General features: G+C 42.2%; 1 protein-coding gene across 1 annotated transcript; it reads right to left on the bottom strand.

The window, feature by feature from the left end:
• Positions 1-14,430: 14,430 nt before the first annotated feature.
• Positions 14,431-51,450, bottom strand: IGSF5 (immunoglobulin superfamily member 5). The gene is made up of 8 exons (XM_039480372.2): positions 51,441-51,450; positions 50,046-50,363; positions 44,954-45,253; positions 35,679-35,879; positions 28,244-28,268; positions 24,316-24,407; positions 23,033-23,112; positions 14,431-15,233 (listed from the first exon to the last, which is right to left on the bottom strand). Exons 1-8 carry the CDS (start codon positions 51,448-51,450, stop codon positions 15,123-15,125), a joined length of 1,137 nt encoding a protein of 378 aa, XP_039336306.2. The 3' UTR covers positions 14,431-15,122.
• Between the last annotated feature and the right edge of the window lie 18,768 nt (positions 51,451-70,218).

Here is a 70,218-nt window from a genome sequence, read left to right on the forward strand (position 1 = left end):
CAATTACTACTAAACCTAAGAAATGAGATAGACAGCAACATAATAGTAGTGGGGGACTTTAATACTCTACTGATAGCACTAGAAAGGTCCTCGAGACAGAAAGTCAACAAAGAAACAATGGACTTGAACTCTACCCTATAGCAAATGGACTTGACAGATATTTAAAGAACATTATACCCAACAACTACAAAATATTCTATTCATCAGCATATAGAAGATTCTCCAAGATAGCTCATATGACAGGCCACAAAACAAGTCTCAATAAATTTTAAAAAACTGAAATTATATCATATACTCTCTCAGACCACAGTGAAATAAAACTGGAAATTAACCCCAAAAGGAACCTACAAAAACCATGCAAATACAAGGAAATTAAATAACCTGCTCCTGAATGATCATTGGGTTAACAATGAAATAAAGATGGAAATTTAAAAATTCTTTGAACTGAACAATAATAGTGACATAATCTATTAAAACTTCTGGGATACAGTAAAAACAGTGCTAAGAGGAAAGTTTATAGCATTAAATGCTTACATCAAAAAGTCTGAAAGAGTGCAAATGGATAATTCCAGGTCTCACCTCTTAGAACTGGAGAAACAGAACAATCCAAACCCAAACCCAGCAGCAGAAAATAAATAATGACGATCAGAGCAGAACTAAATGAGCAGAAATAAATTTCTGTTCTTTCTAAATTATCTATTCTCAGATATCTGTTACAGCATCATAAAACAAACTAAGACAGAGGCAATTTTGGCTCATCTGAAAATTTCACTAATATCCCAAAAAGTCCTAACCTATACATTGGCTGCAATGTAGTCAGTCTTTAAAGTAATATAAAGTAAATAGACCTGAGAAGCAAAGAAGTTTCTCTCTTTCAGGTAGTATTAGCTCATGTGAGAACTCAATTGCAAGTTCACAGGGAAAATTGCAGTCAACATTCAACCTTAAAACAACACTTTGACAGAATCAATAACTTGAAAATTCTATGAGGATAGCACTTTATGTCCTAAGAAACCTTGGAAGATTAATAAATGTTTATTGCCCGACTTTGAAGTTGCTTCTATCAAAGATAATAAAATAAATGTTCGGAATAAAATTTGGCCTTCCATTGACATGATACTTCTGGAGTCGCACAGAGGCCATTTTCTAGTGTGAGTCAAGGGTTTATCTTAGAAGTCAAATCGTTCAATGATGGTAAATCTCTCATTGGCTGTTCACTTTTAATTTTTATGTAATTTCTACTCACAGTATTTGCTGACTCACATAAAAGTGTTTTAAGTTTTCCTCTCCATTTTTTAAACTAACACAAATTATTTCATAGCAACAAGGATTTAACTAACATTTTTTGTGTATTAAGATATATATATAAATACACTTTAGAAAAATGTTTACCTTGAAATACAGAGGTAAGGAATGAATTTGTATGACTTCAGAATTTTTTAAATTTGGGATTTGGGGTTTGTTTGAATTTTTTGGAGGGAGATTATTTTTATTATGTGTGTGTTTCCTAGTACATGAACAGGATTATCAAAAAAAATAGAAAGAGAAATATCAGAATTAGAAGAACTACTTTGTTATTAATGATCTTAAAGACACTAAATGTATGATTTTGAATTATTGGATATTAGTGCTAGAATCTGACATACAGCTTTGTAAATTATTTACATGAGGGAATGCATGTGAATTGTCATGTACAGAAGACAGAAAAGTTAATTTAAAAGGAATAAGCACAAAAAAGTTTATATAAACAGAAAAAAAAGCAGATGGCTGTTAATATAGACAAGGGCGGTTTGATTTTTTTTTTTTAATTGAGAAGTAATGCATATAAAAGGGGTTGAATTTATTTGCTTGGACTCTCACACAAATACTGCAGCCTGGTTGACTTAAACAAAGAAGTTTATATTTTCACAGTTTTGGAAACTAGAAGTTTAAGAGCAAAATGCCAGCAAATTCCATTCCTGGTGAGGGCTCTTTTCTTGGCTTGCAGATGACCACCTTCTCACTGTGTACTCACAAGGCATCTGGAGACAGAGAGATTTTGGGTGTCTCCCCCTCATCTTATAAAGTCACCAGTTCCATTGGCTTAGGGCCTCACCCTTATGAACTCACTTAACCCTAAGTACCTCCAAAGGCCCCATCTCCAATACCATCACACTGGGACCTAGGGCTTCAATATATAAATTTTGCAGGGACACAATTCAGCCCATGACAGGAGTCATGACCTTTGGTGCAGTAATTTCTCTTTTCAGAACCTATCTTAAGGGACTATTTCAAACTACAGGAAAAGATGTGCATACGGATTTTTCCTTACAGAAAAAAAAAAAGTAACAAATCTAAAATATGCAATGATAGGAAAGGGCATCAGTAAAGAACAGGAAATGCACTCAGAGAAACCATAGGCAGCCATTAAAACCGGAAGCCTTGAAGATTACACAGCAATAGGAAAGCTACCTACAGTGATAGACAACTTTATTTTTTTAAGACAAGGAGCGGCATTGAGTAAATCTAGTTAGGACTGAACTGCTTTGGGTTTCTGTTTCAGCTATGGTTACTATTATGGACTGAATTGTGTCCCCTCCCCACAAATTTCTGTGTTGAAGCCCTAACCCTCGATGTGACTGTATTTGGAGCTAGGATCTTTAAAGAGATAATTAAGTGTAAATGAAGTCAGAATTGAGGACTAATCCAGTCTGACTGATGTCTTGATTAAAGAGGGCAGGGATGCATGCACACCACAAAACAGCTATGTGGGACCACGGGGAAAAGATGGCCGTCTGCAAGCCAAGGAGAGGGGCCTCAAAGGAGCCAACCCTGCTGACATCTTCATCTCAGACTTCCAGCCTCTAGAATTATGAGAAAATAGGTCTCTGTGTTTTCAGCCACTGCAGTCTTGGCACTTTGTTACACAGCCATAGCAAACTCATACAGTTACCATCCCTGTGCCAAAGTTTTGCATCCCATTAACAATGCTTTCGCTTAGGATGGGGGCTTTAGTGCTCAGAGGTTTTTCTCACTGATCCTACTCCACCCTCAGCTTTTGCACAACCCTATGTGCCAGGCTCACAGAGGGTGTTTCTTCAAGCTCTGTCCTTCACCGGCAGTAGATGCTGCTGTTTGTCACTCAGTGCTTGCTAGGCTGGTGGTAGGTCGCAAGGGATTTCTGTTGTCCTGAGCTTCCATCAGTCTTAGTCCTTGTGTGTTTGGGGCTCAAGAATAAAGCATAAGGAAGGAAAATGTTTTTCCCTCTACTCTCCTAAGTTCAATGGCTGGGGTCAGGGAATCAAACTGATAAAAGACAGATTAGGAAGAGAAAAAAAAGTTTTAATTACGAAAAATGCTTGGGAGTCCACAAAGAAACAAAAAATCCATCTCAGGCAGGTGGCAGATGATTGCGGCTATATACCATGTTAGGTTAAACGAAGGAAGAGAGGTTAGGGAATCTGGGGAGTGGGAAGGGAAGGTGGCAAGTTATGGGAATTGGACCAGTGAAAGTAGAGCAAACAAAGGTTATTTGGTTAGATTTGCTGTGCAAATTTAAATCTGTGTCTTCTCCATTGATAAAAGTTAAGAGTCCTCCTCTTCCTGGTATGGGAGAAGGAGACACATTTCCAAATGGAAATTTCCTTTCTAAATGTAAATTTCTTTTACATAAAGAAAACTTTGCCCTATTTTTAGAGCTTTTTCTGCATCTGCTCGTTGTCAGTGGCCTTTAGCTCAAAATAATCCATATGCTGAAGAGATATATTTTAGGGTGGAATATCCTGGCACCCTCCAGCAGCTTTCTAAATGTCCCCGACCCTCCTCCCATGAAAGCCCAGCTCTGCTTTCTAGCTGTTGTGAGCCTTCCTACCCTCCCCTAGGGATAGGAGATCCTAATGGTGATGGAACAGGAGTCTGGTGGATATCGTTTGGAATTTTAGTCCCCTCCAAATCTCATGTTGAAATGTGATCATCAGTGCTGGAGACGGACCTAGCGGAAGCTGTTTGGGCCACTGGGGTAGATCCCTCATGAGTGTCTTGGTGCCATCCTCATGGTAATAAGTGGGTTCACATGAGATCTAATTGTTAAAGAGTCTGGGACCTCCCTTCCCTCTCTCACTCCCTGTCTCCCTGTGTGACTTCCTGTTCCCCCTCCACCCTCTGCCATGAGTAGCAGCTCCCTGAGGCCTCACCAGAAACCAGGCAGATGCCAGCACCATGATTCTTGTATAGCTGCAGAACCATAAGCCAAATAAACTCTTTTCTTTATAAACTACCCAGCCCCAAGTATTCCCTTATAGCAGCACAAAACAGACTAATACACTAGCCCAGGGCCTTTTCTGTCCCAGAGCAGAGGACTTTGTCTTCTAGCCTTCCCTTAGCAGCAATGGGTCTGTTCCTATGCCTTGGAGGCTACAAATTCCACTGCCTCCTCTGTCAACAGCTGAAGGCTTTTGCAGTGAGAGAAGCACCAGGCAGAAGGGTGGGGTTTTCTGCTTCTTCCCCTCCTCCCTGCCACCCAGGACCCCTACCCCTTCAGTGATGCCAATCTTGCCCTATAGGCCTGCACTACCAAAGAGGCTCTCTCCAGCTCCCCTCCGCAATCTTTCTTAGGGGTCACTGGTAGAAGTCTACAGAAGAGTCCCGTGAATTAGTGCAAACCCCTGTGGCTGTTACCCCTAAGGTTTCTCTGTTGTTCTGCTAGTCCCACTAGGCCTTAGCAAGTTGTTAAAACTTTGGCCGGTTTCTTCCAAACTGTTTGACGGCACAGACACCTCCCTCCTGCGTTCTGCTTCAGTGCTTGTGCACTTCATTTTCTTGGAGGAGAGACTCCCCTTTCCTGGATGGCCAGCTGCTTGATTGCCCCTTGATCTTAGTTCTCTGGCTCTCTGATGGGTTCAGGAAAAGCCATGATTTAGTAGTTGATCCGCTTTTTTCTCCTTAAAGTCTGAATGACGTTCTTTCCAGTTTTCTACATCCTAGGCAGACACAGAACCCGTATCTCAGTTAAATGGCAAGTTTTGTTGCATCTAAATGCTAAATTCATTTTATACTGGAAAAATCTATTTTGCAAACAAGTCAATGTCAAGCAGAACACAATTCCCAAGAAGCTTTGATGTCACCAGTGCTCCTCCATTGCTCTAAAATTTTCAATAAATATGCAAATATTCAGTTAAGAAGAACAGATGGAAGAAGATATCGATACCTGAACATGCTAATTTTGGGTTTTCTCTCTTTTCTCTTTGCCAAACCTCCTTTAGAAATCAAATGTGGCATTGTGGAATGGGGAAAAGGCAGACATATTTTAAAGCTAAAAGGATATTGGTATTCAGATAGTCTAAAGACTCCAGTGCTTTCCAATGCAGCCTCATTTTGAATAACAATTATTTTGCAATGCTTATTTTACTATTCTGAAATTAATTGATTAGGTAACGTACCTATATACCTAAACTTCTAGACAAAAAACTCCAACATGCTTCACTATATGTGATTAAAGCAGATATAAAGGAAAGTTGTTTATGATTTAGCAAATGCAGTGCCTGATAGGACTACACCAGCAGACATATGAAGTTGTCAAATCTATACTTGGAATCACCAGAAATTCAACAGTTATAAATTAAATGGGTGTATGTGCATTCTATTAACTCAAGACTACAAATGGCAGTGCTATTGGTGATATGTTTTCTAAAATGCCAAGCAATTCTTGATGAAGTTCCTAACAAAGCTAACTTTAGCCGTCCCTTGATATTCAAGGTATTGCATTCATGGAGATTTAGAGTAACTTACATGTATGATAACCAACATATTTTATATTTTTGTATATGATGAAATATTTATAGTGACAAATTGTCTCAGATAAGCAGTCTTATCAATTACTTCAATGTCTCTGGGGATATCTGAAAGTTTTGCAAGCTTTTCTTAAGTATTGTAGGACATCCAGAAATCCTCCCTCCTACTAAAAGTTCATGAGCACCTGTCAATCATTAAGAAACTCAAGCACCCATAGGCACACTGGGAGAAGAACCAGGTCTTTTACCAATGAGCATGTTGCTCAGATGAGTCAGGCAACATGCCCAAGGCCACACAGCAAGTTAGCACTAGGCTCAGTCTCTTCTTTCCAGGCTCATTCCTCTGAATCATGCTTCTCAGACTCCACAAAGGGAAAATCCAACTCTACAGTGACCCCCTGGCCAAAAAAAAAAAAATCACATTATGATAATTACCCTAAAGGTGTGTCTTTCAGCCACATGGGGATGCCTGTGTCTCCCTGTTTTGAAAAGCTGGGGTAGCAGGGAGCCAGCGAGTGGAAAGAGGCCACTCGTGTGCACTTATCAATGGTTCTAGACAGCTGATTCTGCAAACAATGTGAACCACCACTTAAAAGCAAAATCAATTTTCATGTTCCCTCTCTGCTTTTAGAATAAATCCTTCATTCTGTAAGTATTCGGCATAGAAAATGCATAGTCTGATCTAGGTAGCCGCAGTGGGGACAAGGCTGGCATGGAGCCTACCCACCTTCATGGAATTTAGCAGGAAAGTAAGCATCCAATAAATAATTATGCAAACAATTATGTCATTAGTGATCAGCACAATTGAAGAAGAAGCCTAAGGTGACATAGTAGCAGAAGCACTAATCCAGTCTGGGGGTTGGTAGGGCACAGAGAGGGTGTATCCATTAGAGTCCCATCAGGGAAGCATTATGACACAAGTGATATGTGTTGAGTTATCTAGTACAGCAATTAGCCCTCACACAATCACAGGACATGCTGTGGAAGAAACAAGCTGCTCCCTCTGCACCTGGGAAGTGGCTGTGGGGGATGCCCAAGCAGAAGCACCAAGGCCCCAAGACAGGCAAGGCATGGGGGCCTGAGGGACTTTCTGCCTTACAGGCACCCGAGTGTGATTTGTGGGGAGAGACAGGTGCACAGCCAGTGTTGGGCTGGGGCTAGACCCGGCTAGACCTCCTAGGCCATGGTAGGATCTTAATTTTTTTTTTCTTTGAGATGGAGTTTCACTCTTGTTGCCCAGGCTGGAGTGCAATGCCACAGTCTCGGCTCACTGCAATCTTCGCCTCCCAGGTTCAAGTGATTCTCCTGCCTCAGTCTCCAGAGTAGCTGGGATTACAGGCACCTGCCACCACACCAGGCTAATTTTTATATTTTTGGTAGAGCCTGGGTTTCGCCGTGTTGGCCAGGCTGGTCTCGAACTCCTGACCTCAGGTGATCCACCTGCCTTGGTCTCCCAAAGTGCTGGGATGACAGATGTGAGCCACCGTGCCCAGCCTAGATTTTATCCTAAGAGTGATGGAGGTGTCACCTGGCAGGGAGAATAGATAGTGTGCCCACCGTGGGGTCAAAAGCTACGTGACTCCAGGTTCCTGCCCTTACCTCAAGCATTGGTACAATGAAGACAAAAAAGCACCACAGGATTAAGGGGGGACTAAATGAGGTAAACCACGAAAAGTTCCCACGTGAGGAAGACCAGGGGCGGGCACACGATTTCTGCAAAGGGCCAGGTAGTCCATTTTCAGTCACTGTCACAACCGCTCAACTCTGCCATTGTGGCGTGATAGTAGCCACAGACCATGCGTGAATGAGCCCTGGTCATGTTCCCATACACTTTCCTTGTGAGGCACTGAAATCTAAACTTCACATCATTTTCACATTTCATGAATTATAATTCTTCTTTTGATTTTTTTCAAACACTTGGACATGTAATAATTATTCTTGGTTTGCAGACCATATAAAAGTAAGCAGCAGGCTGGACTTGGCTTGTGGGCTATAGTTTGCTGACCCCTGTGGCAGACACAAAACTAATGTTTCTCTCCTTTCCTTGCTTTTCAAACACAGACACGCACACACAAACACACAAATCTCCACATACACACATAAACAGACCATATATGCACACACACACATACAAACACACATACACACACATAGACAAATCACACAGACACATACCACATATGTTTATACACACATATACATACTATGTATCATATACACACAGACACCTAGCCACACATACCATATATTTATACACACACACATGCACATTTACACAATGCACCGCATACACACAGACACATACACAGACACATCACACACCATATATGTATATACATGCATGCATACACACATACATACATTACACAGCACACATACACAGACACACACAGACACACCATATCCACACACAAACACAGCAGAACACACCCAAACATGCACATATACACATATAGATGCACACACACCATGCAACCATGAGGAGGAAGAGGGTGGGCATATTCTTCCATCACCTACTGCTGCCATGGTGAGAGTTACGTTAGTCCATTCTTGCATTGCTAGACAGAAATACCTGAGGCTTATAAAGAAAAGCCTCCCGTTTATGAAGAAAAGAGATTTATTTTGACTCACGCTTCTGCAGGCTGTATAAGCATGAAACCAGCATCTTTTCAGCTCCTGGTAAGGTCTCAGGAAGCTTACAATAATGGCAAAAGGTAAAGAGGGAGCCAGTGCATCACACGGTGAAAAAGACAGCAAGAGAGAAAGAGGGGGGAGGTGCCACCCACGTTTAAACAACCAGTTCTTACATAAACTCAGAGCAAGAACTCACTCAAGAATTACCATGAGGGGGGCACCAAGCTATTCATGAGGGATCCACCCCCATGGCCCAAACACCTCCCACTGGGCCCACCTCCAATATTGGATACTCATTTCAACATATCAGGAGGACAGACATCCAGATCATATTATTACAACCCTGGCCCCCACAAAGCTTATGTCCTTACACTGCAAAACACAGTCATCCCTTTTCAATAGTCCCCGACAGTCTAAACTCATTCCAGCATTGACTCAAAAGCCCAAAGTCTCATTTGAGACTCAAGGCAAGTTCCTTCCAACTATGAGCTTGTAACATCAAAGACAAGTGATTTACTTCCAAGGTACAATATGGTATAGGCTTTGGGTAAACATTCCTGTTCCAAAACAGACTTCCACAGGCATACATTCTTAAGGTTTCTAAAGAGAAATATAATCAATACATTCTGTACTACATTTCCCCATAGAGTTTCCTGGAACCTTATAAATTTTCAACTGCATCAAGCCAGGATTATTAAGAGGCAGGGCACGAATGTCTCAGTCTGGGCATAGATGGGGCAATAATTCTCACAAATCTTCCCACCAGTCCTCAGGTTCAGAATCCCATTGTATTTTTATAAATGGTATGGCTCCCCCAAGAAAAGAAGAAAGACAATGATCGGGTTGCTTTCAGTCAGGGACCCAGCCTGCTGCCCCACACTCTGCATTTTGTAGAGGTCTGGGCTAAGAGTTCGGAGCATCTGCTTCATAAAGTGTTGGAGAGTGAGTTTTCCCTGAGGCTATCACCACCTGTGGCATGATTCACAGACTGCGCTAGGTGAAAATTAAATATTTACCATCCGTAAAAACACAGTTCCCTCCCAGTATGGCAGGGACAAGAGATGCTTGCACGCATTCAGACAGCGCAGCCTCAGTCCTAACAGCTGGGTCATGTCAGGTGAGGACGAGTGTATCTGTCTCTGTGTGTGTGTGTGTGTGTGTGTGTGTGTGTGTGTGTGAACATCTCTATGAAGGTAAGTGGCAGAAGGGACTTCAAGGGCCCGCCATCCAATCCCCTTGCTCTACTGAGATGAAACTGGGCACCAAACATGGGAGCTACTTGAGTTCAATGCAGCCAGATTCCTTTCCTTCCAATGATACTCTCTGCTGGGGCTCAGAAAATAATACCCCAAAGTAAAGACCTCAGAGGCAAAAGTGTTTATTTGATCTTCTCCTCCCCTTTTGTCTGTCAGTTGCATTCTTTCCCAAGGCTAGCTAAAAATACAGTCCCTCTCTCCCAAGGCAGGCCACAGAAACTAGAACTTTTTTTCTCTAAAGCCAGCCATAAAACTTAAACATGTTCTACGTAAAAACTGGATGTGAAGAAATCATCTGACCTATCTTGCTTGGCCACAGATCATAAGATTCCCATTCCAGAGTGAGTCCTGCCCCACACCCAGTAGGAAGGAATGATACTCAGAGAAGCCAAGAAGAATCTAGACAGACAGGTCATGCTGGATTTCCCCACTCAGTCTATTAGCATTAAGTTTTGCCCTTTGCGTCCAATCATATTTTTGCATGGCTGTCCATACTTTGTTAAATCTAAGCATAAAAACAATTTCCCCTGCCTCTTTGGGTCTTCATTCTGAAGGCTCCCTTGTACACACCTTAAATAAACTTGTATGCCTTTTCTCCTACCCGCCTGCAACCTGTCAATGACTTTCAGTAAATTTTCAGTGAGCAGAGCTCTTGGCCCATACACCTTTCTCAGTAAATGTCTTCATTCCTAAGGAAGGTAAGCAGTGGAGCGCTACCAGGCAAAACGCCCTCCTTCTGACTTTACATGCACCATTAATTCTCCTCTCCTCTCCTTTACATTCTCCATTCATCAATTTCTCCTTGCTAAATGCTCTGCCTGCCCCTCCCACCTTCTGCATCCAGCACAGTCCCCTCAGGAGACTCACCCCTATGGACCACACTGATGGGCTCCAGGACCTCTGGCTCTGGTTGGGTAGGTGTGAGCAGGAGACCAAAAAGAGAGAGTGGATGGCTGGATCCCTGTCACTCTGACTCCCTCCCTGCCAGGTTTTCAGGGTGTGGCCATGGCAGCAGCCAGACACCCTCTCCACACCGCTCCATCAATCTCTCCCTGCCCTCTTGGTCCAGTGGATGGCAACAGCTCCTCAGGCCTACAGGAATGGCCCTGGCTTGCTGAACCACCTGCCTATCAAGACCTTCACCTCACACTATCTTCCCCTGAACCCTCGCTTCCTGTCCTGCTCTCACCTGATTCTCCAATCTCTGAACTCTTCAAGTTCTCATCTGTCCCGCAGAGAGGACCATCCTTTATCTTTACACAGGATAGTGTTCTTCCCCAAAGATATCAATAAGCTCTTTGATGACAGGTACAGGTTCCGGTACCGGTATGGCATCTCTTGGTTTGCTCTGAACCATCCCTTGACCATTTTTTTTTTTTTGAGACGGAGTTTCGCTCTTGTTACCCAGGCTGGAGAGCAATGGCGCAATCTCGGCTCACCACAACCTCCGCCTCCTGGGCTCAGGCAATTCTCCTGCCTCAGCCTCCTGAGTAGCTGGGATTACAGGCACGTGCCACCATGCCCAGCTAATTTTTTGTATTTTTAGTAGAGACGGGGTTTCACCATGTTGACCAGGATGGTCTCGATCTCTTGACCCTGTGATCCGCCCGCCTCGGCCTCCCAAAGCGCTGGGATTACAGGCTTGAGCCACCGCGCCCGGCGACCATTTTTTAAAATTTTTTTGAGATGAAGTCTCACTCTGTTGCACAGGCTGGAGTGCAATAGTGCAGTCTCAGCTCACTACAACCTCCACTGCCCGGGTTCAAAAAATTCTTGTGCCTCAGCCTCCCGAGTAGCTGGAACTGCAGGAATGCGCCACCATACGTGGCTAAGTATTTTTAGTAGAGATGGGGTTTTGCCAGGTTGCCCAGGCTAATGTCCACCTCCTGGCCTCAAGCAATCTGCCACTTTGGCCTCCTAAAGTACTAGGATTACAGGCATGAGCCACCGTGCCCAGCCTCATCCATTGACCTTTTTATGTCATTAAACTCTTAGCAATGTGCAACCAAACTTTAGCATCCCTAACAGTTTTCCAGGTCAGGGCCACACAGAGCAGGAGAAGCTCTCAAGCTCTCCATTGTCTTCAAGGTACTGCCATTACCACTTAGGTCCTACTCTGAGTGAACTATGGAAGAGCCTTGGCTGCATGCCTTGGAATCTGACAGACCAACCAACGTAAAAGATGGCTGGGAGGGATGGGCAGGTATGCTTTCCCTGGCTAGGGTTTTATGGCATAAAGCTTTGAGGGATATTTCTTTAGATAAACTTGCAGCCTTCATCGCCTATTTATTAGCAGAGAGCTGCATCTCCCTGAGAAACAACCTTGACCATGATGTTTTGCTTTGATTGACTCCTCTCATCCCACCCTCCTGAGTCTGCCACAGCTCTCTCTGCATTGCAGAAGTGAGATAAGAATTCACCACTTCAGCAAAACGCCACATTCAGTTGAGAACTGCCTTGGGTGTTGCAGGATTCCTAAATAGAAACTGGCTGAGTGCACAGACATAATGCTGAAGAAAACACAGATTGTGTGTTTATGTAAAAGAGTCCATGCTTGACACATCAAGGTCATTTCCAAGTAGCTATCTCTAGATGAGCACTCCTGCAGAACTTACTGCAACAATGGAAACCCACCAATTCCATCTGCATTGTCCGATAAAGTAGCCACTGGCCACACAGAGCTACTGAACCCTTGCAGTGTGGCCAGTGCAACCAAGAAAATGAATCTTATATTTTATTTAGTTTAAATAATGTAAATTTAAATAGCCCCGTGTGGCTACAGTATTGGACAGGGCAGCTCTAGATAGTTCTGTTCAAATAATGTATCTACCTAATGTGAAATACACACTGGCCAGGGCGTCTCTTTGAGAAGCCTTACTCCTGGAGTAAGATTCAGTAGGAAGAACTTATTCATAAGTGATATCACACACAAAAATCCCATAATCTAATAAATGAAAACGTATTTTGAGTGTGACTCATAAGCACATAGTAAGTTGGAGGAACTTCTATGGAAATGATTTGCCAGATTTCAAAACTTAAATTTCAATTATATTTTATATGCAACCCCTTGACTCTCAAAATTCCCACAAATATTATTCTTACAGCAAGCAAACGACAAAATTTTTTGCATTTAATATGTAGCCTTTCTTAATATTGACCTGTTTGTTGTCGGTATTTTCTGAACACTTGCAGTGTATCAGGTGCTGTAAAAGTTACAAAAGGCATAAATGACATGGCATTTGCCTTATCTTAGGATCCGAATTCTGTGGTGGTTTAAGGAGCATAAACTCTTAAGTGAAGAGTATGGCATTCACCCTGTAGCTCTTCCTAAAGAGACTCAAGAACCTTCTTGTCTTTCACTTCTCCTTGTATTCATTCCAGGAGTGTGGTGGAGAAACAGAACCACATTGGCAGCGAATAAAGAAATGAGTACACTAAATGAGTCCCATTTTTAACCAGTTGAATTGGCAATTTTTTCCCTTGAAAAGACTCTTGGGAATATGATGTAGCAATATTTATGGGTTTTTGAGATTTTGCATTTCAATTCTACTTCCAAAAATATAAGTAGCCAATTATCTCACATTAGGAACATGGTCCTAGAAGAGATGACCTTTTTTTTTTTTTTTTTTTTTTTTTTTTTCAGGATCCTCTAAGCAGAGATGATATTCAAAATAGATGACAACCTGTAAGGCATGAACACTACCCAGTTAGAATTGATATTGTATGGGTACTGACCACTCAGAATGAATACAGTATGAGCATCACCCAATCAAAACATATGCCTGGCTCCACAGGGTGCCAGAAAATACCCCTTGATATGGTTTAGCTGTTTCCCCACCCAAAACTCATCTCCCCACATGTTGTGGGAGGAACACAGTGATAAGTAACTGAATTACAGGGATGGGTTTTCCTGTGCTGTTCTCATGATACTGAATAAGTCTCATGAGATCTGATGGTTTTATAAAGGGCAGTTCCCTCTTGCCTGCCACCATGTAAGACGTGCCTTTGCACCTCCTTCACTTTCCACTATGATTGTGAGACCTCCTCAGCAATGTGGAACCATGAGTCCATTAAACCTCTTTTTCTTTATAAAATTACCCAGTCTGGGGTGCGTCTCTATTAGCAGCATGAGAACAGATGAATACACTCCTTCACTTAGTTTCTTATTTATAGGAAGGTCCTGGGTAGGGGCTGAAACTGATTTAAGATCATTAAAGTATTTTATAAATCATGGTAGTGTAAGACTACCATTTATTGGATTAGCTAGCAGGAGTGAATGATGAGAAACATCATGACAAATTTGCAACTATTACTAAATATTTGTAAGGAATTCACTAAAATCCTGACACATTTTAAAAGTTAAATTCTGCTTTAGCAATAGCATGGTTGCGCTTGAAGGGCTCAGAGCTGTTGCTAATTATAACCAGCATAGAAATCTGCACCAATCAGTTCAGAGCACAGTCAAATCACAGTCTTGCCTCTAGGTTAAATATGAAGGGGTAAAATGGGCAGTGAAATTCACTGACTGTATCTACATGGAAAAAAAAATATTTGGGAAAGGCAGCAATTCATTCTTCATAACAATATCCATGTTAATTTTAGATGAAGTGAATGTACAGTCAGCAAAGATAAATGTGAAGATGGGATGGGTTTTAACCAAAAGCTCTTGTTTTCTTCTTGGAAAAGGCTTGATTCCTGAACAGTGCTTCTTTAAACTACCACCTGAAGAGTGACGAGTTAAGAAAGGCAATACACATTTTTTGGTGCTTTCCTTTTTATTAATTAAAGACTACAATGCCCATTTCCAGTTTTTCATGGTATGCATAGTAGGTTAGGTCCACCCTCTACAGAGCACAAGTCACATGCAATTCATTTGAGGAGGTTCAAATAAGTCTGATAAGGGACAGATAAAAGTGAATGTCTTCATGTAAATACTTCGTGAGATATTAAGGAACATGCATCTCCATATTAGGACTGAATCTTATTTTAACTGAGCTCAGTTTTGAGAGTCAACTGTAGACTTCTGGTTGACCCTCATTTTTAATACTCACATTTCACTGATAATATGTAGTAATACCCCTGCATATTAAATATATACAAATATCATCTTCATATGCTTTAAGATAATCAAAACTTTTTAAAGTTATGGTAGAATGCAGAATTTTATCTACCGTTTGTTGGATTAACAAGTGGGAGTGTTGAGTGTCGAGAAAAATTATGATGAATTTGCAACTTTTACTTAGTAACTTCATGGAATTCACAGAAACCTTGAAACCTTTTAAAAGTCACATTCTACTTTGAAATCTGGGAAAATCAATTCCTTCTCTCACTGTCAAGTATCAGTTCTGATGACTCCGACATCTCCTGTTCAGGTAATGTTGGCAGAGCCGCGGGCCAGTCTCAGGATGAAAAGGAAGGATGCCGTCACCATGTTGTAAATTGTCAGTGAAGTGTTCAGAGTAGCTTAGGGAAGTCTTTGCTGTACTAAAGTTGCATTCCTGAACTCCTTAGGACTGGCCAGATTAAAAGAAGCCTGTGGGTGATTTGCTGGCCTGGGCAGACATTGATCAGCCTCCTGGCAACAGAGGAGGAAAAAAGTCAATTTAATGGGTTGAGATGACTGTAAAAGGTACACTTGAAAAGGAAGCTTCACTCATCTGTTAAGATAAAAGTAAGGTGCAGGGAAGAACAGAAATCTTAAAATAAGCTCTTCCTTTCTTTCATTATTTCCAATAACACACAATATAGAAGTTTTCCGAGTTCAGGCCCTAAAGAGCAATCCAATTCCAAGAATCAGTATTTGTTTTTATTAAGGCAAATTACCACAATGATTTATTGTTTTGTTTTGTTTTTCAATTTTCCTATGGAAGTTCTTGCTTTGCTGGCTAAATTTTTTATGAAAATACAAAATATTTTTTAACTTCTTAAAGTGCATGCATTGCTTCTAGAGGAGGGGGACAAACTTGAAGAAGTGACTCCAGACAGATCAGCCATCTGTTCCCTTTCCCTATCAGGGAGAAACACAGTCATCCCTGTTCTCATTCAGAAATGTAATCTCAAACAAACTATTTAATCCTCCAGAGTGGCCAATGCCTGTCTAATAACATTGCCCTATTAAAATGTGTGCAACGCGTTTTTCCTGCCAGTCCTGAGAGTGGCAGCTCAGGTTCCAGGGCACAGTAGCTGCATTTAACATCTTAAATAATGTAACCGGGAGCGATGAATTATTCACATTGCGATGGCATGCTAGTAAGTCTTGAGGATAGAATTACTCTGGCTCATGCTTTTAATTTGTTGACTCCCAATAACACAGGGAAAACTGGACAGTGGATGAAACTACGTCAGCAATGCTGTGAGATTTGTGCCTTCTTCCACGAACATACTAGAGACTTTTACTGTTGTTGGCTTTCGTTTTCACTGCTGGGTTGTGCAAACGTCGCTGTTTTCTAAATTTATCAAGCATGTATTTCTGTTTATCTCAATGAAGGGGTGACTTGTGGGGAAGACTTAATCCAGGTTTCAAGTTTGTTCATATGCCCACCTTCCAAAAATGACAGAGACAGAGAATTGCCTAAAACAAGCACCGACAGTGAGGTAAGGCACAGGACGAGGGGAGGAAAAGGAGGCTTCTTTGTTTTAACTGTTCACCAAGATACAAAACATTTGCAAATCCCCTGGCTCCATATAAAAATTTTAAAAGCATGCCTTTCCCAGTAACTGACTGTAAATTTGAGTGAGAATTTCTAATTTTACTTATTACTTTTACCCTCACATATTTGAGCTGCAGTGACACCCAAATTTATTATATTTCACCGACAGGGAAACTCTTGTCTAGAAAACAATGTCAGTACTACATATTCTACCTGTAGATTGAGTCATCAGAGAAATAATCAGAGAAGAAAAGTGTCATATTGTATACGTCAGTTTGGAAAGTCAGTCTCTCCTTTTCCTTCTGACCCTTCTTACAGTTTAATGCATGATCAAGCTCTCTACGGTCTAGGATCCTATTTTTTCATTTATGTTGAATGCAGTGTGCTTTAGACTCTGTCTAAAGTATGGGAGGTTTACATAAGAGTGTCCCTGGCAGGGTGCCACGTGGACAGTGGAGCATTTGGTGTCAAGACCCTTCACTTGCCTTTCATCACGGCATCACCATAAGCATCTCAAACTCCTCTCTGTGCTTTGCAGCAAAGTCAGTGGAGCAGAGACACCAGGTACATGTAATTCTAAATGCACAGTCGTAGGAAGAAGACTTCTAGAAATCAGGGAACGCACTCCCTTAGAAACAATGCTATACATGTCTGTGGTGTCTTCACACTGGGACAAGAAAATTCCTCAAAGCAGATCACCTGGAGAATGTGATAAAAATACTGATTCTTTGGCCCTCTCTCCCAGACACTCTGATCCAGAAAGTCTGGCGGAGGCCCAAGAGTGTGCATTTTAACAAGAACCCAGTGTGCTCCTGGCACAGGGCTGTACTGAGAGCTGCTGCTATGCCAGCAGGGTACCAAGGCAGAGGTATTTATAGGCGCTGGGTGCACCTCCATACTCAGCAAGCGTTCTTTGGGAAAACCGGAATAGAGAACTCAGGAAGTACATCCACCATTTCTGCCAGGTGGCGGCAGGAACTAGGACTGCCCCGTTTCTTGATCAGAAAGTCCCATATTCAGGGAAGAACTTGGCAGGAGAGGGGGCTTAGAGATGGAGATGAGCAGAAGAGGGAGCTCCAGGCAGCCTGGAGACCAAGAGGTCTAGGAACTGGTGCCTCTTTCCATTGCCTACAATCCAGCATCCTCCTGAGGAACCCGTCTATCCGCAGTTGTCCCCATAGCTCCTGGCCACAGTGTCTGGCCTTTGCTGGGTCAAAACTCTAGCCCCCAGTTTGTCCCCCAGTGACACCGCTCCTGAGACATTCCCCCACCCTTCTGAGGTTTTCTAAGGACTCCCGGCACTGAAAACATTGGGAGATAACTAAAGAGTTTGAAAAAAGATTTCACCACTGCATCTCATCTTTGCTGGTCTCCACGGCAGTGTGTACTCGTGGCATGCTGGACCTTAACCGAAAGGATGCCAAAGGGGCAGGAGCTATGGGAGGCTGGGGCAGCAGAAAATGGGGTTCTCTGCCCTTTCCTAAAACATTAAAGTTCTAGTTTCCTGTTTTAGTAACTGTTGGATGTTATTAAGTTGAGCTGGGTGATTCACCACAAAGATGCCATATGCAGAGACCCACGGAAGCTTGAGATATAGACACAGATGTGTACCACTCGGGAAGAAGAGATGAAGGGTTGTGACATTGAAGGTGAGGGCACAAGTAACCTGGAAACCTGCTGCTCTGCCTAACGCCGTCCCCCACCTGCGCTGGGTGCCACCCAGACTCCGGACCCAGGGTCCAGACACTCCTCTCCTTGCAGAACTACAGCTGACTCCCGGCAGAGGGGGCAAGAGCATCGGCACCTTCAACCCCAGTAGCGCTCCCTCCAGGTGGGTTAGCACAGGCTAGTATGAAGGCCTAGGATGCCAAGAAAGCGGAATTGCTGAGTACCCGTCGGGCAGGTAAAGTTATGAAGGTGGCAGACTGCTGCTGGGGGACCTGCCACTCTTTCCTTTCCAAAACTCCTGGTTCCCCTCTTGCTGTAAGGTAATCAGTAACTCATAAGCCTAGCCACATCAAGTTGTCCTAAAAGGCAGAGCTGCTTAAGCATTGCCTCAACACTCGAGTCCTGATGTCTAGAGGTGAGGACCGTGAATCTGGACTTCCCAAGGGCCTCATCAGTGACTTCTGTGGGCCAACCCTGGCATGTCAGATTTCCCCATCCTGGGGGTATATTTAAGCAATGGGGCCCTGAAGAAAACCAAAGTGCCCCCATCACAAAGGAGTGGAATGGTAGTTTCATATGAAATTATGTAACTTTTCTCAATGACCCAAAACACGATGTTATTTTAGGTTGAACATTCATCTGTAGTGATCTAACCATGTTTTTGTCACAGCTGATTGGGATTCAGAGCAAAGGAAGCTGGGGTCAGGTGCAGTGGCTCATGCCCATAATCCCAGTGCTCTGGGAGGCCAATGTGGAGGATCGCTTAGGCCAAGAGTGTAAGAACACCCTAGGCAAATATATCAGACACCACCCCCCGATCCCTACAAAAATAAATAAATAAATAAAATTAGCCAGGTATGGCAGCAAATGCCTGTAGTCCTAGCTCTTTGGAAAGCCAGGGCAGGAGGATCCCTTGAGCCCCAGGAATATGAGGTTACAATGAGTTATGATGGTGCCAGTGTACTTCATCCTGGGCAACAAAGACCATGCCTCAAGCTTTTTTTTAAAAGGCCAGGCACAGTGGCTCATGCCTGTAATATCAGCACTTTGGAAGGCTGAGGCGGATAGACCATCTGAGGTCAAGAGTTTGAGACCATCCTGGCCCATATGGTGAAACCTCATCTCTATTAAAAATACAAAAATTAGCTGGGCATGCTGGCAGGTGCCTATAATCCCAGCTACTCGGGATGCTGAGGCAGGAGAATCACTTGAACCCGGGAGGCGGAGTTTGCAGTGAGCTGAGATCGCCCCACTGCCACCGCACTTTAGCTTGGGCGACAGTACAAAACTCCATCCGAAAGTTTAAAAAAAGCAAAGGAACTTTGTTTATCTGAACATCCATGGACCTTATAGCATCTTGCTTGTGACAGCGTAATGCTGGGCATGGAAGGTATTCTCCACTCTAATGAGTAACTGTTTACTGAGCACCTAGAAATGCTGGACTAGCCTGTGTGTAGTCAACAGTCAACCGTTAGTTAAGACCTCCTGAAAATGCTGAGTGTAAACAGTTCACTAGTTTCAGCAGAGAATACAGCATGAACAGAGAGCGAGTGTCTGTGATCAGCAGTCGCCGTCCTGTTCACAAAACCAAGACTATCCTGCTCTGCGATCTATGAAAACAAAGCAGCAGCTTTAGCAGCCGTTGAGTGTGCCACATCTCCACGGACAGGCCATTTATCTGACCCAACTAGCTCTTCAGCAACCACGATCGGAAAAGCGTTTGCTTCAGGCTGGCTCACAGTTTGAGATCTTTTAGTCTAATCTACAGGCTTTTCAGGACCTGAGCTTCATGCGGGGTTTCTGCAAAATAGTGCAATCTGTAGTCAACAATCCTGAACTCTAACAAGCCAGCTTCTCACACAGGAGCCCTGCTGGGCACCAGCTCTGGGCCTGAGAGGCCTGTGTGTGCAGAACATCCAGCAGCGGTGCAGGAGACTCTGACAAATTGGAGCCATACTGAGGCCTGTGGAGCCGGGGATGAAAGGAATACTGAGATGGGGCTCTGAATCGCTCTCAGCTGCCTCTCCTAGGCCCTACAAGGAACAAGGCTTATTGCAGAATGGAGAAAAGTTTTGAGAAAAGAAGGCACACATTGCATTGTCTTCACACCTTGGACCAAGGAATTCAGAACTCAGAGCTCCTCATCAGCCCACACAGCATGAACCTGGTGACAGAGACCTGGCAGGGCTGAAGGGTCTCTTCTGGGGAAGTCTTGAAAAGAAACTCTGTGCCAAGGTCACCTTGACTGCTCCTACAAGCTGTGGCTTGGCCATTCTGGCAGCTCTCAAGTGGCCAGTTGAGAACAGCAGGGTCTATGTCTTCTTTGAACCAAGCAAACGGAAGGGAACTGTTGTGTGCCCAGGCCCAGCCTTTCCACTGTGGCTCATTTTGCTCATTCCTTCTCTAAGTGCTTCCCGGGAAACACAGCCATGGTAATCCTGCATCCAGGTTCTCCAAATGCGCAACCTGGAGGCGCTGTCTGGGCCCACGACTGCAAAGTCCCTCCTTTGTCATAATCAAAGATAGACCTCTTGTTTAGGACTTTGTCCTAAATCCCAAATGTCCTAAATCCTTTGTCCTAAATGGAAAAAAGCATTACCTTTCCATTTTCCTGACACCCAGCCGGAGGAAAGTCACTGGAACTTGTACCAGAAGCTAACGATTTGTTACTCAGGCACACTACGCGTAGAAAGAGCCAGTTATTTAATAAGCCTCACTAGTTTCTAGCCCAGGCCAAGATAATTCATCTTCCTAGAGTCCTGATTTGTTTCTTAAGCGCCTGGGTGCTCTCTGATGAGGTGACTGGCTCCCCTAGAAGACGACAAACCTTTCAGGAAATAAGAAACGGGAGTATACGTTACCAGTCCCCAGGGCTCAGCACCTCGAGGGTCACTGTTCTTTTTCCACCAATAGATTATTTAGCTGGGTACATGTTTCAGTAGCAGAAACCTCTTAAGTTTCTCTCCCTGTGTATGTTCAAAAGAACGCTACAAGCATAAAGAAGCATCCGCTCCGAGCTCCAAAACGTCATTCTCCACTTGGATATCCAAATGCACCTAGCTTTCCCCTTCCTCCTCATTCATACTAGATGTATTTCAAACAGAATGATGTGGCATGACCTATTCTGAATCTTCTCCCAACTTACACCCTCCCCACAACCTCATAGCTGAACACTGGCTTGTCTGATAGAAACACACTTGATAGACAAAGATAACCACAGAAGGGCTGTGGAAATCATGGTTGGCTTAAATGTGCTCTTGGGTGTCCGTGCTTGGAGCTGGGGTGGGAGAGAGCCCCGCAGCCAGCCATGCCCCTTCTCTAGCTTGCAATGCCCACTCAGGCCCAGTGATGGAAGAACTGACATGCAACATCGCTCACAACCCATCAATTACTCCCTTCCACAGCCACCTTTTACTCAGAGGCTGGTCCATCTAAAGCAAACCTGTTGCATCATCATCCCTTCCAGCTCCAGATTAAATGCAAGCAGCCCTGATGGAAAAAATCATTACCTCTCCATTTTCCTGACACCTAGCCTGAGGAAAGTCATTGAAACTTGTACCAGGAGTTAACTATTTGTTAGCTGGGCACAGCTTCCTTTATGCCCCAGACCCCTCCTATGTCTTATTATCTGGCTACCTATGTTGACAGTAATATTAATGGTATCACTTAGGTTTATCCAGTACATGACTGAGCATCAATCAGAGCTCCCTTCCTCCCTACAGGCTTGAAAAACACACATCACTGGCAAGATGTATGTTATTGAGCTGAATCCCAATTGCAGGGAGGAATGTTATTGCCCAGAGCTGCCTGGAAACTCAGGTAAAAACCTGTACCAAGAAAGAAACATCGGAGGCTGCACAGGTACCTGCTGGGCATCGTCCCCTCAGGTAAAGCAGCTCCTAGCAGAACAAATCCAACCCACCTGGCCCAGTATGCTATCTGAAACCCAGTCTGCAAGTCTGCCTTTTCCAAAAGGTAAAAGAAGATAACATCTATACTTGTTAGGGACACGATCACAGAATCGCCTTGAAATACTTCTCGTTCACAGTTGAATTTGCGCAGGTCAGAAAAGGGTGTTGATTACAAATATTCTACCTAATTTATTATTTGGGATATAAAACAAACTCTAATTCATTCATGTATGATAACCAATGTTGACTCTGCACCAGCAAACTAACATACTAAGTCCTCAGGGCTACCAGTTGACTGTTTTCTTTAAGTGAAGCATCGTATGAAAAGAAGCTCCCAACAAAACATTGCCAAGCAGCCAACCAGTATCTACAGCTAGTATCTCTCCCTGGAACTGCAGACTGGTGAATGTAACTACACATTCAGCATCTCCATGTGGACATCTAACAGAGGTCTTAGAATCTACAAGCTCCAAAGTAGACGTCTGAGCTTCCCCGCTAATCTGCTCCACCCATAACATACCTTATCTAAGTCAATGGCACCTCCAGCCTCTTAGCAGTTCTGGCCGTATTCCTTAATCATCAAGGACTCATCCTCTCTCCACTAAAATTCTAACTCCAACAAGATTTTTTCAGCCCTCAAGCTTACCAGCATAGAACTTGCATGCAGAGCAAATCACATTTTCTCTGTCCTGATCCTCAAACCCAGTACATCCTTCTATGAGCCCAAAGACCCCAAGGGTCCAAGTACAGAGGAGTACCACGTGGGAGCCGGGTAACCAGGAGAGCAGAACAGACTTGAGACCTGGGAGAAGGTGGCTTGAAGAGAATAAATGGGACATTATATATGCTGCTCACTCTTACGCCAACTCAGACGGGTATGTCCCAAATCAAGTCACATCCTCCCAAAACGTGAACACAGAGCTGTTCCCCAAAACCAGCCTTGATCCTGGAGCCACCACTACTGAAAGCAAGGAACAGTCCATGTCTCAGCCCCGTTTCTCCACATTGACCAGTTGATGTGGAGGGGAGGAAAGTGCTACCATCATGAATATACAATGTGCACCATTTTATAATCACCAACCACAGAGTAAGAATTTTTAAATGGCAAAAAAAACTCCAAAAGGGGGGAAAATGATCTAAATCACCTGTTGAGGGGGGCCACAGCTACTGCTTCTTTGTCCAGGATCGCTGGATTCACAGGATTTAGGAGGGAGAGAATCAATTTCTGCAACAGAAGAACAATTTTAGGGTATTAAGTGGCAAAAACCAAGTGGTCTAACAATTCTGATTTATAAAGAAACATTTGCTTTTAAGTAGTACCCCTGGCATAATCTTTCACCATGAACACTTTTTTTTAAGTCCCCTTGAGATCGCATACCTTTAGAACATTATTTTTTCAAAGAAATAAAGATATGGAGAACTAACTCAAAATCAATTTCTTTCTCAACACATTAGTTTCACCCAGAGACAAAATGATCTAAAGCTTCAGTAGCTGATCAAGGACAATAAATGCCAGACAAATGGAGATAAAAGAGACAGAGATGTTCCATTTGGGCCATGATTTTCATTGAGATAATTAATTGTTCAAAATACTAATGAACACATATTCACTAACACGAAACTGCAAGAAGCTGTCGTGAGATTATCAAATAAAATAGTCCATGCTCTCTGGAATTTTTTTTAATCGAAAAATGCAATCTGGAATACACATGGGAGGCAGCCATGGTAAAATGAAAAAAAAATGGGGCTGCCAAAAGTAGAGCCCCAATTTTAGTGGAAAAAGAAGGTGTGTAGGCCCCTCAGCAAGGACTGAATGGCTGGAAACCTTCCCATGGAATTTGGTTTTCCTGGTAGCCTATGAGGGCAGGTGTCTCCTTCATCCTGCAGAGGAGGGTGTGTTCAGCCTTCTCCTCTCATCGACTTTCAAATTTTGAGAGCTGCTGCTCCCTGGCGATGTCTGACTTAGAGGTACCCCCACCCCATTATCACTCTGTATTGTCTCATGGAAAGAAAATGAGATACTACAGCAAGACTCTCCAAAAGGGGGTCTAGTTTTCCAGCATTCCCCAACAGCCTGTTACATTCCAAGGGAACAGATTTCTTGCTTGACTCTAGTTGAAATTGGGAGGAAGTTACCCCCAACATATTTTAATGTAGACGGGTTTAAACAAAAAAAGAAAGCATGGGGAAAAAACAAAAACGTTTAAAGCTTTCAGGGTTCTTCCTCACTTTAAGCATTAAACAGGTGGGTTTTTAGTGTTAACCTACTAGAATATTCCTCATTCTAGAATTTCTTCTAAAATTTATCCAAAAAATAATAATCACCATGACTAAGTTATCCTCCCTGTGCAGCTGGCATCTAGCAAGCCAGCCCTTCTTCCAGCTCCCCCTTTTCCAGGTCTTTCTACCACCCCTCATGTCTACTCACCTGTGGTCTTTGGTTCGTCTGATCTGTAGTCAGGGTTTTCATTTCCACTTTTTGTCTCCGTTTCTTTTTTTTCCTTCTCTTTTTCAGATTTCCTGCAATTAGACCATTTTATGTTCATGTTAAGTGTTGGCATTAACATTGCCAAGTGTTAATTGGCAATGGATACCTACGTGGTTCACATGGTTACACTCAAGAGTATGTTTACACATTGAACTTAACACAGGAAGCCTATAGCCCTGTCGCTGGCTTCTGTGTGGCAGGTATAGATGCCTGCCTATTCACACATTCCCATTATGGGGAGAGATGAAAGTTTATCGTGGCCCATGCGGCCCACTCCCCAGTTGGTGCTCAACTCTCAGAAAGCATTCACCAAATAAAGCAACAGTCAGCAAACTTAGGACCCACAGGCCAAATCTGACCCATCCCGTTTTTGTAAATAAAGTTTCACTGGAACACGGCCACACCAGTCAGCTCACATATTGTCTATGGCTACCTAAACACGTAGCCATAGTCATGGTGTCACAGCAGAGTTGAGTCCTTGTGACAGAGACCATATGGCTGGCAAAACTAAAAATATTTACTAGGTGGCCCTTTATGTAAAAGTTGTGCCAACTCCTGAAATAAAGCAAAGGTTGGTGCAGCCTCCTAGGGTTTGGAGGCTGGAAGGAAGTCTGGCAATGGATAGCCAAAGAATTCAAAATAGTCATACTTGACCTCCAAGGATGTATGCTAGGGAAACAATCAAGGATATGTGCAAATATGTACTTGAAAGAATGCCGATTCGTGAGCTACTTATAAAGGCAAACTGCAACCAACCAAGTGCCTAAGCAGAGGGGCCAGTAAAATAAATGATAGTTCTCTATAATGGAATTCCACGCCGCCTGTCAAAATTATTACATATGAGCGCTCTCACGCACTGCTGGTGGGAGTGTACGCTGGTACATCTTCTCTGGAAAAATGTGGCATCGTCTAAAGCTGAACATATGCGACCTTCTTGCCCAGTTTTTGGGACTAGATACAGTCTCCCTTGGTCTTTGTTAGGGATTGATTCCAGGAGCCCTGCAGATACCAAACTTTGGGAATGTTCAAGTCTCTGATATAAAATGGCGTTATATTTGCGTATGCATATAACCGACGTGTATCCTCCCACATACTTTAAATCATCTCTAAATTATTTATAATACCTAATACAATGTCAATGCTATGCAAATAGTTGTTCTACTGTACTCCTTCTTTATTTTGTATTATTTTTTACCGTTGTATTTTTTTCAAATATTTTTGACCCATAGTTGGTTGAATCAGCAAATGTGGAACCTGCAGATACAGAGGGCCAACTATATTTCCTCACAGAACCAAAGAGAAATGAGTACTTATGTTCACCAAAAGATGGCTACGAGAATGCTCAGAGTAGGTACTGCTTTGTTGTTGTTTCTTTGTGACAAGGTCTCATTCTGTCACCCAGGCTGGAGTACAATGGTGTGATCTTGGCTCACTGTAACCTCTGCCTCCTGGGCTCAAGTGATCCTCCCACATCGGCCTCCTGAGTAGCTGGGACTACAGGCAAGCGCCATCATGCCTGGCCAATTTTGTACTTTTTGTGAAGATGGGGCTTTTCCATGTTGTTCAGGTTGGTCTCAAGCTCCTGGGCTCAAGGAATCCACCCGCCTCAGCCTCCCAAAGTGCTGGGAATACAGGAGTGAACCACTGTGCCTGGCCAGAGAGCTAGTGTCCGTATTGGTCCCAACCTGGCTATTCAAACACCCATTTAAAGCAAAAGGTAAAAATAAATTCCATATGTGCCCCAAATGTAATATTACTACATAATAATAAGCCACTGACACCCACGTGCCACAGTATGGATCAGTCTCGGAGTGAGAGGCTCAAAAAGGCAGACATAAGTGACTATACAGAAAATGATACCACTGATATACAGTTGATATGCACCTGATCTCTGGGGAAGTGGACAAGATGTCAGAAGAATGTCACCTTTGGGGAGGAGAGGTAGGCAGTAATTTGAGGAGGGTCTAGGGGGCTTTAGGGATGATGAGGATGTTCCGGCTGTGAATTTCAGCCATCAAGCCCAGGCATTTGTGCTTTTTGTGAAACCTGATCAAGCTACACACCTGTAACTTGTGCACTTCTCCACACTTACAATATAGTTCTACCTAAAACTATCAAACAAGACAAAAATGCTGTGGGCAAGCATTCGTTAACAGAAATAATCTTCAGAATGGGCAAGTGAAAAGAGCAAGTTTTCAAAGTTTACTATGATTTAAATTTCACAGAATGCTTTGTGTGCACATCTATGAGTGGATATATGAACACCTGAGCATGTAGATACATACATACTTAGTTAACAATAATTACTTCAGAACTATAGCAGTGTGGGTGATTTTTTTAACCTGTCGTTATATTTAATTTTTTCTAAAATAAGCATGCATTGTTTTTCTATAACATACAACTATATGTATATATATACACAAATACACACATATATGTATCTTATTTTATTTATTTCAATACAAAAGAAGTCCTTGAGCAGCTGGAGCTAGCACCATGAACATCATGAAAGAGGAAAGCAAGTGGGATTGGATTATCCAGTGAGCAGCCCCCATTGTCCCTCTGGGGCCTAATGCAGTCTGGCCTAAGTTCAAGGGCTGCATAGAGATGAAGGGCCCAAACCCTGAGGCAGGTCCGCCCAGTTCACATTCTAACAACAACAACAACAAAAAAAAAACCTTACAAAGTGTGGAGCCATGAGTACCTGGCGTGGACATTAGGCACTCAAGGTATACTAGCTATTCTCGTGCTCCCAGTGTCATTATTCTGTGGTTGCTGTTATTCTCCACCCGTTATCCTGAGTAGCTACTGCTCACTTTACTGTGCTTTGAAATCGCCTAAGACCCCAGAGAACAGAAATGGAAGGTGTTGGCACAGTCAACAGCAGTGAACCAGGAGTCCAGGCTTCCTTTCTGCCAGTAGTAGCAATCAAGAGAAATGCCAGAATAATTATCAGGGCCCGTTTTTCTTCCTCTTTCCTTGCCCGAGGTCAGGCCTCAAAGGGGGAATAGTTTCAGATTGCTGCTTTGTGGAATCCTCTCTCCAACCTTCACCACGGCTGGGGTCAGGGGGAGAAGGGATAGAGTTTGCCACAGGGTGATGGCGCACATTTATTCGCAGAATGTGGCCAAAGCGTATTGTGGAATCTCAGCACTTCAAAATGTAAATATTCTAATAAAATACCGATAACTACATGTGTTGTTATATTACCCACAACAAACAACGGCTGTCTAAAAAACCATCCCGTTGGTGCACATACGGCTGTGTTAATATTACAGACATTTAAAAGGGCTACTGGCTACTTATTCCAAGTCCTTGACATAGCTACCTTAAAAGTGCTTGCAGCTACTGCTGGGCAGCCCGGGGATGAGAGGAACTTTTCAGTCCTGTCCACTCCCCTTGGCTGAATGAGCACCAAACACTGCCTAATTTGTCTGGCTGGATAGTTTCAAGTGCCTTGCAGGCATCCGGCTTGGCTCACTGCTCTCCACTCCCCCACAAATCCCAGCAGGGCCTCTGCTGGTGGCCCCCGCCTCTGCCCAAAGCAGGCAGGATGATAGTCCTGGTGCACAGTGTCCTCTTGTGGAAAGAGTTGCAAATGCCAGACACTAAGAAAATCTCCGTTTCCCTAAGGAACCAGAGCAAGTCAAAGGTAGGCAGTGGCAACCCGCCTGTTTCACTCCGCAATTAATGTTGTCCTATGGGTTTGTTATTGGCATACGTGTTTTTCAGTGCTGCCTACTTTCAGTACTTCATTTTAAATAACATAAATCTGAAAAGCCCTCAGCGGTGTGTATGTATTGTTATTATTGTTGTTGTTCAGTTTTTTTGTTTTGTTTTCAGAAAATAGATGTGCTTTCAAACTTACCTTCTTTGAAATTGAATGCGAATTCCTGCAAAAAAAAAAAAAAATTACATTAGAAGAATCAGGATAGTTATTCTAAAAATTGAGTCTCATTAATTTTCATAGGCTCCCTTATTTTAACAACCTAACATTAGTATTTGTGACCCAAAGGATATTATTAAGTTTTCCCACACCAAATTATCAAGTGACTTCTAGGCATAGGAAAGTAGAATTCACTGTTAACTACCAGAAAAATAAATAACTTCTATCTACCTGAAATATAGACTGTACAGTACTTACTATATTTCAGGTACTTAGAGGTTATTTACTTATTACTTCATGAATATTGAATTTGATTAGTGAGATTATAAAGACTCCATTTACCGGCCGGGCGTGGTGGCTCAAGCCTGTAATCCCAGCACTTAGGGAGGCTGAGGTGGGTGGATCACGAGGTCGAGAGATCGAGACCATCCTGGTCAACATGGTGAAACCCCGTCTCTACTAAAAACACAAAAAATTAGCTGGGCATGGTGGCGCGTGCCTGTAATCCCAGGTACTCAGGAGACTGAGGCAGGAGAATTGCCTGAACCCAGGAGGCAGAGGTTGCGGTGAGCCAAAATCGCGCCATTGCACTCCAGCCTGGGTAACAAGAGCAAAAGTCCGTCTCAAAAAAAGAAAGAAAGAAAGACTCCATTTACCAAAAAGAGATGTTCTGTGTTACCAGTGATTGCCGCTCTTCATTTAGTTCTTACTGTGTGCCAGCGTGACGCAGGCTCTGTACAAAGTATCAGCTCATTTAACTGTTACAATAACTCAAAAGTAGGGGTTATTGATATTATATTTTTAACAGACTAGACACTAATATATTAATATTACCATATTTCTTTAATTCAAAGATACATTTTCAGTCAATAGATACCAGAGGGATCAATTCATACAGTTGTGCCCCCACCCCCACCAAAAAAAAAAAAAACACTGTCATTAAATTGCTAATATTTTCAGTCAATGGATTTAGTCAATGGATCCATGGACTGACCAGAAAGAAACCAGGATTTGAAGATGGGGAGTAAAAAGCCACAGGTCGAGTCCCCAGACTTTTGTCCCAAAAGCCTGTGATCTTTACAACCAAGCTTTTTTATCCAGGTCTTCTACATATCAAGCTTGACTAAGATTTTTTAAATACTCATTTTCCTTAGTTTTTAGACAACGTTCTCACTTGTTTTCAGTTCTAGTAACAGCTGCCAATTTACATCCCAAACTGAATCAACTCTATCTGGATTGCAGGAAAGAGACTATCAGGTAATAGGCAAATGCCCTCCAGCAATAGGGGAAAGCCTCCAACGTCCCCAGTGTAAGGACAATTTATAAGAAAGGAGCCTGGGGCCCCTCTAGAATGCTGCCATCCCAAGGCTCCCAGGCCAGGCTAACTAGAACCTCAGCCATACCCGGGTGGTCAGTTAACCAGTCAGCTTACTGAGAAATCTCTGGGTATTAGCAGAGAACCAGAAAATACTTTTTGAAAAATGTTGATGTTTAATATTTTTTAAGCATTGAAATAATCATCATGGAGAAATCCAGACCTTTACTCATCTTTCACACTTATGTGAAGGTATCGTATAATTTCCATTGTGAATCACACCTGGTGGGGAAGGTGGGCATTGTAAGTAGGCTTTGGCAGCCCTGTTCATAGCCTTATCTGGACTTACTGTGAATGGGATGGGCAGAGAGGGGTACAGTTCACTCACATATGGACTTTTCATCTCAAAGTTAAAGAAAATATTTTTTTTCTTTTTTGTTTTTGAGACGAAGTTTCACTCTTGTTGCCCAGGCTGGAGTACAGTGGTGTGATCTCAGCTCACCACAACTTCTGCCTCCCAGGTTCAAGCAATTCTCCTGCCTCAGCCTCTCAAGTAGCTGGGGTTACAGGTAAGCACCACCACACCTGGCTGATTTTTTTGTATTTTTAGTAGAGATGGGGTTTCTCCATGTTGATCATGCTGACCTTGAACTCCTGATATTAGGTGATCCACCTGTCCTAGCCTCCCAAAGTGTTGGGATTACTGGTGTGAGCCACCAACCCCAGTCTTAAAGAAAATATTAAATCTAAGATGGATCACAGAAACTTTTAAGATATTAATTTATTTAATTATTACAACCAATCTATAGGATAGTGTTTATTCCCATTCCGTAAATGAAGAAACTAAAAATCACACCCTTCTTATCTCATGTAGGCCAACAACCATTAGTTAGTCTTCTTATGAGACTAGAATAAAATGGACAAAAGCTGAAGGGGACCAGGATGTACAAATAACCAGAATTTCTCCCACTACTCCACATAGCTCGTCTTTGAAATAATGATCTGAAGGTACTGAGCAATCTCTTGTAACATCTCTATTAAAATCTAAGTCATTTAGTAGTTTTCCTTTAAAATCCAGTGTCTTCCTTTTGACTAACCCATCTATGGCACATGGAATAATTCCCAGGTAAAAACAATTTCCCATCAAATTTAGGTCCAACAGGAGTTTACTGCCTTTCAATTTCTGCTTCCCAGAGAATAAAGGTATATCACAGATGGAACAGAATTGAGAACCTAGGAATAAATCCACATATTTACAGCCAACTGATTTTTTACAAAGTTGCCAAGAACATACATTGGGGAAAGGCTACATCTTCAATATATGGCCGAGAAAACTGGATATCCATACACAGAAAAATGAAATTAGACCCCTTCTCTTACCATATAAAAAAACAAACTCGCAGTGGATACAAAACAAATTCAAACTTAAAGTATTAAATATAAGACACCAAACTATAAAACTGCTAGAAGAAAACACAGGACAAATCCTTCAGGACACTGACCTAGACAAAGATTTTATGGCTAAGTCTTCAAAATCACCAGCAACCAAAAGAAAAATAGATAAATATAACTAAATTAAACTGAAAAGCTTCTGCACAGCAAAAGAAACAATCAACAGTGAAAATATAATCTATAGAATGGGAGGAAATATTTGCAAACTATTCATCCAATAGGGGATTAATATCCAGACCCATACAAGGAACTCAAACAGCAGCAACAACCAAAAATCTGATTTTAAAATGAGTAAATAATTGAACAGACATGTATCAATTTAAATGTCTTCTTAGACATGTAAATGGTCAATAGATGTGTGAGAGAATGTTCAACATCACTAATTATCAGGGAAATGCAAATCAAAAACACAATGAGATATCATCTCACCCTAGTTACAATGACTACTGTCAAAAAGACAAAAAATAAAAATGCTGGTGAGAATGCACAGAAATCGAAACCCTTATACTCTACTGGTGGAAATGTGAATTAGTACAGTCATTGTGAAAAACAGTATGAAGGTTTAAAAAAAAAACAAACTAAAAATAGAGCTATCATACAATCTGGCAATCTGGGTATCCCAAAGAATTGAAATCAGTATGTCAAAGAGATATCTGCACACCCATGTTTATTGCAGCACTATTCACAATAGCTCAGATATGCAATCAATCTAAATGTCTATTCACAGATGAGTGTATAAAGAAAATGTGGCACGCGTACACAATGGAATACTATCCCATCATAAAACAGAATGAAATCATGTCATTCACAGCAACACGGATGAGCCTGGAGGGCATTGCGTTAAGTGAAATAAGTCAGGCATGGAAAGATAAATACTACATGTTCTCACTCACATGTGGAAGCTAAAAAAAGTTTGAACACATCGAAGCAGAGATTATAATTGTTGGAATCAGATGTTATCTCCCTTTCCCAGCCTCTAACCCCCAAAATTATAATCTACGCTTCAATGTGCTCAAAAAAAATTTTTTTTTTACCTGATTTATTTCACTTAACACAATGCTTTCCAGGGCTCTTCTGTTTTATGGTGGAATCGTATGTTCATTAACAGCTGGCTAATGAACACAAAGTTACAGCTAGATAGGAGGAAAAGTTTCAGTGTTCTGCAGCACTGTAAGGTGAATATTGTTAACTATAAGGTATTGTGTTTTCAAAATTCTGGAAGAGGAGCTTTTGAATGTTCACCACACAAAGAAATTATAAATGTTTGAGATGACAGATGTGCCAATTACCCTGATTTGATCATTGATACATTGTATACACATATCAAAATATCACTCGGTATCCCGCTTTTAAAAAGACAAATACTGCATTATTCCACTTATATAAGATACCTAGAGTAGTCAAATTTATACAGATAGAAAGTAGAATCATGGTAGTAGAAAGTAGAAAGTAGCCAGGGACAGGGGGAAAAGGGGAACAGGGAGTTATTGTTTGATAGATACAGAGTTTATTTTGCCAGATGAACCTAGGTCTGTGGATGGATGATAGTGACGGTTGCACAAAAGTCTAAATGTATTTATTGCTACTGAACTGTATACCCAAAAATGGTTAAAATGGAAATTGTTATGTTATGTAGATTTTGCCACAATTTTAAAAAATAACCAAGTTCTAACAATAAACACGCTAAACTAGCCAGGAGAACACTAAAAGAGAAAGCCACAAGGCAGACTTGCTGTAAGAGACATTAAAACATACTGTAAAGCTTCTATAATTAAAACAGCGCAGTGCTAAGTTCGTGAATAGGCAAACAGACCAGTGGAACAGAATAGAGAGCCCAGAAAGAGACCTAAGTGCATATGGAAATCGATGTACGATAAAGGTGGCATTCCAAACCCCGAGCCAAAGATGGAGATTTCAGTCAATGCTGCTGGGATAACTGCTTCATCATTTGGAAGAAGACAAAGTTAGATTCATACAACATACACACAGAAGAATGAATGAAACCTACAAAGACAAATAAATAAAACCATATAAAATATAAGCACCAGAAAAAAAAAAACTGCTATATAACAAAAGACTTCCTATGACTCAAAACACAGATAAAGGGGGCCATCAGTCCTAACATAAAAAGAAACCCTTAAAACTAGAGGAAGTAAAAAGCCCAAAAATCTGAGAGAGAAAAGAATGAGCAAAACACATAGACAAGTTATAAAAACTGTTCTCAATCATACAAAAAGATGGAATAGTAGTTCAACCTCACTTATAGTAAGATGAAATCAAAACTATGCTGAGATACCATTTCTTATTTACTTACATTCCAGATTGGCATAACCTAAACAGTATGGTGACACCCTGTTGGCCAGGCTGTGGGGAATTGGGAATTCTCAAGTGTTGCTGGTAAGCATGCAAATAGTACAACCTTTCTGGAGGGAAGTTTGGCAATCCATGACAAAACTACATAAACACTTGGCTTTTGACCTAGCAATCCTACTCCTGAGATTCTACCCAAAAGCTACACTTCCATAAATATGAATATGCACAACACTATTCATTGCAACATTGCTTATAATTGCAAAATACCAAAAATGATCTAAATGCTTACATATTGGAGAATGGTTGAATAAACCATGGTACATCTACAACAGGATTACCATGCAACTGTAATAAGAAAGGAAGAGAATCTCAATGAACTGACGTGGATTGACATGCAGAAGAATATCTGTAGTGTCCTGCCTTTCATGTAAGAAAGAAGGGAATATAAGAAAATATTCATGTGTCTGAAATTATTTTAAGTTATACTACAGAGTGAATCGCCCAATCACAAACCAGATTCATAGAGGAGCTAAGACTAGACCTTAGCTTAGTTAAGGCTAGACCATGCATTTTAGTGAGATACTCCATGTAAAAGAGTTAGTTAGCACAGTGCCTGGCACACACACACACACACATTGAGTGGCAGTTAGTGTTAATAAAACTTAAAATGTAGGTCAACTGGCATGTAAGCTAACATCAAAACTCTGATCTTAAGAAAAATAATCTGACTGAAGAAAATGTTCAAATAGGAGTACGTGACTTTTTTAACCAAAGGAAGAAAAGTAAGGATGTACACACATTGAGTATTCTCATGATAAAGCGTCCATAGGCCTCTGAAGTCACAAACTGCCTAATTCTACGACAAGCCCACCCAGTGTTCAGGTGCCCACCCCACCCTTGATCCCAACCCCAAGCAAGGCTAGTGCTTTCATACAATGTGGGAGTATCTCAGAGAACTTCATTCTAAAGAAATATGGAATTATTTTTATTAATTGTATGGGTACTATTTTTTATTAACAGAAGATCTTATTTTTCTTTCTACCACTCTATCAACATTCACCTACAAAGGGAGATTTAAAATTCTTCAAAATAGGAAGGAAACTTTAAATGTGCTTGGATATGCAGATACTATTCTTAAAAACCAGAGCATCTAAATGACATTGTAATAGTTCTATATCCTTACATATAAACACAAAAATCCAATAATCAGTGTCTTTGATGAGAAAGGCGCTACTTCAATCATCTTTTTAAGAGCATGAAGATCTGAGTCTTCCTGAGGGGTTGCATCAAGCCCCAAGGAAGCAACCCTTTTCCTTAAAAAAATCCTTTTCTTCTCTAACAATTTGCCACTGTCCCTTTCAAGAACTCTTAAAGCCAATGTATCTTTTGTTTTGGTTTTTATTTTATTGTTGTTGTCTCATCTGAGCTTTATTAAAATGCACTGACAAATAACAATTATATGTATTTACAATGTACAATGTGGTATTTTGAGCTACGTACCCATTGTAAAATGGTTAAATCAAGCTAATTCATGTATCTACATCTCACATATTCACTATTTTGTGGTGAGAATAAGATCTATTCTATTAGCAATGTTCAAGTACACAATACATTATAATTAATTGCAGTCATCATGCTGTACAACAGATCTACAGAATTTATTTTTCGTGTCTAATTGAAACTTTGTACCCTTTGACCAACATCTCCCCAGCCCCCATTCCCACTCCCTGGTAACCATTCTACCTCCTGTTTCTATGAGCTTGGCTGTTTGAGATTCCACCTACAATCGAGATCATACAATATTTGTCTTTCTGTGTCTGGTTTATTTCAGTTAGAATAATGTCCTTTAGGTTTCTCTAGGGTGTAGCAAAGGACAGGACTGTCTTCTTTCTGAAGGCTGACTAGTAGTCCATTGTGCCTGTATACCACATTTTCTTTATCTATTTATCTACTGATCTATGCAGGTTGATTCCATATCTTGGCTATTGTGATCAGTGATGTAAGGAACATGGGAATGCAGATATCTCTTCAATATGAAGATGTCATTTCTTTTGGACATAGCCCAGTAGTGAGATTGCTGGATTATATGATAGTTCTATTTTAATTTTTTGAGGAGCCACCATACTGTTTCCATAAAGCCTGTCACAATTTACACTCCCAACCACATCTTCACCAACACGTGTTATCTTTTGTCTTTTTTATAATGGCATTCTAACAGAGGGAAAGTGATATTGTTGTTCACCTACCTTTTGAAAAAGCTGATGAGTTTGTTAACTTCAACTGCTTATACCAAAGGTTCAAAAGCATATACACATCTAAATGAACAAAAAAAGTCACCTCTTTTTCTTCTGCAGCAACAGCAGCAGCGGCAGCAGCAGCCGCAGGAGCAGCAACGGCAGCAGCAGCGAATCGTAAGGGCGCACGTCAGCGTCAGGAGCAGGGTGCCTGATAGTCCAAGGGCAGCTTTGGCCCAAGCAGGCAACGAAAAACCCAAGCCTGGTAAAAAAACTGGATAGCTACTTCTGCCTCCTCCAGTGTCTAAAGGAGAAAAAAAATGTATTTTAGTGATACTGGCATTGCCTCGAATCCCAGATTCTGCCCCATTACAAGTTGCATTATGTTTCCTAATAATATTATAACTATAAAGCCTGCTACAGCTAAGCTGCCATAGGACAAGTTTCTTTCAATGTGTTTAATTATTCAATACTCTACAGTACCTTCCATCACAATACTTATTTCTGCCAGTAAACAACTTCTTAGTAACCCAGTTCAGGTGTTGGCTGTTTAATGTCTCTAATATCCCTGAGAGGTAGATAAGGCAGGGCTGGGCTGACAATGCACTAAGGCTGGCATAGTAGGGGGTCACATTTGACATCCTTTAATCACTTTTGAGCACTACTGCTGGACAAGACTGGAATAAAGACGTTTTGTTCTCCCTTCTATGTCCCCACTCGTTGGGAGCCCAGAGCCCAGAAAAAAAAAAAAAAACAGGACATTTTGAGGGAGGGTCACTTCTGAAGGAACTATGGTTCATGGCTTTTCACCCCAGCCGCTGACCCTCAAATTTATTCCTCACGCAGCAATTGCTTTTTCCATAGCTTTTCAGGAGGCACCTTCCTTAGTGCGTTCATTGGCCTCTTATTTTACCCAGTAGTTGGAGGTAAGAGAACAAAAAGGTAAGGTGAGACAGAGCAATCAGGAAGCAAGAGGGATGTGGGGAGAGGAGAGAGGAAAAAGCCATTCTGATTCTCTTCCACCATGTCTTAGCCAGAGCTGCCGTGGCTTCACATGACTATCCAAATTCAAATTTAAGTTAATTAAAAATACGTGTCATTAAATATTCAGTGCCTCAGTTGCACCAGCCAAGTGCTCAGTCACCACAGATGTAGAACATTTTTATCATCGCAGAAAGGGACAGTTTGGGAATTACACTGATGTTCCCAAGAGGGTCCTCATTCAGCACTGCACTTCTCCCCACCGCACCACTCTGAAGCCAAACCACGCACATGTAAGTTGATCTGTTTAATCGTGAATTGTTATTTAACAAAAGGCTGTCACTCAACCCTGCATGCTTGGGTGGTGTCTTAATGCAAATACATGCTATTTCTTTAGAAAATATTGGAACTAGTCATTAGAGAATATTGAAACAGAAGACTTCCTATGAAGGAACATGGGGTTTGCTTTGAACTCAATGGCCATCCACCACTTTGGAACCAGAGACTAGAGTTGAAAATCAGCTCTTAGATGTTCTTCCTTAGAATTTTCCTTGAAAATTGACCTTGCAATAGTAGTTTGCTATTCCTGTGTCAAAGGTAAATGCTCAGAATAAGTTGCAGGAGTGATTACAGATAATCATTCATGCACTGGTGTCTATAATTATCATCTACTTTGGTGCTAACTCATGGGCTAGCAAGGAATCAATTGCAGACTAACTCAGAGACATGTCTAAAAACAAGTGCTTAAATTCAGAGAACTCTGTGCTTTGGCGAATTACACAATATAAAAAGATACTTGTCTTTTGCCCTTCTTGAAAAGCTTATCTGCATTACCTGAGATGGATTTTTAAATTTTTCTTATAAGAAATGTCAAATAATTTTGACAGTTCCTTTTTTTTAACATCTCATATTCATTGCCATCTCAAATGTCTATGAAATCAATTGTTGCTTTCATTTATTCCTGTATATACCTGCTACTGTCTAAACTGGGGACTGAGTCCCCTCAAGGTCAAGGGCTATGTCTTACTTTTCTTACCTCCCAAGCACATATCGGGAACAATGGATACGTGATGGCTAATACTGAGTGTCAACTTGATTGGATTGAAGGATGCAAAGTATTGACCCTGGGTGCGTCTGTGAAGGTGTTGCCAAAGGAGATTAACTTTTGATTCAGTGGGCTGGGAAAAGCAGACCCATCCTTAATCTGGGTGGGCACCATCTAATCAGCTGCCAGTGCAGCCAGGAGATATATATATATCTATATATCTATATATCTATATATATCTCCTATTAGTTCTGTCCCTGTAGAGAAACCAGACTAATATAGGATGGATGGATGGATGGATGGATGGATGGATGGATGGATGGATGGATGGGTGGGTGGGTGGATGGATGGATGGATGGGTGGATGGATGGGTGGATGGATGGGTGGATGGATGGGTGGGTGGATGGATGGGTGGATGAATGAGCGAGTGAGTGGTGGATGGGTGCATAGATGAATGGATAAAGAGACAGATTAAGAGACAGTTCTCTTCTGACTCTACATGGAGAAGAGAAGTCTATGCACCAGGCAGTCAACTGCAGCTGAACCAGATCTAGGGCTCACCTTTCTCCCCACAGTGAGATGCCCAGAGAAGAACTGTAGGATTATAAGAAAGTCAAACTACTTTCCTAATGCTATCTCCACATCTCCCACCATCTGAGATGAGCTGGAACAGATAAAGACTTGTAAAGTGTTCTCCCAAAAATGGTGAAGAGGGAAGGAATAGATTACACCCTTCCCACCCCCAGAGTTGAAGCAGTAACACAAGCCAGACCCTTCATGTGCAGCAAGCACATTTATCCCCTTGCTCCACAGACAGCAGAATCCCAAGCATCACCTGGAATACCATTGCACATGCAGATTGAAAGCCCGCCTCCAGGGACACAAAGTCAGGATATCTGGAATGATACCCCAAGTGATTTTGATGCAGATAGTTGGTGACCCACATTTTGGGAATCCCTTGTGTGCAGCCAAGATGTAAACACTGCCCAAGCTACCCACGACATGACAGGATGCGCTCACACTCTCCCTCCCACAGGTGTGATAGCAAAACAACGAAGTCCAGAGTTGCCTCAACGATTGTCGCACTCTTGAGTTGAAAGTTGGACCACTGTGTGGGAGCTTTGTGACTCAGTAAGAGCTTTAGGTTTCCTGTGGATGGAACCAGTCAAATCTCATGACCAGCATTTCTCGCTGCATTGCCTTTAGCTCTGGCTCACCCAGTAACAACTCCTGTCCCACCAGGCTGTTCGGGGGTGTGTGTAAAAGTTCTGAGAAAGCTGTAAGCTACAACACACGGGTTCAAGATGGCAGTGGCCATCCTCTTTCCAGTCTAACGGACTCTTACCAACTGAAGTTTGCAAATGTAACAAGCTTTCTTAAAAGGGAGCTGACTGGGCTTAACCATTAAGGTCTGGCTCAAGATTTAAGAAATAAGCTTGAAATTCTCACTGGCATAAGACAGCATGCTTATTAACTTACTCACACACTCCCTATCAGAAGACTTTTCTTCTCCTACCACAGAGAATACGAGTGCGCCAACCTTCTTGAGTCTGGACATTACATTTCCTCTAATCTAGACAGAGAGAACCTGCCTTATTTTTAGGGAGCGTAAGGGAAGGGACACTTTGCTGGGGGTGGTGACTGAATCAAGGGAGAGACTGAGGGCCAGAGGGACTTTAAACACTCTTTGTCCCTTAATTTAACCACAAAGTCCGGAAAGTGATGCCTGCGCTCAGTCAAAAGCCCCAAATTCTGACCAAAACGGCAGCCGGTATTAGGAACCACATCACTTACTCTTTCGCTTCTTATTTGTTGTGACCACCCTCCATTGGAAGGCGAATTTTCTAAGGAGTTTTATGCCTAGGTGAGACTGAGGTCTCTCTTTAATCCAGTGGAGCCCAAATCTCCAAGTGGAGATTAAAGCACATGGTGCTTTAATAATGTACAAGTCAGCAAGAGGCATATTTAGTGCTGGAGATACACAGATAGACCTTTCTTATTTTTATAAAATTTATCATATATAACATATGTGTGTATGTGTGTGTGTGTGTGTATATATATATATATTCATAGGTATACACACATGCATGGATATTTCTGTTTAGTATGAGGCTAATTTTTTTAAAAAGAGTGCATTTACTGTAGATTGAAAAATAGATCATAGCCGTATATTATGGACAAATCAGAAATCTGACAGTGGACAGAAAATACAGACTCTTGGAATGATTTCATCTACAATCCAATCTTTTCATCATGCAGACAAGACACTCACAGAGATGAATTAAGTAAATGGCACAGGGAGCCCAAAACAGGAAGCCACAGGGCCCCTGGCTTGTATCTTTCCATACTGCCATGCTTTGTCTCCAATGTAGAATAATCCTTCTGAGGAAAATATGGCCCAGGTATGACATAAATATATTTGCATAAAGTCAACAGCGGGGTGCTGGTCTGTGCCTTGTACCCTATGGAGGGTGTGGGTGTGCCTGGCTCAAGGGGAATGGTGGCTTTGCTGGAGCGGATGAGTATACCTGAGTAACCCATACTCGGTGACTAAGGAAGATTAGCTCCAAGGTTCACGCTGCTTGCCTGTCTCCCTACGCTCCTTCACACCTCTGTGTGCTTGTTAGGGCCCCATAACTGACTCTACCATGTGTTTTAGTCTCCACTGGGAGATTGTCCTTTCCCCATCTGTGAAGAAAAGGAAAATAGCATTTCCCAGATGCTCTCAAAGGAAGACATAGAGTTTTAAAAGGGTATAGAATTTCTTGAAACCAAATGTATTAATATAAAATGTCACCACCAACATGGGCCAGGTACATATTAATACCAAATGTCATCACCATCAATCGTGTGCAAAGCACACCCCTGTGCCCACAGGTTAATTCGGAGATCTCCGAATTAACACTGTAAATGAGAACAATCACTCTCTCTCCAGTCTTGTATGCTCTGGGGCAAGGACTGTTCTAAAATTGAGGTTCAGAGAGGGTAAGTAACTTGCCCGGAACACACAGCTGGTGATTGGGTGAGCTGGGATTGGAACCCAGGCTGTCTCATGTCCAAGTCTGTATAGACATAGCACTTGATCGGGCTGGATGGGAAGCCCAGGCCTTAGAGATTTTTTCAGTTTCAGTAGCCCCCAAATCCTGGCTGCCCATTAGAGTAATTTGGGAACTTTTTTTTACAATTGCAATTCCCAGGCTCCACAAAAACCAATGAAAGTAAACCCCCAGGAGGGACCCGAGCCTCCACATATTTATGAAGAAGCTTTCTCTGCTGGCTCTGACCCACAGCCAGGAGAGAGAACTTCTCTATTCTTCTCCCACCCACTTCACAGGTGAGAAAACTGAGCCCGGAAGGTTGCTGACTTGCCCAAAGTTGCACCATCAGTTCCACAGGAAAAGCCCAGGACTGTCACTTCTACTACACTTCTCTGAGCCCAAAATTGCCATTTCTCAAAATAGTAAGGTTATGACCAGGATTCACTACATTCTACAAGGTGCTCATGTGTCCTAAAAACACTGCTTCATGTTAACCATTTCACATCCTACCCCCAAGTAAGTGCACGGAGAAAACCACCCCGAGAGGCAGGTGGCTCTAACAGTGCATCTCCCAAGATGGGGTGAGAGGGCCTCACTCTCTAGTTCTGGATACATCAGCAGTGCTCGAGGTTTGTATCACTTCTGTAGTTAAGAAAATCAATTTCTAAAAAACAGATCTGAAGCGAGCGTTAGCCCTCCCAGTATGCTTCTCTCTAAAGAAACCTTTTGAACTATAAACCAGAAAGTATTTCATACAACCCCGTGGCTTGCCCTGATTGGATAGGCCTCCAAAGCTGACGTCATTCTTCTTTCAATGCCTTGTAGGGACCATTTCAGAAATTAAAACAAATGCTTTGCACTTTTAGGAAATGGGTGGAAAAATTGATGTTTATCTGATTCCTGAGGAAGCCTGAATGGGCACAGCCCCTTTAACTCTCGGCTCTCTGGAAACCTGGCTGTGCTCCTTACAGCCTCGTCTAGTCACCAGCTCTGCCAGCCAAGGCTTCAGTGAGGTCTTCAGCTAATAAAACTTACATAAAGCCGGGCGCGGTGGCTTATGCCTGTAATCTCAGCACTTTGGGAGGCCGAGGCGGGTGGATCACGAGGTCAAGAGATCGAGACCATCCTGGTCAACATGGTGAAACCCCGTCTCTACTAAAAATACAAAAAATTAGCTGGGCATGGTGGCGCGTGCCTGTAATCCCAGCTACTCAGGAGGCTGAGGCAGGAGAATTGCCTGAACCCAGGAGGCGGAGGTTGCGGTGAGCCGAGATCGCACCATTGCACTCCAGCCTGGGTAACAAGTGCGAAATTCTGTCTCAAAAAAAAAAAAAAAAAAAAAAAAAAAACTTACATAAAACACACAACATGCAGCCAGCCACCAGCTTCACTGGCTCTTGATGAATAATTTAGAAACAAATTACCCTTTTCCAACTGAGTCCAATGAAGTTAGACTCATTGCAAGCACCCTCTGGGCCTCCCTCTCCCAGCCGTCATGCCTGCTGTCATTAAGGCACCAGTCTTGGTCTAAGAAGAATTCAGCTGAGTTGAACCTGATCAAGGGAAATTAAGAAATTGCTCCCTTTCCCTTCCACCATAAAGAGAAAACATTTGCCAGCAAGCCAGTCACTAAAATCCATCTCTCTAAGGTACCATCAAACAGGCCAGAACTCCTGCTGTGTCATTACCTTGTTAAGATATATGCTTTAAACAGTACATTTTATTCCATTTGGTGCTAATGGAATTTTTAAGAATCTTCTCTTTCAAAGCCTGGACCATACGTTATCATATTTAAGTAGACTAACTTATGATATTTAAGGCTAGCTCCCTGGAGAAATGACTGATTCCAGGCGGGGACTTGGGAATGCAAAGTGAGTCTGGAAGACCTTACGGGTCCAGGTGCACAGAAACTGATAGGGGGATGTTGGAAGGATGCCAGCACAGCTTGAAGGGACACTGATGGCCAAGTCTGCAGCAATCTGAGTGTCACAGTGAAAAATGACAGGAACAGATTACAGTGTATTGAACAAAACTGAGTCCCTACTAAAACTACGAAAAAGAAAAAGGAAGAAAGGGGAGAGAAGTCTCTTGTTTAACAAAAGAAAGCCAATTACTAGATACAGAAAGAATAATGGAAGCAGAAAATCACTCTTGACAACCACTGTAGACGTCATTGATTCAGGCAATGATTTATCAATGAATGTAAAAGTTAGTAGGTGAAAAAGGAACAAAATCATCTCCTTCACAAGGACATGGATGGAGCTGGGCGTCACTATCCTTAGCAAACTAATGCAGGAACAGAAAACTAAACACTGCATGTTCTTACTTATAAGTAGGAGCTAAATGATGAGGACACATGGACATACAGAGGGGAACAACAGACACTGGGGTCTATCTGAGGGTGGAGGGTGGGAGGAAGGAGAGGAGCAGGAAATTATAACTAATGGGTGCTAGGCTTAGTACCTAGGTCATAAAACAATTTCTACAACAATCCCCTGTGACGTGAGTTTACCTATATAACAAACCAGCATGTATAACCCTAAACTTAAAAGTTTGAAAAAAAATTTTTTGTTAGGTGAAAGACTGTGGGTGAACAGGATATTCCCGCAATACCTACTGATCACATGTGAATTATAAAGGCAAAAAGGTACTTTTATGATGGATAAATTCAGGGTATGCCACCTTCACCAAAGGGTCAAACTTAGACCCATGTTAGTGAAAATTGTCATCCTGTGACCACATGACATTACCTATATCTTGCCAAAAATATGTAGCCTAAATCAAAGTATGTTGAAAATTTTAGACAAATCCAAATTGACAGGCATCTTGCAAAAACAACCTGTACAAAATGTTCATAAATGTTTGTCTCAGAAAAGACCCAAAAAAAATGGAAGAACACCAAGTGAAGTTGAAGGCAGAGATGACGACGATGTTTCTACTAGCCAAGGAAGGTGGCAGATGGCCAGCAACCACAAAGAAACAAGAGGAGAGGCAAGGAACAGAGGCTCCCTTGCAGCTCTCAGGAGGAACCAGCCTGGCTGACAGCGTGATCTCAGACTTCCAACCTCCAGGACTGGGAGAAAATCCGTTTCTCTTGTTTAAGCCAAGCCTGTGGTCTCCTGTTACGACAGCCACGGGCCCTCATATACCCTCCACGTGGCTGCTCACACAGCGGGCAGTGTTTCCAGGTGAGCAGCTTCTGGAGACAGACGGCCTGGGTTGCCCTGACATTTACTCCCTCTACAGATGTGGGCAAAATCCCAACAGCACTGTCCCTGTTACCTTGCCTTTAGAATAGGAATAACAGCAGCACTCACTCATACAGCTGTCAAGCAGGTTAATTCTGTGAGTATTTGAGAAGTGCTCAAAACAGTGCCTGACAACTTGGTAAGTGCTGTAGAGTGCTGTTTCTTATTGTTGTTATTATTATTACTCAGCTTTGGCTGTGGCTTTGTTCTGAACTTAGGAAGATCTCAGGTGAAGATGCTGTCATGGTGGGAAAAGCTTCAGATGAGAAGAAAAGCTCTTCTCAGCTTCTAGGCCCAGCTCTACCACTGTGGCATGTGACCCAGAGGGAAGCACAGAATTTCTCCAGGCCTTGCTTCCTCTTTTGTAAAATGTTAAGTTACAGTCGATCTCCAGCACCCCTGGTCCACCCTGTCCAGGCTGACTCGAAGCTCACAGGCTGTATGGGCCCTTTCAAGGAATGTGGTTAGAGTTTCTGGTATGCCAAAAATCCCACAGCAGATTCTTTAGGGGGATCTGAGCTTTAAAGTCATGTCACTTAGTCAAGTTAAACTATACATACAGGCTTGACACTTTCAAATACATTGTGGATTTGCTGGGTTAAAAAAAAAAATGAAGCATTATAGTTCCACCAAGATTGGAAGAAATCCAGGGAGACCTGAACACCTTCCTCCAATATGAGGACCTGCTTCATACTGGCTCAGGGGGTGGGATCGAGCTGAAACAGTGGCGGGTAAAAGCTAGAGAAAAAATGTTTAATTCAAGTATTTGTCTCCAAACTTGATGTTCTTTGATGATAAACAATTGCCAAGATTCTAAATGGTTTTCAAATGTTATTTAAAAAAAGAGAGAGAGGGAGAGAGAAAAACCTTAAAGATGGAATTTAAAAAGCCAATGAGGGTACAGGATTATGAAGCTGACAGCAGATGTGATTCGCCTTATCGCCCCTACCCGAAATCAAAGTCGCCATATGATTGCTCCAGCCATTGTGGATGAAGCAGCATTCTACATAAGATTTAAGCATGAAAGAATCATTCATTTCATATAAAGCAGAAAGTCTTCACTTACCTCGGTGAGGCCGCATCACAGTGAGATTGACAGTTGCAGACTTGGAGGCCTGCAGGCTCTTCAAGGTAGCCACGCAAGTCAGAGTCCCATTGCCCTGTGGGATCAGATCCAGGATGCTCACTGCACTCTGAGGGTCGCTGGGCTCCGGAGCAAAATAATAGCTTGAATGGCTGACCAGGGCACCGAGCTCCCAGAACATATCCGGGAGCAGGGGCCAGTTCAAGGCTCGACAAGTAACTCTACAAGGTTCATTCTCAACAACTACAAGATTATCACTGGGAATGAACAACTCTCCCATAACTAAAGAAGAAAAGAGAGAAACACACTGAACACATGACCGTGCCTCTCACTTCTAGGTTTTATTTTTCTTTCTTTTTTTAAAGTTTTGCTTCAAATCCCACTTTGTGAGACCTATTTTCCCAAGCCCAAAGAGGCTGTATCTCTGCTAGGAGATCTTAACTCAGATTTTATCTGAGTCTTTTTTGTTCACCTGCTACGGTCTCTGAAGAAGGTGAGGTTGCTCACAAGAAAACACAAAGTTACATAGAAAATGCTTCATAAAAATCAGAAACCAGGGGGAAATCATGATATGGGAAACAGAAAAGGGAGTGCATGCCATAAGAGGCTACGCAACCCCTGAAGGAGCTACAGAATTATCTGGGGCTGCCCAGGGAGCGAAGGGAAAAAGAGAAACGAGATTCACCTTCTCACTGTGAGGAGGACACAGCCCAGGGTGGGACACAAGTCTCCCCAGGAGTTTTGGTCAATTAGATACATTTTATTTATTTCTGGGGTCATATAGTCTTAAACATAACTTCCTATGATATTGCCTTAACATAGGTTTCTCATTACAAATTAAATCAAAATCCAATCTAATCTTTACAGAAATAGCTAACCCCAATCATGTATCAGAATAGCTTAGATAAGCTATTTTGTATTTTTTAGAACACTCTTGCATAAGTCAGTATTCACACTGCAGATAACGCATGTGAAAATAATGCTTGTTTTCACAGGTATTACTAAACAACCTGTGGATTGGTCCAGTAAAGACACAGCCTTAGTGAAATGTATATATATATATATATATATTACAGAGAGAGAGAGACAGAGAAATTTCCAAGCGAAAACATGCTGAAACACTGGGCCACATGACATAATGGAAAGAATACTGGACTAAGAAGCAAAAAATCTGTTTCCAATACGGGCTCTGCCAGAACATTGTCAGCCCTTTGGGCAAGTCACTGAATTTTTTTGGCTCTCTTTTTTGTACTTACTGAATGAGATTGTTTGAGCAGATCAGCAGTTCTCAAATACTTTGGTTTCAGTACCTTTTATACTCTTCAAAATCATTGAGGACTCCAAAGACCTTTCATTTATGTGGATTTTATCTAGTAATAATTATCATATTTGAAATTAGAATTAAACAATTATTTTAAATATATATTTTAAAATAATTTATTACGTGTTAATTTTGATTAACATATTTTCATGAAAATAAATTACACTTTTAAACAAAAAAAATAAGAGGAGTGATATTGTTTTATACTTAGGCAAATCTCTGTAATGTCTGGCTGGATCCTTATAGCTGTTTCTTCAGTCTGTTGCAATATACTGCTTTGTTTGAAGGATGTAAAGAAAACCTGACTTCACACAGATGCGTAGTTGGAACAGTGAGGAGTATTTAATAGCTTTTTCAGGTAATTGTGGATATTCTTGAATACTGTTACCAAAGCTTACTTTTTTCTTTTTCTTTTTGTTTTGTTTTGTTTGTTTGTTTTCGAGATGGAGTTTCTCTCTTGTTGCACAGGTTGGAATGCAATGGCATGATCTTGGCTCACGGCAACCTCTGCCTCCGGGTTCAAGCGATTCTCCTGCCTCAGCCTCCCAAGTAGCTGGGATTACAGGCATGCACCACCACGCCTGACTAATTTTGTATTTTTAATAGAGATGTGCTTTCTCCAGGTTGGTCAGGCTGGTCTCTTGACCTCAGGTGATCCATGTGCCTCAGCCTCCCAAAGTGCGGGGATTACAGGCATGAGCCACTGCGCCCAGCACTTTTTTCTTTAAGAGATAGAATTTCACCATGTTGCCCAGGCTGGTCTCAAACTCCTGAGCTCAAGTGATCTGCCCGCCTGGGCCTCCCAAAACGCTGGGATTATAGGCGTGAGCCACCATTCCCAGCTGAGGTTTCTTAAATGTTTGTTACACAATGGAATCTGAAACTCTATCAAGGAACTTTCATTCTCTGTTACATTAAAATCCACTGCACTATCTGGCAGGTTGAATGGACCTTTTGCCCTTGCATGATTTTGTTACACTTCAGCCATTTGCAAGGCTGCTCTGCTGAGTCATGCAGACCTTCCCAATGTACAGTGGAAAGCTCTCCTGTGCACTTGTGAAAAAGGCAGCAATAATACAAATCTTCATATTGTTATAAAAACAATCATGACTTCACAAACCACCCTGAAAGGATCTAAAGGTATGCCTAGGAGTCCCCTGCCTACTGTGAAGTGGGTTAGCTCTGAAAGACTTTTTTTTTTCCCTGAAATATTAGCTTCCCAATTATTCCTTCCTGAATATTCCCTTGGAATAAGAGAGGCACTGTTGCTAATTCAAGGCTACTGTAAATGCAACAAGGAGTGGAGAAAGGGTTTGTCCCTAAAGTCTAAAGGGTTTTGTGTTTGTTGTTTTGTTTGACAGAGGGGTGGTTTCAGATGTCAGAGCTGGGAAGAACGATATTGCCTCAGTTAATAACAGAAGCTCTTGAACTCAAGTCCTTGAGGCCCTCAGAACATAAGAGGTCTAGAGTTTGGTGTGTGATTATTAGTTGGTGGATAAGGCAGTAAGTGGACCAGCTCAGCAACCTACAGGATTTCCTTTTTCTGTATACAATTGGGATTTCACTTTTCCCCACTGGCTTTCATAAAGGTTATGCAGTAGCATGACAAACACTTTATACAAAAGTGATACTAGAATATTCACAAGGATTTCAGATGACTCAATTTGGAGTTATGTTATCTCTATTTTGTTGACATATAATGAGGGGGAAAAAAATCATAGAATAATTCATGGTTATTTCCTCTTTTTTCAAGATTTTTTCTCCCTTGAGGGAGACCCTGTTGCTAGGAGAACATTTGCTCCTCTAGGAACTAAGTGCCATTCAGAGCAAGGAGACGAGGATACCAGGATGGAGTTCTGTCCCAGCTCTATGGGTTCCTCTCGCAATATCTTGGAGAAGTCTTTGCCTTCTCTAGATGCTTGCTTTTCCATCTGTATTAAAACCAAAAACTACCGTAATTACCAACATATAAAAAGGCATGTTATGGGTATTCAGACAAATCTGTAGACTTGTAACTTTGGGAAAAGATGCTACAAAACCACATGGTTTCTGAATGTGATGTGTCGTTAGTGTAGGAATAAGAAGCCACGCCTGCGATCCTGTGTTTCCCCGACCCATGCCCCTCTCCTCTCTTGCTTTCCCATTTTGTCTACCACCTGCAGACCTGGAAGGCACATCTCCAATGGCACCTTCTCCATGAACTCACCCACGAAGGCTCTGCCGACTCCGTCAGCTCCCCTCCCAATGGGAACCTGACCTTCTCCTTCCATCTGACTTGCCAGCATCTGGGTGGCTGGCATCCCTATTATTTGTGCAGCTTGCCTTATGCACTCTTCTCATGAGGCTCTAAAAGAAAGGAACTGTGTCTTATTCTATTCCTCTTTGAGTCACTCTTAAATACCCAACACAAGGGCATGCTTTTATTGGGAGCATAATAAATAATAGCAAATGGCCATGCAATGATTGCTACGAGCCAGGGTCGGGAAAGGCTTTACACAGACCTACTCATTTGACACCACGGCAGCCCATGATGAGGACGCTAGGACTCAAAGTCATTAAGTAATTGTGTCCAGGGTCACACATTGTCATAAAGCAGTAACACAGACCCAGGCAGCCAAGCCCCAAGTCTGCACTCCTGACCCCTAGATTACTCCGGCTCCCAACTTGATGTGCAGGGAGTTGAATCAGACAGGCCTTTGGAGTCATCAAATCATCCTTAGTCATTTTTTCACCTGATCCACACAGCAAGCCCATGAGGTGGGCTGGGAAGGTTCATCTCCAGGATAAAGATGAAGAAATTGAGCCATCTCAGGGGTCTCTCTGATAGACAACTGATGAAGCCAAAACCAGAATTTATATTTTTGATTCTCTTTTCCTGTATTCTTTCCCGTATATCACAAATTATCATAGTAAGAATCTGGTCATGCAAAATAGGCCAATAGTCCTAAATAGCCTCATAAAATCACTTATTTAGAAAATATCATTGTGTCCCTAATTAAACTACACAAAATTAAAAGCAAAATTAGAGACACACCAATTTAGCTAAATTTCTAAAGTAAAGAATCATTTTTTAAAACACAAATAGAAATAGGTAGACATGTCTCCACCAAATGTTATCAAATCTGATTTGATAGCAAAATGAATATGGACAGAATCTTTGGGAATTTCTTCCTGACAAGTAAATACATAGATATAAGAAATAATTTCTAAGATATAATATCTTCTCTTATAAGAAATGCTGCCATAGAAATCAGGAACTCTATAGCTTCAAATGGAGTATAAACACACTTTTAAAGAATGCAAAGTGATTAAATTTTGGTAAGACTATTCCAAATCTTTGTAAAGTATCTTTTACGTTTTTTTACTATGTAACATTATCTTCAGCACCCCAAAATTAACTCTAAAAATGAAAAATAAGCTATTATAAATTTTGTTTACCCTTTTCTTTTCTCTCAATGACTCAATATATTTGGAGAACACAAAACTTTGACTATAAGGACTCTCCTACTGTAGTTGGGAGCAGGGCACAGAAATATGTTGGAGAGAGTCTGCTGGGATCCACAAAACACTGTGAGGTGCCAAAAGGAAGAACCTCATATTCATCAGTTCAGAATAATAGTAGGTCAACACCAACTGAAGGTAGACCACATCTGCCGTCATACATGGCATGAATTTTAGAAGGTCCTTCCTGCCCTCTGACATTTAACCCGATAGAATTCAGACGCTGCATTTGGAAGCCACCTGCATACACACCTTGGACCGTAAGGAAAGCAGACCCATGCAGGAGACTGTTCTGGAGGCTGCACGTGATGTGCCCTGAATCACCGGGCTGCACGTTGTGGATGATCATCTCCGAGGTGAAGTTCCCGCCCTGGTCATACCTCTTAGAGGTGAAGCGGTCATTGGTGATGATGGGCTCCGTGGGCCGGATGCTCAGCACCACCATACCATTGAGCGCCCACATGATGAGCTGCCAGCCCTGGGAGACAGTGCAGTTGAAGCGAGCCTGGGAGCCCTTCAGGACTGTTACGTTTTGGGGGCCTTCTATGACTCCATAACCAGATCCAGAACCTGGAAAGCAGCCAGTTTTTCAAGTTGGCAAGTGAATGGATCTCCATAAATCAACTGTGTGCTGTAGCCTTTCTGTATTTACTGGTGGTAACCCCTGGGACGTCCATCCAGTGGCTCAGACTCTGTGTCTTTTGGATCCTAACACCAGCTCTCCCGGGCAGACCAGGAGCTTCCAGTAGAAGCCACTGCTGTACCCTCCTTTCCACCAGCTCTTCAGCTGTATTGGGTTAAATAGTATTCCTCAAAACTCATGTCTACTGGATCCTCAGAATGAAACCTTTGAAAATAGGGTCTTGGCAGATATAATTAGGTAAGGATCTCAAGATGAAATCAACCTGGGTTTAGAATGGGCCCTAAATCCAATCCCAGGTGTTCCTATCAGAGAAAGGCAGAGTGAGATTTGAGGCACAGAGGCCTGCAGAGAAGAACACCATGTGAGGATGGACGCAGGCTGGAGTGATGCCACTACAAGCCAAGGGATGACAAGGACTGGAGCCACATCGGAAGTTAAGGAACAGGCATGGAATATCTTTCCTCAGAGCCTCCATAAAAAAACAATTCTGCCCGGCCAGGCACGGTGGCTTATGCCTGTCATCCCAGCACTTTGGGAGGCTGAGGTGGGCAAATCACAAGATTGGGAGTTCTAGACCAGCCTGGCCAACATGGTGAAACCCCGTCTCTACTAAAAATACAAAAAAGTAGCTGGGCATGGTGGTGGGCCCCTGTAATCTCAGCTACTGAGGAGGCTGAGGCAGGAGAATCACTTGAACCCAGGAGCCAGAGGTTGCAGTGAGTCAAGATTGTGCCACTGCACTCCAGCCCGGGTGGCAGTGTGAGACTCTGTCTCAAACAGACAAACAAAAAAAAAACTTCTGCCAACTGGCAACATCCCAGGATTTGCATTCACAGTAGTGAGGCTGGGACCCAAACTCAGACTTCCCCACTCTGAATTTCATACTCTTTTCCTTCTGATGTCATTCAGAGTTTATAGCAAGAAGACGCCCTGGCAGACCACACACTGTGGCTTCTTCTTGTTGTCACCCACCACGTCAGTGAGACTGCAACATGTCCCACTACCTTCTGCCATTGTGGGATCCCCGTGGGTGGACCAAGCAGCCTACCATCACATACACTAGGTAGCCCGAAACACTGCAGCTCCTCCCTTTCCTTCCGCCTTGTAAAGGCAAATGGCGAGGCAGGCAGGGCACGGTGGCTCACGTTTGTAATCCCAGCACTTCAGGAGACCGAGGCGGGTAGAGGGCCAGAGGTCAGGAGTTTGAGACCAGCCTCGGTGAAACCCCGTTTCTACTAAAAGTATAAAAATTAGCCAAGCTTGGTGGTGGATGCCTGTAGTCCCAGCACTCAGGGGGCTGAGGCAGAGAATCACTTGAACCCGGGAGGCAGTGGTTGCAGTGAGCTGAGACTGTGACACAGCATTCCAGCCTGGGAAACAGAGCAAGACTGTCTCAAAAAAAGAATAGAAAAATGGCAAGGCAGGTTCTGAAAAACTACCCTTACAGCCCTAAAGGCTTCTGGGGAGGAATCACACCGTTGGACACGCAGCAGCACTTCGCACTTCGCCTGCATAGCCAGGTTCACTGTGGGAGCAGAGCTGCCCCTCTAGAACAACAGGTGCAGGGGAAGGAGGAAGTCGCCACCAGGAACAGGCCCCTGCAGAAGCAGGACCAGGAAGCGAGGAGGCCAGGGTTGAGCAGGGGGCCCACCGGCTTGGGAGAGGTAGAAAAGAAGGAGAGAGTTCACTAAGGCGAAGCCAGAGTTTGGATAAACAGGATTACTACTCTTTGTTTTGTCCCTGGACGTGATTAAAAAAAAAAAAAAAAAAAAAAAAAAAAAAAAAAAAGCATGACTCTAAAACACAACTCTCAGATTAGGTATTCTCCCTGACCTCAGGCAAGCCTTTCTGAGCCAAGATCTCTTTGATCTTTGATCTTTAAGTCTGAGAAATGGAAGTTGGAAACAATTCCCCCCAGGGAAGCCACAGGGCCCTTTCCATGGACTCTGAATTGCATGTTAAGAAGAAGAGAATAAGCCCAGTCTGTGCCTCGAGGGTCCATGCTGTAATAACCACACTCTTCCTGCACTCCTGCCTCAGTCCCTGGCCATCTAGTGGACAGAGCCCAGCAGGGTGAGTGTGGGGATGATGGGCTGTGTGAGCCCCAGGCTTGCCCTGTGAGAAGCCTGGGCCACACAACGCCAACAGAACACGCATCCCTCTGAAACTACAGTTCCTTCCAGGGCCTTGTGTGAAGTGCTGAACTTATGTCATTCCAAGGCCACTCTTCATGTACTCCAGAGGCCACATGTGTCACTACAGAAATCATACAATCTGTGCAGGCCACATAACCCTCTTCTGCAGATGAGAGGTGCAAAGGAGGAAGGCGGGAGCTGCACCCCTCCTCGACTTTGATTTGACCTTCAGATGAAACAAGAGGCATCCAACCCTAAACACGAAATTCCCCCAATGCCCCACGTGGACGTCAGTGAACAGCCCACCAAGCTCAGGCGATCCCTACCTGCCAGCCCAGCCAGGATGACCAGCATGGTCAGCACAGAATTCCTGCAGCCCTGCATCTCCATAAGTTCTTCCTGGCCCTGGGAAAATAAAGCAAGCAGGTAATAGCCCATCACTGATGAGCATCTACAGTTCAGAAGTCTTCTGTGTGTGCCTGTGGACACATTAGATCCAGACACTTCATTGTGGACAGTGGCAGCCTCACCTGGGGTACAGTGACTCATACCTGTAATCCCAGCACTTTGGGAGGCCGAGGTGGGTGGATCATTTGAGGTCAGGAGTTCAAGACCAGCCTGCTCAACATGATGAAACCCCATCTCTACTGAAAATAGAAAAATTATCCCAGTGTGGTGGTGTGCACTTGTAATCCAAGGTACTTGGGAGGCTGAAGCAGGAGAATTGTTTGAACCCAGGAGGTGAAGGTTGCAGTGAGCAGAGATGGCGCCATTGCACTCCAACCTGAGCAACAGCGAGACTCCATCTCAAACACACACACACACACACACACATTCTTGGGCCCATCTCAGATCTCCTAAATCAGAAACCCCTGGGGTGGGCCCAGAAATTTGGATTTCAACAAGCCCCCAGGTGATTCTGGTGCCTGGTCAAATTTGAGAATCACTAGATGAAATCATCTTACCCCACCCATCAGCCCACCTGCATCATGAAGGGATGTAGATGGTGTAGACTTACCCCTGAAGTACTGACCAAAATGCAGAGCATGGGCTTATTACATTCATTTCAATCACTGAGAAAAAAATCTTGCCCTCATGAGCTCACATTCTCAAAAGAGAAGACAGGCAACCAAATGAATAAATAGATGATACAGCCTATTAGACGGTGGCAATAGGTATGGGGAAAAATAAGGCAAGGAAGGGGACCAGCTACCACTTCAAACAGGGTCATCGGGGAAAGGCCCCAGGAAGGTGCACCCTGCACAGTGAATGAGGTGAGACCACACCCACTGCATTGGACACCTGCAGGAAGAACTTTCCCAGCAGAGGAAACAGCAGGTACTAAGACCCTGGCAGGGACTGTGCCTGCTGGGCTTGATGAACTGTAGAGAAGGCTCTGAGGCAGAGCGCGGGGTGGAAAGGGTGAGGTCAGAGTTCAGGGAAGTCAGGATAGATAGGTAAGGCCTGGCCAGCCCACTGACAGCACATGAGGATTCTGCCATGTGCACCTCTTGTTCCTTCCTTGCAACCCCCCCCCCCTTGTTCTTTGATGCCCTCTTGGTCACCCTCTACCCTTGCATTTTTTCTTTTTGCTTTTTTCTCTCCCCTAGAAGAGGCTTATCCAAGGCACTCACCAGTACTGATGTGTCCTGGAAGATTCAGGGTTAGATCACCTATATGCTAGGCATGTCATGAACCACCTGCAAAACAACATTCCTTAGCCTCAGGAAAAGGTCTCTTTATTTCAAACATTCGTCCATAGCACCAATGTCTGGAGTGCAGTGACCTGGATGGTTCTAATTTCAGCTTTGGTATCTATACACATTCCACAGCCCTGCAAGGCTCGTCCACCTGTCCCTCCAGAATATGAGGTGCCAGGTTTGAGGCGAGACTTTATAATGTGTTGACACACACATCCAGGGCTCCAGTCCCCTTTCTTTTCTGACAGGCCCTAGAAGGCAACATAGAAGCATAAATACAAGAACTGAAATTGTGATGGGAAAACAACAGCCACACCTTGACCTGTGGGCATCTCATCTAAGTTACTGAATGAAACCCAGGGTGTCAGTGTGAAGGACAGCAGAGATGCTCAGCCTCATGACCCACATTTAACATTTAAGTACATTACTGGGTATTCACAGACTTGAGAAGGAATGTGGAGTTTCCAACCCTTTGTTTCTCTGAAGTCTTTGAAAAGCAAAATTCAACATGTGCACTAAACTATAACTACTCGTGTCCATAATTTAAGGTTTGAAATACCTGTGCTGCAGCACCATTCCATTGTGGGACCCAGTCTGCTACAATAATCTACGATAGACTCAGCAAATCCCTACAAATATGCCTCAGTAGCAAGTTGTACGACAGCTGTACACAAACCGAAATGAAATCACAGCCTTCCCAGATTGATCCAAGATCTAAAATTATGAGGTGTCAAATAAATCATTTACTAATTGTCAAAGTTTGATTAACACAACTCCACAAGTAGACACCTGGAATGCCAGGCTCTAGCAGAGGATGAAAGAGAAATTGAGTTGTCTAGTTATAAAAAATTACATATTTTACCAAAAGTAGTCACTGCCAAGTGTGAATCCAGTGTTATAGGAAATGATGCAGTAATAGATTGAGGTCCATTAGGAAAGACTTCTAGTCCCTGATAAATTGGTAGAGTCAGGCAACAGACTAAGAACAGATTGCTTAACTTACTCAACACACTCCATTCTGCCAACATCCTCACATGTCATCTGTATTTTAACTCTGTATGAAAGAAGAATCTAGCAGAATCACAGGGAGGCAGTGCAAAAACACCCTTAGATCTCCAGAAATCAAGCAGTGAGGTTACTACATATATGGATTTGAGAAAGGACAGCATTTGAAGGGTGTATGCAGTAGGAACACTGTCATAAAGCTGATTTTAAGTTTAACTGAAATCAGACGAGCTGCTTTAATGAAATAAATACGTATGCCAGGTATTGTTCATTAATATCCCTATGGGGTAGTTGAATAGGACTTGAGATTTAACTTTTCATTCATTTCATTAAAGCAGACTTGAATTACCCACACTTAGTTGAAAAATCTTTTTTTCTTAAAGTCTTTAGTCTTATTAAATTGTATTAAGTAGACAAGATTTAGCCACCCACCAATTCCTCCCTGTCCTGACAAGAGGCAAACACACTCAGAAGACCAGCCAGGACTCACCAAGCTAGTCCTCTCAGAAAGAAAATTGGTGCATTTGAGATCTCACTTAATTAGCCCCTTATTTTTGGACTCTCATAAATAGCTTTATAATGGAATCTTTAAAAGTGCCAGAAAATGTTCTGTTTGGGGCAAGAAGCTCAAACACAAACATAATAGGGAGCAAGTATCTGCTCAGGCTTGGTGGGAAATAGCCATACAGATTCCTCAGCAGAAGCCTTACAAGCCAGAAGGGATTGGAGTCCTATCTTTAGCCTCCTTAAACAAAATAATTGTCAGCCAAGAATTTTGTAACCAGCAAAACTAAGCTTCATAAATAAGAGATAAAGTCTTTTGCAGACAAACAAATGCTGAGGGCATTTGCCACTACCAAACCAGCACTACAAGAAATGCTAAAAGGAGTTCTAAATCTTGAAACAAAGTTTGATATTGCACCAAAATAGAACCTGCTTAACACATAAATCTCACAGGGTCTATAAAATGGTGACACAATTAAAAATAGAAGCATATAGGTAACAACTTACATGATGAATACAACAGTACCACACATCTCAATATTAACCCAATGTAAATGGCCTAAATGCTCCACTTAGGAGATACAAAATGGCAGAATGGATTCAAAAACAAAGAAAAATAACCAAATATCTGCTGTCTTCAAGAGATTCAGCTAACACCTAAGCATTCATGTAAACTCAAGGTAAAGAGTTGGAAAAATATATTTCACACAAATGGAAACCAAAAGCAAGCAGGAGTAGCTATTCTTATTTTAGATGAAACAGATTTTAAAGCAACAACAGTTGAAAAAAAAAGACACAGAAGGACATTGTATAGTGATAAAAAAGATTAATCCAACAAGAAGATATTACAATCCTAAATTTATATGCACCTAACACTGGAGCACCCAGATTTAAAAAACAGGTACTACTAGACCTAGGATATTAGATAGACAGCAACACAATAATAGTGGGGGACTTCAATACCCGACAGATAACAGTAGACAGATCATCAAGACAGAAAATCAACAAAGAAACAATGGACATAAACTATACCCTAGAACAAATGGACCTAACAAATATTTACACAACATTCTTCTCAACAACTGTAGAGTTCTTCTTATCAGCACATGGAATGTTCTCCAAGATAAACCGTAAGATAGGCCACAAAACAGTCTCAATAAATTTCAGAAAATCCAAATTACATCAAGTATCTTCTCAACCACAATGGAACAAAACTGGAAATCAACTCCAAAAGGAATACTCAAAACTATACAAATACATTTAAAAAGCATAATAGGGAGCAAGTGTCTGCTCAGGGTTGGTGGGAAAATACATTTAATTTCAAATACATTGAAATTAAATAATCTGCTCCTGAATGATTTTTGGGTTAACAATGAAATCAAGATGCAAATTAAAAATTTCTTTGAAATGAATGATAATAGTGAAACATGTATCAAAACCTCTGGGATATAGCAAAAGCAGTGCTAAAAAAAAGAAGTTCATAGCATTAAAGGCCTACATCAAAAAGCCTGAAAGAGCACAAATTCACAATCTGATGTCACATCTCAAGGAAATAGAGAAACAAGAACAAATTAAACCCAAACCCAGCAGAGTAAAAGAAATAACAAAGATCAGAGCAGAACTAAATGAAACTGAAACAAAAAAAATACAAAAGATAAATGAAACAAAAAGTTGGTCCTTTGAACGGACAAACAAGATTGATAGACTATTAGCAAGATTATCCAAGAAGAGAGAAGATACAAATAAGCTTGATTAGAAATGAAACTGGAACCATTACAGCCAACACCACATAAATACAAAAGATCATTTAAGGCTTCTATGAGAAGCTTTACGTGCACAAACTAGAAAATCTAGAAGAAATTAATAAATTCATTGAAACATACAATCCTTCTAAATTAAATCAGGAAGAAATAGAAACTCTGAATGGACAAATAACAAGCATCAAAATTGAATAAGCAATTTTTTTAAAGGCCAGCAAAACGAAGTCCATGACCAAATGTATTCACAGCTAAATTGTACCAAGCATTCAAAGGAGAATTGGTATCGATCCTACTAAAACTACTCCAAAAGAAAGAGAAACAGGGAATCATCCCTAAATCATTTCATGAAGCCAGTATCACCCTAGTACCAAAATCAGGAAAGGATATAACAAATGAAGAAAACTATATACCAATATCCCTAATGAATGTAGATGCAAAAGTGGTCAACAAAATACCACCCAACAGAATCCAGCAGTACATCAAGAATATAATACATCATGATCAAGTGAGTTTCATCCCAGGGATGCAGGGATGGTTTAATATATGCAAGTCAAAAAATATAATACATCATATAAACAGAATTAAAAACAAAAACCCATATGATCATCTCAATACATGCAAAAAAATCCAAAATAGGCATAGAAGGGACTTACCTCAAAATAAAAAAATGTCCAATATGACAAACCCACAGCCAACATCATTCTATAAGAGAAAAAGTTGAAAACATTCCCCTGAGAACTGGAACAAGACAAGGATGCTCCACTTCACCACTTTATTAAACATAATACTGAAAGCTCTAGTCAGAGCAATCATACAAGAGAAAGAAATAAAGGGCACCCAAATTGGAAAAGACAAAAACAAACCGTTATCGTTTGCTGATTATATGATTGTATACCTAGAAAACCCTAAAACTTGTCCAAAAATCTCCTGGGTCTCATAAACAAATTCAGTAAACTCGCAGTTTACAAAATCAATGTATATAAATCAGTGGCACTTACACACTAACAATGACCAAGCTGAGAGTCAAATCAAGAACTCAACCTCTTTTACAACAGCAAAAACAAACAAAAACTTAGCAATATACTTAACTAAGGAGGTGAAAGTTCTCTACAAGAAGAACCACAAAATGCTGTTGAAAGAAATCATAGACAACACAAACAAATGGAAACACATGCCTCGCTCATGGATGGGAAGAATCAGTGTTGTGAAAATTACCATACTGCCCAAGGCAATCTACAAATTCAATGGAATTCCCATCGAAATATCATCATCATTCTTCACAGAGCTAGAAAAAACAATCCTAAAAATTACATGGAACCAAAAAAAGAGCCCACACAGCCAAAGCAATATGAAGCAAAAGAACAAATCTAGAGGCTTCACACTACCTGACTTTATACTACAAGGCTATAGTTACCAAAACAGCATAGTACTCACATAAAAATAGGCACACCGACTAATGGAACAGAAATAGGGAACTCAGAAATAAAGCCAAATACTTAGAGCCAACTGATCTTCAACCAAGCATACAAAAACACAAACAGGGGAAAGGACACCCTATCAAATAAATGGTCCTGGGATAATTGGCAAGCCATACGCAGAAGAATGAAACTGGATTCCCCATCTCTCGCCTTCTACAAAAACTAATTCAAGGTAGATCAAAGACTTAAATCTAAGACCTGAAACCATGAGAATTCTAGAAGATGACATCAGAACAATGCCCTGGACATTAGCTTAGGCAAAGAATTAATGACTAAGACCTCAAAAGCAAACGCAAAAAATAAAATAAAATAAATGAAACCTAATTAAACTAAAAAGTTTCTGCACAACAAAAATAATCAGCAGGAGAGAGATCCAAGATGGCTGATTACTAGCAGCTCAGGATTGTAGCTCCCAGTGAAAGCACAGAGAATGAGAGGACGCCACACTTTCAAATTTTTCTTGCTTACGGACCAGGAGATTCCCAGGAGAGGAGCCCCATGGTTTGCCAGCGTGACTCTTGTGGATGGCGTGGCGGTTTTGCCGGCACCCCAGTGCAGTGGTTCTTCGTGCAGAGTAAATGGGACTGGGTCCCCTTTTGGTCCACGTTTGGAGCTCCGGGAAGGCAGAGTCGCCTATTCAGCTGATTGGAAAAGGGACTCAAGAAGGAAGCCAGACCAGAGATTCCCGGGCAGAAAAGCACCACGAATCTTGACGCCACTGTTTTGGCCAGCGCAGTGGGTTGCTCAGATTCCGGCGCTGGGAATCAACAAGTTGGAGTTCCACTCAGAGACCTAATTTGAAAGTTGGTAATTACAAAGACAACAGGTGGATAAATTTACGATGGGAAGAAACCAGCATAAAAAGGCTGAGGATACTCAAAATCAGAATGCCTCTCCCTCTACAGGGGATCACAATTCCTCATCAACAAGGGAACAAGGCCTGATGGAGAACGAGTGTGTTCTATTAACAGATTTAGACTTCAGAAGGTGGATAATAAGAAACTTCTGCGAGTTAAAAGAACATGTTCGAGCCCGATGTAAAGAAACGGAGAACCTTGACAAAAGGTTTGACGAAATCCTAACGAGAACAGACAATCTAGAGAGGAATATAAGTGAATTAATGGAACTGAAGAATACAATACAAGAACGCCACGAAGTATGCACAGGTTTTAACAGTCAAATTGATCAAGCAGAAGAAGGCTATCAGAGGTCGAAGACTAACTTAAGGAAATGAAACGAGAAGACAAGATTAGAGAAGAAAGAGCAAAAAGAAATGAGCAAAGTCTCCAAGAAATATGGGGCTATGTGAAAAGACCTAATTTACGTTTGATAGGTGTACCTGAATGTCATGAAGAGAATGAATCCAAGCTGGAAAATATTCTTCAGGATATTATTCAGGAAAACTTTCCTAACCTAGTAAGGCAGGAAAATACTCAACTTCAGGTAATACAGAGAACACCACAAAGATATTCCTCAAGTAGAGCAACCCCAAGACACATAATCATTAGATTCACCAGGGCTGAAATAAAGGAGAAAATTCTAAGGGCAGCTAGAGAGAAAGGTCAGGTTACCCATAAAGGGAAACCTATCAGACTCACAGCAGATCTCTCAGCTGAAACCCTACAAACTAGAAGAGAGTTGGGGGTCAATATTCAATATCCTCGAAGAAAAGAATTTTCAACCCAGAATCTCATATCCAGCCAAATTAAGCTTCATAAATGAAGGAAAAATAAAATTTTTCACGAACAAGCAAGACTCAGATTTCATCACCACCAGGCCTGCTTTACAAGAGCTTCTGAAAGAAACACTATACACAGAAAGGAGCAACCAATATCAGTCATCCCAAAAACTTACCAAAAGGTAAAGAGTATCTCCATAACGAAGAATCTATATCAACTTATGGGCAAAATAGCCAGCTAGCATTAAACAACAATATTAAACTCACAAATATCAATATTAATCCTAAATTTAAATGGATTAAATGCCCCAATCAAAGACACAGACAGGCAAATTGAATAAAAAGTCAAAACCCATCGGTTCTGTGTATCCAGATCCATCTCATAAGCAAGGACACACAAAGACTCAAAACAAAGGGTTGGTGGAAGATTTACCAATCAAATGAAGAGCAAAAAAAAAAAAAAAAAGAAAAAAGAAAAGAAAACAGGAGTTGTAACTTTCGCCTCTGACAAAATAGACTTTAATAGTAACAAAGACTAAAAGAAACAAAGAAGGACATTACATAATGGTAAAAGGATCAATACAACAACAGGAGTCAATGATCATAAACATATATGCACCTAATGTAGGAACACCCAGATGCATAAGACAAGTTCTTAATGACTTATGAAGAGACTTTGACTCCCGCACAATAATAGCAGGAGACTTTGACACCACATTGTTAATATTCGACGGATCAATGAGATAGAAAATTAACAGGGACATCTATGATTTGAACTCAGACCTGGAACAAGTAAACTCAGTGAATATTTATAGAATTCTTCACGCCAGGTCTGCAGAACATACATTTTTCTCAGTATCATATTACACCTATTTTGAAAGTGACCACATAATTGGAAGTAATCACTCTTCAGCATTTGCATAGCATTTCACAGACTTAAATGAAATATTTGTTGGCTGTTTGTTTATTTTCTTCCCTTATTCTTTCCTGTCTCCACTGTTAAGCACAATTATCGGCATAAAAGAGGTTTTCAATACTTATTTTTAGATTGCATTCCAGCCTGGGCAATAGAGCAAGACTCCTGTTCTCTCTCCCCCTTTCTCTTTCTCTTTCTTTCTTCCAAAAAAAAAAAAAAATCAGCAGAGTAAACACAGAACCCATAGGGTGGGAGAAAATATTTGCAAACTACGCCTCCAACAAAGGACTAGTATCCAGAATCTACAAGGAACTAAAACAAATCAGCAAGAAGAAAAAACTATTAAGTCCATCAAAAAGTGGGCAAAGAACATTAATAGACATTTCTCCAAAGAAAATATGCAAACAGCCAACAAACATATGAAAAAATATTCAACATCACTAATCATCGGGGAAATGCAATGTTAAAACCATAATGAGATGCTGACTTACTCCTGCAAGAATTATCATAAAAGAAAAAACCATAAATGTTGGTGTGGATGTGGTGAAAGGGAATACTTTTACACTGCTGGGAATGTAAATTAGTACAACCGCTATGAAAAACAGTAGGAGGTTCCTTAAAGAACTAAAAGTAAAACTACCATTCAATCCAGCAATCCCATTACTGGGTATCTACCCAAAGGAAAAAAAGTCATCACATGAAAAAGACCCTTGCACATGCATGTTTACAGCAGCACACTTGCAATTGCAACGATACAGAACCAACGTGAATGCCCATTAACCAATGAATGGATAAAGAAAATATGGTATATACACACCATGGAATACTACTTGGCCATGAAAAAGGAATGAGATCATATATTTTGCAGCAACTTGGATGGAGCTGGAGCCCAGTCTTCTAAGTAAAGTAACTCAGGAATGGAAAACCAAATGTCATATGTTCTCACTTATAAGTGGGAGCTAAGCTATGAGGACACAAAGGTATAAGAATGATAGAAGGGGGTCTCAGCAAAGAAGGGGGCTGAGGAATAAAGACTACCTATTAGGCACAAGATACACTCCTCGGGCGACGGGTGCTCTGAAATCTCTGAAATCACCGTTAAAGAACTTATTCATGTAACCAAAAACCATCTGTACTCCAAAAACTATTGAAATTTTTTAAAAGTAAAGAGAAAAGAAAATAGCTGTAACAAAAACCAGGCAAGGGTCTTAGTGGCTCCCACTTAGGGGCTCCCTCGACACCTTGGCCCAATAGAAAGACGCTGGCATTTCTCCTGCACTCAGAAGACTCCAGCTCTGTGCATCCTGCATTCAGGGCCTGCCTTCTCGTAACCTCCAGAGACTTCAGGACAATTCTGTTTTCCCTAAGTCTTCTCATTAGAGAGGGAAAAAGGCATTTACAAGTCTGTCCAATGAATTGGAGGCGTCATGAGTCAGTCATTTTCAAAAGCCTGGACTTCACCGCTGCCCAATATCCCAGTGTAACAAAACTGCACTCGTACCCTCTAAGCCAATATAAGTATTTTTTAAAACTTTCTATTATTTGAATCCTGACCTCCCCACCCCACCAATTTTCACCCAGGTCTCAGCTTTCAACCCATCTGAGAACAGTTCACTGCGAAAGTGACACTCACTGATTAGAAATCATCTGGAATTTCTGAACTCTCAGAGAAGCCCACTCTTGTCGTTTGTAACTCTATGGAAGTTGGAAAGCGAAGATCATGTGTGTAAATGTCCAGCCCTTTCCAGAGAAACCCAGATAATAGCCAGTGCGGGGCTTGAGGGTCCCTGTGGAGAAACTCACTTGACAATCACCTGTCGCAGGACAGCCACAAACTGGAGTTGTCTTACCCCAGATGACAGGTAAGCCCTCCGTTGGGCTTCAGCAAAGGCGGTGTATTTCCTAAAGGCTTCTCCGTGGCTGCTGTCCTCTCACCACACAAATGTAGAAACACTCTTGTCTGGCCACTAGAGAGTCCTGAGATTCTGCCTCACCAGAACCAGAAGTTCCTCACCAAATGGCTCTGTCACATCCCAGGCTGTGTTATAAACACAGATGCGGCCTCCCACTCCAGGGAGTTCTTCAGAGTGCATATTTCCCTCTTAATCATTAGCCAGCCTCACAAAGCAGCCAAACGCAGGAAGCCCAGGCCCCAGGCTGGGAATGCAGAGGCCTCAGGCTCCGTCTGTCCTCTCTACTCTGGCCTCCACTCCCTCTTCCTCCTCTTCCAAGTCCTTTGGAGTCAAGGCCCTGCTCAGCCTGGAGGCTGGTCCTCTTCCACCAGCTGGAGGCTGACAGATCCTTGCTGCCCAAAACGTGTGCCTGGCTGACTGACCTTGCCTCCAGCAAAGGCCCATGGGCTGGTGGAACTGGCTCCTTCTCCCAGCCAGGCACCCAGACGTCCACAAGAACAAACCCTCTTAAGAAAAAAAAAAAATCCTGAGGGTGCAGTCTTCTGGGATGAGACAGCCGTTAGAAGTAAGTGCAATTTCCATGGCATTTGCTTGAGGACTGGTGGGTAGCGCAGAGCTCCAACTCCCTGCTCCCCAATGCTGGGAGGTAAACACAAGAACGTGGCTTTGCAGAGCACGGTGACAGTTCTGGAAGACTGTCTGTCTCCCAAGATCCTGATGCTTAGCACCATACTGAACAGTCTGCTTTTTTTTTTTTTTTTTTTTTTTTTTGGAGACAGCATGTTTCTCTGTCACCCAGTCTGGAGTGCAGAAGCGCAATCACAGCTCACTGCAACCAGGAACCCCTCGGCTCAATAGGTACTCCAGCCTCAGCCTTCCAAAGCACTGGGATTACAGGCAGGAGCCACCACACCCAGTGAACGTTCTGCTTTTTAAATGATCCTTTTTGATGATCTTGTCAGGGAACTCAGAGTCAACAATGTCTGCACATACTAGGCACTAACAGAAGATACAGCTTACTTATTTAAAGACCAAGAAGCATATAAATGCAGTCAGGGGAAGCAGAGAATGCTGTTTTTTCCAGTTGAAGATGTGAAAGGAAAATAAATCATGGGACCCCAAAATCACTCAGCCAAAAGGAGAAAGTCAAGCTAGGAACTGTGCCAGCCAGACCTGCCTCTCGTTTTATTCCTAAATAAGAAAGCGATAAAGATGAAAAAGCTGCTGCATACCTCCCTCACGATCTGCCCATGAGAAAAGTTCCGTGTGGGCCTCAAGATCTTTACCTTCAAAACAGCTCTGTTGAATTTCATCCTGGTAATGTAAGTTGTAGATTATTCCACAGGTTCAGGGCAAAGGACAGAACCCAAAGTCATGCCTTTGCTCACCTGAGACAAATGTGGATCTGATTGCTTTCTCTGACCCATTGTTTATGTAAAAATGCAGACCAGGGTCACTAAGGCGTAAGTGACCATTGCTCTACCCGTCTCTCACATGTAAATTGTGTATTCAATGAGAGGCTGATCAAAGACCCGAAAGAATGCAACCGTGTGTCTCTGAGTACCTATGACTTGGAAGCCCCCAGTTGTCTTGCCTTTCCAGACGGAACCAATGTACATCTTATCATATCAATTGATGTCTCGGGCCTCCATAAAATGTATAAAAGCAAGCTGTGCTCTGACCACTTTGGGCACATACTATCAGGACCTCCTGAGACTGTCACAGGTACATTCTTAACCTTGTCAAAATAAGCTTTCTAAATTGATTGACGCCAGCCGGACGTGGTGGCTCATCCCTGTAATCCCAGCACTTTGAGAGGCCAAGGCGGGAGGATCACCCGAGGTCAGGAGTTCAAGACCAGCCTGGCCAACATGGTGAAACTCCATCTCTACTTAACAAATTAGCTGGGCATAGTGGCTCACGCCTGTAATCCCAGCACTTTGGGAGGCCGAGGCGAGCAGATCACAAGCTCAGGAGTTCAAGACCAGCCTGACCAATATGGTAAAACCCCATCTCTAAATAAATAAATAAATAAGCTGGGTGTGTTGGTGTGTGCCTGTAGTCTCAGCTTCTAGGGAGGCTGAGGCATGAGAATTGCTTGAACCGGGGTGGTAGAGGTTAGAGTGGGCCGAGATCACACCACGAGTCTCAGATACTGTGGTTTTACAAAGGGAATCAGAATATACCACACCAAACCATGCCACTTTGGCATACAGATTATTGTAAGCTAGAGATATTTGAGATTCAACAGATAGAAAATTTTTCTTATCTGACTAAAAGCAGAAGCTTCTGGCAGATACGTCTTCCATTAAACCCCTCTTTGGGATAGATACACTCCCAGAAAAGAGAATAAGAATAAAACCTACCCTCGATCCCTTCTCCAGGAGAAAATTATGACCTTGAAAAGACAGAAAGACCATTCACACATGTAGAGGCAAATATGATCAGCAACTTTCTTACTTCCCATCTGTTTGAGGTGGAGCAAGGACCCCTCTTAGGTGCCTGTTGGGCATCCCCCTGCCCATCCTAAGCATGGATGAAGGAAACTCTTGAGTTCCTTTAAGGGAAATTTTAGGCACTCGGCTAGGTCTGAGAAATCAGTGAGCAACTTGATAAGCAAGAAGATAATCGCTTAAAACAATTGCCAAAGATGTGACAGTCACAAGATGTTTGGATCCCTGAAGAAACTAAAGATAACATCATAATGTATGTCCCTGGGTTGTTTTTCAGAAACTCAGACCCTCACCAAATGAAAAATGCCATCCATGCTGGCAGACCTCAGATAAGGGGGAGCTGAGTACTGAACTCATACCACTGGTCTTTGTTCTAAATTTCTTCCTGAAGGGCCTACAGGGGTCATGCCCATGAGCTTTCTAGGCAAAGTTTCACCTTCTTAACCAGTCACAAATCAGAAAATCTTTGTATCCACCCATGACCTGTGAGCACCCCCTCTTCGAGGTGTCTCACCTTCTCAGGCCAAACCAATGTATAGCCTCCATGTATTGACTTATGGCTTTGCCTGTAACTCCTACTTCCTCACACCTAAAAATTCTTACCTGTAGACCAACTGGGAGTCAGGGTCTTCAGCATGAGCTGCCTGATTCCCCTTGCTTGGCGCCCTGTAATAAATGCCTCACTTTCTCCCCATGTCAGTGTTTGGCTTTACTGCACCAGGTAGGTCGACCCAATTTCAGTTTGGTAACATTCTCTCCTAAAAACCTGTTTGTGTTGGTTCCAAGTCTTTGCTATTGTGAAGTGTCACGAAAAACATATGTGTGCATGTGTCTTTATAGTAGAATGATTTATAATCCTTTGGGTATGTACCCAGTAATGGGATTGCTGGGTCAAATAGTATTTCTAGTTCTAGATCATTGAGGAATCACCACACTGTCTTCCACAATGGCTGAACTAATTTACACTCCACCAACAGTGTAAAAGTGTTTCTAATTCTCCACATCCTCTCCAGAATCTGCTTTTTCCTGACTTTTTGGTGATCCCCTGAATAAAAAAAATGTAGCACATATACACCGTGGAATACTATGCAGCCATAAAAAAGGATGAGTTCACATCCCTTGCAGGGACATGGATGAAGCTGGAAACCATCATTTTCAGCAAACTAAGACAAGAACAGAAAACCACACACCACATATTCTCACTCAAAAGTGGGAGTTGAACAATGAGAACACATGGACACAGGGAGGGGAGCATCACACACTGGGGCCTGTCGGGGGGTGAGGGCAAAGGGAGGGAGAGCATTAGGAGAAATACCTAATGTAGATGACAGGTTGATGGGTGCAGCAAACCACCATGGCATGTGCATATGTAAGTAGCAAACCTGCACATTCTGCACATGTACCCCAGAACATAAAGTGTAATTTAAAAAAAGAAAAAGAAACCTGTTTGTTGGGCTGGGTGCAGTAGCTCATGCCTATAATGCCAGCACATTGGGAGGCTGAGGTGAGCAGATGACTTGAGGTCAGGAGGTCAAGAGCAGCCTGGCCAACATGGCAAAACCTCGTCTCCACTAAAAATACAAAAATTAACCAGGTGTGGTGACATGGACCTGTAATCCAGCTACTTGGGAGGCTGAGGCAGGAGAATTACCTGAACCCAGGAAGCGGAGGTTGCAGTGAATGGAGATCATGCCACTGCATTCCACCCTGGGCAACAGAACAAGACTCTGTCTCAAAAAAAACAAAACAAAACAAAACAAACAAACAAACACACAAAAAAACCCTATTTGAACCCTATTTGTTCTTCCTATAGAAAGCCTTTCTCCTTCTTCTCCTCTCCTACCACTTTAGATATATAAGCTTTTAACTGTAACCATTAATGAGCCAGCTACTTCCTTTGTTGGCTCCCACATTCATAAGGCATAAATATTTTTTCACCTGTTAATTTGTCTTTTGTAAGTTTCTTTCGCAGGCTCCAGGTACTGAACCTAAGAGAATAGAGGAAAAGTTAATTTTGTGTGTGTTTACACAATAACTAGACATTTGTCTCATTTGTATCCTTTTTAGTCATCCAATGCAACTTTCTCAGGGTGACTTCAGCTGCACATCACAATGCAGTGAGTGCTGAGGCTTATTTCTAACCTCTCTGGCTGTTTTTCTTTTGTTCTGGTGGAACTTTGGCTGACCGCAACCACTCCATTAAAATAAAAAATATCACAATGTGAAAATCATTCCCTTCCACAACTAGCACATTATTTGGTAGCTTCTATAAATGGAATTGTGTTTGCCCAAAATTGCTGTGTTGAAGCCCTCACCCCCGATGTCATGGTATTTAGAGATGGAGCCTTTGAGAGGTCATAAGATCCTCAAAATGGAGCCCTTCTGATGGGACTCATGTCCCATACATAAGATCTCTTTCTCTCTTCACTTGCATACTCCAAGGAAGGGTCATGTGAAGAAACAGCAAAGAAGAGGCCACCTGCAATCCAGCAAGAGAGCCCTCACCAGACACCGACTCTGCTGGCACCTTGACCTTGGACTTCTAGCTTGCAGAACTGGGAGAAATAAATGCCTGCTATTCAACTCAGCCCGTGTATGCTATTTTGTTACAGCAGTCCAAACTGACAAAGATAGTAGCACTTCCTCCTCCACAGAAAATGGCCATGTCTGAAAATCTGGTACAATCATCAATTCTAAATTACGAACATTTAATCCTTCCAGTGCTTTAGTGTTAAAAGCCATTTTTAAACAGAATGTTTCTATTTTTTTGGTCTGAGTGTTTCATGCGCACACTGCGTTTCTCTGGCTACTCCTCACTTAAGGAGTTGCCTTGTCCTTGGACACTAGCATTTAGCTGAAAATATCACACATTTAGGAGTTGTCACTCTACCTCAACTGAATCAGAAGAAAAATGCAATTTGAAGTCCATTTGAAAAATGAACTGAGAGCACAGGTTACGTTAATGGCCTAGACTTCCTATCTATTCCTCTTAATTTAAAATTAGACAGCCACCCATTTGGTTTGCCCAGAGAACTCTGGAATTTCAGGTGAACAAAATTTTAGGTGGTCTCTTGCCTAGTTCTGTGGGTTTGCTTGTGTAAATAATGAATTTCCATCACCCTTATTAACTTGGAGGTAACTTCCATCATTCCCAAGTAATTAATTCATTAAATAGTTCTGCTAAGTCAGTGTTGGCAGAAATGCCGCCTCTTTGGAGTTACAATTAAGTCCACTTCCAGGTTCCTGGCACCCACAGGCCATGTGACCAGGTGATATGGTTTGGATGTGTCCCCACCCAAATCTCATCTTGAATTGTAGCTCCCATAATTCCCATGTGTCGTGGGAGGGACCCAGTGGGAGATAAGTGAATCATGGGGGTGGTTTCCCCCATATTGTTCTCTGGCAGTGAATAAGTCTCATGAGGTCTGATGGTTTTATAAGGGGAAATCCCTTTCGCTTGACTCTCTGATTCTCTCTTGCTGCCACCATGTAAGAAGTGGCTTTCACCTTCTGCCATGATTATGAGGCCATTCCAGCCATGTGGAACTGTGAGTCCATTAAAGCTCTTTCTTCCCAGTCTCAGGTACATCTTTATCAACAGAGTGAAAACAGGTTAGCAGTGTTACCCAATAATTTCATGCAGTGGCTGTTCAGAGAGCACTTCACACTTGGCCTGGGCAGGAGAAAGCAAGTAACCAAGCCAAGTGCCTGCCCTTGCACTGACCTTCTTCAGGGCATGCTGCGGTCAGCCCTAGACCCCAACCAGCAGCCTGAACTTCTCCAAGGTGCTCTTGCCAGGCAAGGCCTGAGGAATGTTTTACTCACTTGAAGGGTGAATAGAGGCATGTTAGAAGTCATAATAGTAGGTAATAATAACAATGATAGTTAATAATAATAATGACAACAATGGCAACCTCTGAGTGCTCTGATAGCATGCTGAGCCCCTGTTCTGAAAGTGTCTCACTATTCACTACACACAAGCTTCACAAGTCCTGTGAGCTGATTAACTGTGTTCCATCAGCAAGCAAACAGAACCCAGAGCATGCTGAGAGACCACCTTCATCACAAGACCCCTCTGAGTTGATGAATTATTGGGTTTTAGTAAGAATATTTATTCCTCATTTATTGATTCAAAACAATAAACCTCTGTGCTGAAAGGGATCAGAACATGCCACCCCAAACTATGCCATTTTGGTATAAGAATTATTTTGAGCTGAAGGTAACAGACAAAAAGCAGAGC

This window comes from Saimiri boliviensis, chromosome 18, assembly GCF_048565385.1.
Source record: "Saimiri boliviensis isolate mSaiBol1 chromosome 18, mSaiBol1.pri, whole genome shotgun sequence".
Taxonomy (NCBI): domain Eukaryota; kingdom Metazoa; phylum Chordata; class Mammalia; order Primates; family Cebidae; genus Saimiri; species Saimiri boliviensis.

Coding starts and splice junctions, on each gene's coding strand:
- IGSF5 (XM_039480372.2), bottom strand. Junction 35,880..44,953: donor TGTGATGCGGCCTCACCGAG/GTAAGTGAAGAC, acceptor TTTCTCCTTTAG/ACACTGGAGGAGGCAGAAGT. Junction 28,269..35,678: donor TTGCTGCAGAAGAAAAAGAG/GTGACTTTTTTT, acceptor TTTTTTTTGCAG/GAATTCGCATTCAATTTCAA.